General features: G+C 38.8%; 2 protein-coding genes across 2 annotated transcripts; both read right to left on the bottom strand.

Annotated features, from left to right (window-relative positions):
* Positions 1 to 9,878: 9,878 nt before the first annotated feature.
* Positions 9,879 to 47,445, bottom strand: LOC137089932 (zinc finger protein 850-like). Its single transcript, XM_067453515.1, has 5 exons — positions 47,418 to 47,445; positions 45,011 to 45,629; positions 41,203 to 42,089; positions 26,384 to 26,449; positions 9,879 to 11,264 (listed from the first exon to the last, which is right to left on the bottom strand). Exons 2-5 carry the CDS (start codon positions 45,622 to 45,624, stop codon positions 10,171 to 10,173), a joined length of 2,661 nt encoding a protein of 886 aa, XP_067309616.1. The 5' UTR covers positions 45,625 to 45,629; positions 47,418 to 47,445; the 3' UTR covers positions 9,879 to 10,170.
* LOC137090455 (gastrula zinc finger protein XlCGF57.1-like) lies at positions 14,453 to 15,432 on the bottom strand. Its single transcript, XM_067454420.1, has one exon. The coding sequence runs from the start codon at positions 15,292 to 15,294 to the stop codon at positions 14,551 to 14,553; it is 744 nt and encodes a 247-aa protein (XP_067310521.1). The 5' UTR covers positions 15,295 to 15,432; the 3' UTR covers positions 14,453 to 14,550.
* Positions 47,446 to 72,089: the final 24,644 nt, after the last annotated feature.

Raw genomic sequence — 72,089 nt, forward strand, 5'->3', positions numbered from 1 at the left:
CATGCGGAAATGGCTCCCTCTGCTGGCTGTAGTCTTTAGCCTCTGAGCAAACATTCCTCCTATGATGCAAAAATCGTCATTTTGCATCATAGGAGGAATTTTTCCAGAAATAAAATGCATAAATCTCTCATCTAAGGGAGATATGAGGGGGGAAAGCACAATATTTTGAATATTCTCCAGGGTTTCTACTGATACAAAGCCATATGTTAATCACTGAAGTAACCCTTTAACTTTGAAATTGCAAACAAGTACATTAATTTTTATGTATATTAAATACTGGCAAACAAAACTAAACATTTACAAACATTGTAAACACAGCATCATCTAAATTTCCCCTCACTCTACAACAAATTATTTAAATTTAATGGCTTTCAGAACCGAACAAGAATGAAAAATAACTAGCTGTAATATATATGAATATATCCTCCTTCACATGTGCAAAAAAGACTAGGTTTACATGGACAGCAGTAATCTAATTATTGACCTTATTCTAAATAAGACAATATTCTTATTAAGGTGTTTACATGAGTTGCTTTTAGAGTACTCCGTTCATGTTCCCGTTTTACATGTGATAGAACATAGCGTGGCATGGGGACGTAATGACGTGCCATAATCGATCTATGTTCTCTAACATCCAATCATAACCCCTTTTCGCACAGTACTAGTATTATCTGGGGACCTCTGGTGATTTGTAATAATTGCAGAGAATGTCTGTGATCTTAATCCCGTGCGAATCGGCCATGTCTGTCATTTGTAAAGTAAATATTCCCCCTGCAAATTACTCGCCGAACACCGAGGTCCTGTGATAATAGTCCCGTGCGAATCGACATCTCTGTGATTTGGCCAGAATTAGGCGGATTGTATATAATTTTTCAAGCTTTTTTTCTTCCTGTAAGCATTTCTATCTTTATCTTTCACGAAGAATAAAGTCTGCATTCATAATGCGCACCGATCAGTCATTCCCGTGCAGCCGCGCCCGCACGGATTATACTTTCACTTTAGAATGAGTATCAGTTTGGGAGTAATCTGATTGAATGGTGTTTAATATTAACATCAATACTGTTCTTAATGAAAAACAGAACAGAACAGTATAGTACAATGACAAGCTTGTTTAAATAGGCGCTTTTACATTTAGTTTTGAAACTGAATCTTCCGCCGTGTGTCAGCTTCTCACTCGTGAGAAATTAAATCTGACTCCTGCCGACTGGTCTGAGCTCAGTTCATGGCGTCTGTTCACTAACTGAACGAAATTATGTTTGTTTATTTATTAAGCTACTGTAAAATAATCAAAACGATATCGATGCCTGTTTATGATTTCATACAGCTATATCTATAACCAAGTCTTGACATCATATCCGGGAGAAGTCAGTATATTCCTGCACAACCGGAGGCTGCAGTTTCAGGACCTCAATTCTAAGACCGCAGTTCTAGGACCCTAGTTTTTTGTGACAGCACCACCTACCAAATTGAATCACCAAAACACTAATTTAAGATGGACACCGATCAGACTGTGAGTACTGATATTCAATCAAGTTTTATTTTATAACTTTTAAATGAAACAAAATGTACTAAAGTGAGAGCTGCTAACTAGTATGAATTAAGAATTTGTGTGCTAGTTTTATTAATTAGGCTACTATGATGTTCTTGATCGTGGCGTGGCTGAGATTTATTAAATCCTTTTTGATTTTTAATGACTATGCATCTAGCCAGCTGCCAGCACATTAATTAAACTTAAAAAGATGACAAAAGCATGTTGGTGTAGGATGTGTACGATTACCTGTAGCTTACTGTATTAGAGGGCAAACTTGCTGAATACTCATTGTTTTACCATAGTTAAGAATAAAATATTCTTACATAATTGCGCTGACTGCCTGGTTGCACTACACTATTAGCCTGTCTAAATGATGCATAATGTTTGACAAGTTCAGCCATTTATACTGTGGCTACGTTCTTATAGCCTGTACTGATATATTTTTGCTGTGAATATTAAAACGTTTTAAATTAATCCTTTAATTTAAAAAAAAAAAAAAAATTCTGTATGAATCTTGCACAAAAGTTTTTTTGTTATCATTGGAGCTAGACTGAAAAGACTGGGCATAATATTGCAGTGATTAATAAATGTATATTTAGCTACTCCAAAGAAATATTGTTATATTCCATTCTGCATATCATGTAAATTTCATAATGTAACCGAGATGGCAATGGCTTTTGACATGTATGTTACCTTTTTTTGCTTTTAGGGATTGCCACGCCATCACTGTAGAAATGACTGCGGGATAAAGTCTCAGTGTTTTGTTGTTGTTGTTTTGTTGTTTTTGTTTTGCCAAGTATATGCTAATATAGTATCTGTCAATGTCACACATCTTACAGACGGACATGCCTTTCATTAGGTGGTGTCTTCTTCTGATGGAGCGCTTCAAAATAGGAGGGTTATTACAATATATATTTGTATATTCATCTCTGTAACACTTGCTGGTTTTTATAACAGTTTTTTTTTTTTTTTTAAATCTACAATTCATTTTGTTCCCTGGCTCATTTATCAAAATTATTATGTTCACCAGATTAGTATAATGACTGTCAGTCGTCATCCATTTACCTTAGTAAGATGTATAGGAAATGTTTACAATAGTTGCCTCATGCTACATAAATATCCTATTTGGCTTTCTCTCTCTACAACTCCAACAGTCCACAAGTGTTAACTTAAATCATATATTTATATTTATATATATATATATTTATATATATATATATATATATATATATATATATATATATATATATATATATATATATATATATATATATATATATATATATACACACACACATACACACACACACACACAGTCATTCTGTCTGTGCAGCAACTGATGAAAAAAGGGGTCTTTTTGGTGCTGTTGTTATTGCAAAAATGACATAAATATATATTAATACTAATAATAATATATTTATTTTGTATAGCGCCTTTAAAAGCAGGTTTCTCAAAGCACTTTACAGACAGCATAAAAATAAAAAATAAAAACATAACAGCAAATGAATAAACACGATATAAGTACAAGCAAATAAGCACATAAAATCAAGTTCATGTAAAAGCAATCCTAAAATAAAATGTTTTAAGAAGAGATTTAAAAGTCACCAATGATTTTTCTTCCCCGATATCGGCCGGGAGAGAATTCCAGAACTTAGGAGCATAAACAAAAATGCTCGGTCACCCCACGTATGAAGCCGCGTCTTCGGGACAACCAAAAGACCACTCTGAGAGGAGCGCAGATTGTGACGCGGTGTGTATGGGGTTAATAAGTCAGTTAGATACTCAGGTGCCAAATTGTGCAGAGATTTATAAACCAGCATAAGGATTTTAAAATCAATACGGTACCTAACAGGTAGCCAGTGCAGGGACTCCAAGACCGGAGTTATATGGTCCCTGGCTCTGACCCCAGACAGTACTCTAGCCGCTGAATTTTGGAGATATTGTAATTTATCCAGTGATGATTTAGATACACCAGCTAGAAGACCGTTGCAGTAGTCAATCCGCGTAAAAACCAAAGAGTTAATCAACTTTTCAGCTACTGAAAAGGATAAAATTGGACGTAACCTAGCTATGTTTCTGAGGTGATAAAATGATGTCTTAACCGTATTCTGGATAAACGGCTCAAATGACAATGTGGCGTCAAATATGACACCCAAATTTTTTTATTTGGATTTAAGCTCCAGTGCAACGCCATCAACAGACAGAATAGGAGACCCAACCTTTCGCAGTTGATGTGGAGATCCAAGAAGCATAACTTCTGTTTTTGAGCCGTTTAGAGACAGAAAATTATTGGACATCCAACTCTGTATCTCTGAAATACAGTTAGAGAGATGCCCAACGTTCACTTGCTGACCCGGTCTTGTATGGATATAAATCTGTGTATCATCAGCATAAAAGTGATAGTTAAGGTTGAGAGATTGTAATAATTGACCAAGTGGAAAGATGTACATATTAAAAAGTAAAGGACCCAAGACTGACCCTTGTGGAACACCCGTATGAACAGAACCAACCTTGGACCTATAACCACCCATAAAAACAAATTGACTACGGTCAGTAAAATAGGACTTGAACCAGTCAAGAACAGTCTCTGACAAGCCAAATACATGTTCGAGGCGATTAAGTAGTAGGACATGGTCAATAGTGTCGAAGGCTGAACTAAGATCCAAGAGAATGAGAATGGACGTGGAGTCGGAGTCGGAGGTAATCAGTAAGTCATTAGCGACTTTCACCAACGCAGTCTCAGTGCTGTGCAATTTACGGAATCCTGATTGGTGCGGCTCAAATAGTTTATTTTCAATTAAGTGGTTGTTTAATTGAGCTGCAACCACACCCTCCAAGATTTTAGACAGAAACGATAGATTTGAGATTGGACGATAATTTGACAGATTTTTCACATCAGAATTTTGCTTTTTTATAACGGGAGTAACCGGAGCAGTTTTAAGTGCTGCTGGCACCTCCCCAGTTGACAAAGAGTCATTTATTATAGCAAGAACTGAGGGACATAATGCACCAAAACAGGATTTAAACAGGCTACCAGGCATGGGATCAAGTATACAAGTGGTAGCTTTCATACCAGAAACCAGGTTGCAGAGCATCTCAGGTTGTAATAAAGTAAATTTGGATAAAGGAATGCCAGAGAACCTAGGAGTGTTTACTGCTAGATCTGCCGACTGCAAAGAACGGATATTTGTGCGAATATTATAAATTTTTTCACTAAAAGATTTGAGAAACTCATTACACAGCCCATCAGATAAAGTCAGAGAACTGACCCCATCTGCTTTAAGCAGATTGATTCTTCAATCATTCTTGAGTCTTGCCTTGCCTCTCTACAAACTTTAAAATATCTGACTGTAATTTAGTGACTGCATATAGCCTACTGATTCTATCTTTATTTTACCTGATAATTAACTAATTATCCAAAGCGCTTTACATTTTTGCCTCACATTCACCTATTCATACACCGACGGCGATGTCAGCCATGCAAGGCGCCATCCAGCTCATCGGGAGCATGCTGGGGTTAGGTGTCTTGCTCATGGACACTTCGACACTTGGTCAGGTGGAACCGGGGATCGAACCACCAACCTTTCGGTTTGTAGACAATCTACATGAACCACTGAGCCACTGCCGCCCCTGTTCCCATATGCCCATATTCTACATTTTAACCGAAAGGATCAAGATGCTAACCTATATGAAGATACAACTTATTTTGAGTTTTTATAAATGGATCTTTTTTTATTCTTATTACTTAAGAACTGTGAACGTGCATATATATTGCCATAGTATCACTGACAGGATAAATCTTATGCAGGATCTCAAAACTAACTTCTTCTAACTGGAAATGTAGTACTTATGAGTAACAAACAGGCTTCCTTCCAGTTTATAAACTCAATGGGAGATGCCCAGTAAAATTTGCCTTTAGGAACGGTATATGTTTTATTATAAAGAATGTGTCTATTATGCCTATTATTAATATTTTTTGTTAAATATATTCATTCCATCAAAGATCAAATTAGGTTATTTGGTGACATTCTTACTAAAAATTGGATGACATTTAACAAGCTAAATTATACCAGAAGGAATCGGTTTAAGTACTGCATTATATTCTTTGAAAGGTAACGGGAAATTATGAAGAGACATACATTTTTCATAAGACTACCATCAGAAAATTACCATTCATCAAAAATTGAAATAACTCCAATTATATTCCTGTTAAAGAGAAAAATATATTTATGCATAATCATTATATCAGAGCTGTTCCATAAAAAAAGTTATGTGGTGAAAAATTGTGGGTGTAACAACTTCCGAACAAGAAGAGCCTGATGATAACATTTACATAAAGCAACTACCAATCTATATTAGGTAATAGGGAAGGCCACAAATTGATAAAATTATATGATTTAGGATAAAAAATAAATACATAAAAAAACATATATAATTGGGATTTGTAAAGCATCTTTTAATCCAATTTATCCTAAAGGTGTTCTAAAGTTGTATCCTACTCTACTGTATCACCAAAGTCTAACACTTCAAGTCAAACTTCTTCCCAACTATTTGAAAGGACCATTTTTAATAGCTTTTGTTTAAGCTTATTGTTTTTCCATATAAAGTCCAGAAAAATGACGTTAACTCCTTTGACAGTAGTCATTAAGATAGAGAGAAAGAGAAGGAAATACAAAACGAGATGACCGTTTTGCTTTGGATAAAAGAACCCTCCCCAAAAGGGAATGATCTCTTTAGAGCCAAATATTAAAGATTTTTTTTTTTTTTTTTTTTTACCCTGCCAGAATTATTTTTTTTGTTAAATAAATACCCAGATACGTCTCTTACTGAAATACCTTCAATTGAAGAATCAAAATTTTTATAGAGAAACATTATCTCATAAATGGACATATTCAGTTTCAATCCAGAAGGACATGAAAACTGCTCATTTATATTTATAGCCTGGGTTAATTGACTCTTATCGTTTTAAAGACAGTCATGTCATCAGCCAGCTGGGAAATTTTAATTTATCTATCAAAGATCGATATACCTTCCAAGTGTTGTTCAAGGATAATGTTTAATGATAATAGTTCGGTAACTGAAATAAATAAAATGGGGAAAACAGGGGACAGGGGACAACCCTGTCTTACACCTCAGGTAATTAAAAACCTCTTAGAAGTATTAAAACGAACTAAGACAAATCTGCTGATATCTGCTGAAAACAAAACAAACACCATAACCAAGACAAAGAATGGTAAGAAAAACATTTGAAAGCATAAAGACAAATAAACATAAATATATTACCCATTAAAACCCCTCAGTCTGCTGACACCAATGAAATGAGCTTTAAGTGTGAATTTACAGGAGATGTGAAGACATCATCATAATAAATGAGGTGAAAACAGGAACTATTGAGATGAAATAAAGAGTCTTTTCAGCAGCTCTGTTAATATTGATGAGCATTTATCATACACAGATGCTTCAACCTGCGCTCTTAGCTTTTTTAGCTCATCTGATTGCTGAGCTTCTAGCTCTTTATGTTTGCTATTATGCGTTCGTTTTCTGCAATCGTTGCCAAATCATTTCGACGCAGCATATAAACGATCGCGACCAGAAGTATCTTAAAATGAGCCTTCGTTTCCAATTTTCGGCACTAAGTAACGTACCCAAAAATTTGATAATTGTTCCAATCAAAATCTACTCCTTTGTTACGCAAGCGAAAGAGGAGATCTTTAATTTGCACTCCAAGAGTTTCCATTACATCCTTATCTACACTCGAACTACCATTTTCCTGATAAGCCATGTTGTTTTCTAATAATCTTAAACACCACTGGATTTCTACGGTCTCGGGGCTATTCTGGGTATACCAACCCGTTCAATAAATGTGTCTATATAGGGTGTGCCTAGGTTTTCCCTCAAAACTTTCTAAAAGGTACACAAAAATGGACTTACCAGGACATTTGTAGACAGAAAAGTAGAACCTCAAACCTCATGCTCACTCGGCTTGGATCTGAATTGTCGCGCCAAAAGACGTCACTCTTCAGCCCTGAGACTGGGAGATCACGGAGGGCATAGTCACCACTTTGTAAACTCCACCCGCTTGGCCCAACGTAGGAATCCAGCACCTGATTGAAGGACTTCTGCGTGTACAGTGCCATGCGAAAATATTCGGCCCCCTTGAACTTTGCGAACTTTTGCCACATTTCAGGCTTCAAACATAATGATATAAAACTGTAAGTTTTTGTGAAGAATCAACAACAAGTGGGACACAGTCATGAAGTGGAACGAAATTTATTGGATATTTACAAACTGAAAAATTGAGCGTGCAAAATTATTCGGCCCGTTAACTTTCAGTGCAGCAAACTCTCTCTAGAAGTTCAGTGAGGATCTCTGAATGATCCAGTGTTGACCTAAATGACTAATGATGATAAATAGAATCCACCTGTGTGTAATCAAGTCTCTGTATAAATGCACCTGCACTGTGATAGTCTCAGAGGTCCGTTTATAGCGCAGAGAGCATCATGAAGAACAAGGAACACACCAGGCAAGTCCGAGATACTGTTGTGGAGAAGTTTAAAGCCAGATTTGGATACAAAAAGATTTCCCAAGCTTTAAACATCCCAAGCAGCACTGTGCAAGCAATAATATTGAAATGGAAGGAGTATCAGACACTGCAAATCTACCAAGACCTGGCCGTCCCTCTAAACTTTCAGCTCATATAAGTAGAAGACTGATCAGAGATGCAGCCCATGATCACTCTGGATGAACTGCAGAGATCTACAGATGAGGTGGGAGACTCTGTCCATAGGACAACAATCAGTCATATACTGCACAAATCTGGCCTTTCTGGAATAGTGGCAAGAAGAAAAAAAAAAAAAGTGTTGTTTAAAGTTTGCCACAAGCCACCTGGGAGACACACCAAACATGTGGAAGAAGGTGCTCTGGTCAGATGAAACCAAAATTGAACATTTTGGCAACAATGCAAAACGCGTAAAAGCAACACAGCTCATCACCCTGAACACACCATCCCCACTGTCAAACATGGTGGTGACAGCATGATGGTTTGGGCCTGCTTTTCTTCAGCAGGGACAGGGAAGATGGTTAAAATTGATGGGAAGATGGATGGAGCCAAATACAGGACCATTCTGGAAGAAAACCTGATAGAGTCTGCAAAAGACCTGAGACTGGGACGGAGATTTGTCTTCCAACAAGACAATGATCCAAAACATAAAGCAAAATCTACAATGGAATGGTTCAAAAATAAACATATCCAGGGGTTAGAATGGCCAAGTCAAAGTCCAGACCTGAATCCAATCGAGAATCTGTGGAAAGAACTGAAAACTGCTGTTCACAAACGCTCATCCAACCTCACTGAGCTAAAAAATTACAGTTTCATATCATAATGTTTGAAGCCTGAAACGTGGCAAAAGGTCGCAAAGTTCAATGGGGCCGAATATTTTCGCAAGGCACTGTATGTCTGTTCTGGCACTTCTATAAAGATCACTGCAGTTTATTAAAATATGAAGATCCAATTTTAAATCTGACTCCATGAATAATTTAATCTGACTCCAATTGTATGTGCTTTCGTTCAGTTTGTTGCATACATTAACGGCTGATTAAAGAATTAGCCCACCTGAGCCTTTGGCAGATTTCGCCAAACCCAAACTTGGCAACCCTGTCTGCATGTGCGCTGAAATCAGGCTCGAATACACGATCTTTGTCAGTGTTGTAAAAAAATAAAAGAATTGAATGATACACAGAGTACTTACCCAACATGATCACCATTTCTGAGAGAAATTGTGAAGGTGAATGCATATACACACACAAGCTCTCCCTTTAGGATCCAAACAAATATAATCCAAGCCCCTTTGATGACGTGCATGATCACGTTACTGTTTATCATCTGTCCATCATCGTCTAAAGCCCGCCCTGATGATTTCATTGGTCCGAACAGTTTCTGTTTGGAGATTTACTACGCTATGGATCAAGGCCAGACCGAACTGCCCGATCTAAAAATTTTGTGGCTAACAACCTCCTCATGCGACACTACTAGAATCAATGATTTCGGACTGATACAAGATGAATCAAAATTAATGTTTATTTTAGCCAGGGACAAATATCAAATAAAATAATTAAAAAAACTTCATACACAACTGATCAGCATACAATATTAACCACAATTAAGGACTCAAAGAGTCATCATTTACCTGGCAATAGAGACACATCGCAACAGTGTGGGAAGTTTTGAATACAGATGCTTCTTTGAGTGGTTTGCCACTTCACCTTAAATACTCAACCAGAACAAAGAACAAGAAACATTTCTCAAGAACTTCTCATGCCCAAATGGTCCCACCTATCTTTGGGGGTTGACAGCAAATGTTTATCAAAAGATCTTCATGAGCATCTCCCATACCAGGGGAACAAGCCCTGTTGTCATTATTATGACATGTTCTACTGATGTGGGAATGAAACCTGTTTACCAATCACACCAAAAGTATTTAAAGAAACAGCTTGTGATAGGATCTGTGAGATGTTTGTGTGGCCCTGAGACAGAGGGCGAGAGGGTCAGGACTCAGCAGGTGGGGGAAATAGGATTGGACCAAGTGGGGTTTTGTTTTAACTTGTAGATCTCTTATTCAGATCAGGAAAGGTTCATTGTCTTATTGCAGCTTTGAACTTCTTGAGTTCGTACTCAGGTGAAATCCATTCTTACAATTCTGGTCATGTGGTTGCTCCACTGCATGGATCTTCATGTGTATCTTCAGGTAACTTTTAGTAGAGAAACTCTTCCCACACTGATCACACTTGTGCGGCTTCTCTCTGCTGTGGATCCTCTCATGTGATTTCTGATCTGATGATCGATGGAATCTCTTGTCACAGTGTGAACATTTGAAAGGTTTTTCTCCAGTGTGAATCCTCTCATGTGTTTTCAGATCTCCTGACTGATTGAATCTCTTGTCACAGTGTGAACACTTGTAAGGTTTTTCTCCAGTATGGATCCTCTCATGTCTTTTCAGATATGATGACCGACTGAATCTCTTGTCACAGTGTGAACACTTGTAAGGTTTTTCTCCAGTGTGAATCCTCTCGTGTGTTTTCAGAGTTGATGACTGAATGAATCTCTTGTCACAGTGTGAACACTTGTAAGGTTTTTCTCCGGTGTGAATCATCTGGTGCCGTTTTAAATCATACGCTGTAGTAAAAGTCTTCTCACACTCAAAGCACATATGAACTTCTACACCATTGTGTATTTTCTGATGTATTTGTAAACTATACAGCAATGAATAACTCTTTCCACACACAGAGCATGAATGTGGCTTTTTATTCATATGAACTCTCAGATGTTCCCTCAGGTTTGATGCCCTAAGAAATGCTTTGCCGCACTGATCACATGTGAACGTCCTCTCTCCTGTGTGGGTAATCATGTGAACTTTAAGGTGTGCTGATTGTGAGAAACTCTTTTTGCACTGATCACATGAAAACGGCTTCTCTCCAGTGTGGATTCTCATGTGAAGCTCAAGATTGCGTTGCTTTGTGAAACTCTTCCCGCATTGATCACAAGTCAACAGCTTCTCTCCAGTGTGGATCCTCATGTGAATCACTAGACTACGTTTCCTTGTGAAACTCTTCCCACACTGAGTGCAGGTTGTAGATTTCTTGGCTCGTGTTTTCATTATTAATGACTTTGTAGTCTTTGAGTGACTCAAATGTTTTTCTCCAGGTTTGACATGATGCTCGCTCTCTTCCATCAGGTCTGAAATCAAAGAAAAAAAAAAAACTATAATTTAATTTTATTATAGTAATAAAATGATTTAGTTCAGTTAGAGAACAGACACTACAATTACAAACTGAACGTTTCTGCTCAATGACCAGTCGCAGTAATCTGATCTTATTCATCACGAGAGTGAGGAGCTGACTGACAAGACGACGGCAAAAGATTCACTTCAAAGCGAAATGTAAATTTTAAAGCAAGTTTGTTAGTTTAGTCTTTTGTTGTTGTGTTTTACATTAAAGACTCTGTAAAGCAATATTAAAATGTGTTCGGAGTCTGTCACTTCACAGAAACTGCCAAGTAAATTAAATAATTGATCAAAATCTTGATAAAGTAAGCAGTATTCTCTGCTCTCAAACGCTGGGGGTGTGTCTGGTATCTGCTCTGAAACCACACCCACTCGTGAGAAAGATGCCGTCTCTCTCAAATTACGTCTCTAATGAGTCATACATACATTTACATTTATGTGTTTAGCAGATGCTTTTATCAAAAGAGACTTACAACTAAGGAGTACAGGAAGTGATCTGTCATGAAGAGGCAAAGAAACGCAAAAAGAGCCTTAAATACAAAGATTTGGATATTACTCGGAGTAGCAAAAGCTAGAATATCACATTATGTGGTTCAGACAACACGTGAGCATATGATTATCACTGTAATAAAATTAAATGTGACAAAACACAACTCAGTTTTTTTTGTTGTTGTTGTTAAATGTAAGTTTATGTGTGCCTTTATAAAAGTAAAAGGTATAAGAAGCTATACAATTAATAAAGCAAACAGTTCAGTCAAAGAAAGTCAGCACTAGTAGGCTACAACGGTCAAGTTAAATAATAAGTTATGAAACTTCACTTGCCCTTGACCTAGGATTAGGTTCAATGAGAAGGACTAGCGGAGTTAAGGCTGCTCTCGCCGGGATTAATCAGCGCTGATCTCCGCGATCTCACAACTCCAAAGTGCTCTCTTAGTAAATAAACCACAGATTTGAGCTTTAAACAACTACATTCTTGTCTGAAAAACTGTTAAAACTACATTTTGTGGCACAATAACAGTAGTATTTTTCAAATGTATCCAGCCTTGGGATTTTCCATCCATGTTGTAAACTATATTGAGATATAAAAGTTTGTTAACATGGCTATAAAAACTGTGAACCAGATATAATTGTAAAATAAAAGTGCTAAAATCAAATTTTGTTTGTAAAAAATATATGAACGTTTCTCAAACCTCCATTTACTGAAATTTGTTGAAAACCAAAAATGAAACTTTTGTACCTATTTGATAGTGTAACTGTTTCTCTAAATGTGCTGAAGTGTTGAGTCTTCCTATCATGAATGTTCTCCAGCATCATGAATGAATGAAGAATAAACACCAACCTCTTTGTTCTTCAGGATCTTCAGTGTGTTTCATTCTGCAGGTTCTGGATCACTCGTGTTCTCACTGTCCTCTTTAATAAACTCAGTTTTTGCAGATTTCAGCTCTTCCTGATGCTTTGATGCTCGTCTTCACTTGTAGACTGATGGGAATATTCCAGCATTTATTGATCACCTGATGTGGGAGGAGCTTCACTGATGATGTGACTGCCATGGGAGGAGCTTCACTGATGTTGTGGGCGGAGCTTCGCTGATGATCAATTCCAGTGCGGGAGGAGCTGATTTGCCAAAATCAAAAATATATAAGTTACTGAGTTTGTTTTTATTTTAAATGATAACAGATTATAAATAATTCAATTAAATTCTTCCAAATATTGCAGGTTAGACTATAACAGCGAACTTAAATGTATTTGGAAAAAAATTGCAGCTTAATCTTGGTTCAAACTTAATGCACTTTCAGATAAAGTTCTACCTCTAACACACACACACTACAGCTATATGCACACCCCTGCATGCACTGAGCATTCCTCTATGCACTTTTAATCAAAAATAAAGAATAAACTACTATTGTAAAACATTATTACAATTTAAAATAGTGTTTTTATTTATTTTAATACATTTATGTAATGCAAAGCTAAATGTATCATTACTCCAGCCTTCAGTTTTACATGATCCTTCAGAAATCACTCTCATATGATGAAGATAATATCATTTTTTTAATAACTTTTTATTCATCAATCAACTAAAAAATAGCACCAGTTCCAAACAAATATTTAGAAGTGCAACTGTTTCCAACATCATAAATCAGAATATTAGAATGACTTCTGAAATAAATAAATAAATTAATTAATTTAACATATTTACTGTATTAAGTAATAAATCAATTAAAATAAATCAATTTGCAAAAAAATATATAATAATTAAATAAATAATGCCAGCTCATGACCAAATGTTTATATGTATGTTTGTATATGATTTGTATATAGATTCGCATTTATAAATTTCTGTTAAGTCTCCAAAGTGAAATAATTCCAAAATTCCCCTGATTAAGCTCCAGTGGAAAATTTGTGGAATGTTTGCAACCCTAGTTGACCCCAATGAAATGAGCTTTAAGTGTGAATTTACAGGAGATGTGAAGACATTCACATAATAAATGAGGTGAAAACAGGAACTATTGAGATGAAATAAAGAGTCTTTTCAGCAGCTCTGTTAATATTGATGAGCCTCAGACTATCAACACTCATTCAACAAGACATTCAGGATCATCAGCAGATCATCTCACTTTATTCTGACTGCTTGCTCTTATAAACACATTATTACACTCAGGATACATGACAAAAGACTACAATACTTCCCACAATACTTCAAGTGTAAAAGTACTTTTAAAAAGATTGACCAATTCATCTGGATTCACATAAGATCTGGCAGAAAAGGAATTAACACATCCTGAACATTGTGAATGGTAGGATTTAGTCCGAGTACATGACAACACAGAGTGACAACACAACACACAACCAAGTGAAAACACTAAATCCAGAGTGTGACCCTTCTGATGTGTAGGGCTGGGGATAGAGCACAATACTTTTTAGGCACTGACCGAATTACCTCGATAACACTGAGTATCAAATAAATGTACCAAACCGGTAAAAAAAATTGATACCTAAGGGGATCTGTAGTCAAAGTAGTCAATCCCTCCGTGTGAGGAAGATTTGTGTACAGTCTGTGTTCCCACCACAGACTGTACACAGATCTTCCTCACACGGAGGGATTGACTACTTTGACTACTGAACCCCTTAGGTATCAATTTTAGGTATCAGCCAGTGATGACTTAACATCTCATAATGAAACTCTCCATGTCCCGTAATAATGAGACACTTTCTTGTTATGAGAACCGTTCCAAGCAGTCAAAAAATTGCTCTATAGTGATGTGGTTTCTCCACCTCATGGATCCTCATGTGTCTCCTCAGGTTACTTTTAATAGTGAAACTCTTCCCGCACTGATCACACGTGTGTGGCGTCTCTCCGATGTGGAACCTCTCGTGTCTTTTCAGATTTCCTAACACACTGAATCTCTTGTCACAGTGTGAACACATGTAAGGTTTTTCTCCAGTGTGAATCCTCTGGTGGAGTTTTAAATAGTTTGCTGTAGTAAAAGTCTTCTCACACTCAAAGCACATGAACTCTCTCACACCAGTGTGTATTTTCTGATGTTTTTTTAAAATTTGCAGCAGTGAAAAACTCTTTCCACACACAGAACATGAATGTGGCTTCTCCTTCGTATGAACGATCAGGTGTCTCTTCAGGTTTGATGACAAAATAAATGTTTTCCCGCACTGATCACATGAGAACGGCTTCTCTCCGGTGTGGATCATCATGTGAGCATTAAGGTTAGCGGATTGTGCGAAGCTCTTCCCGCATTGATCACATTCGAACGGCTTCTCTCTGGTGTGGATCCTCACGTGGCGCTCAAGATCTTTTTTGCTTATGAAACTTTTTCCACACTGAGTGCAGGTTGTAGATTTCTTGGCTCTTCTTTTCTTCATAAATGTCTTTTTAGTCTTTGAGCGACTCAAAGGTTTTTCTCCAGGTTTGACATGATGTTCCTCCTCCACTTCACTCAGTTCTTCACTCTCCTCATTCTCTTCCATCAGGTCTGAAATCAAAAATAAAATGTATTAATTTCATTTTCAGTATATCAGTTACAGTAAAGTGGAATAAATTGTATATTTTTGAATGATTATTGTTATATAATTGTGTTTTTTATTAGCATTATCAGTATCCTACAGGTTTCGCTCAACCCTGTTACTGCTGGGATGATTTTCCTAATTTGAAATAACAGAGCTGTCAGTGGCTTCTGAAACGGAGGACTCAGATGCAGAGTGAACAAAACACAATTTATTAACCAGACTCTAGACATGGCACGACAAGGAAGTGAAAAGGTGTGAGAGTTCAAACAGCAGGGCAGGGGACAGAAGCCATGATGACAGGCAGGGAAAAGGACCACTAAGACCAGTCCAAGGAGATAACAAAGTTCAGGATGGCTTGGGAGAAAACACCAGGCAGGGCGATGGTGGGAAAACCCAGACAAGAAAACCAGGAACCTGAGGCTTGATGTTCTCTCAGAATAAGCTCCAGTCTTGACCGTCAGGCAGTAGAGACAATGACCAGGGAAAACTCAGGACACAGGGCAGGAACCAACACAAGGCACACACAAGACAAGACTCTAGACAAGATGACAAGAGATGCAGTCAAACTAACAACTACGGCTAAAGAAAACAAAACAACCTAAAAAAACTGGAGCTAGCAAAAGATACAAAAAACAATAATAATATAAAATTAAGTTCTAAAAATGTCTGAAACTAAGAAATAAAACAAGACTGCACTCTTGCAGGAAACTAGAGAGAATCTAAAGCCACGTTTCCACCGCAGGAAATTTACCCAGGAACTTTGGGGTGGTACTCGGTGTGTTTTGACCGCAGGAACCAGGGTCTAAATGAAGTTCCGGGTAAATATTTCCCCCTCCAAACGGCCCTGCTCGCGAGGTAGTACTTTTTCAAAGTTCAGAAACTTTCAAGGGCGGGATTTGGGCGCTGAACATGCTGATTGGTTGAGCTCATGCAGCATTTTATTTCAACCGGCATTTTTAAAAGTCTTTTGTGAGGTTAGTTCTGCGTTCAGTATATATCAGTCTTGCTCTCTGTCTGATGGCGCGCGTTCGTCTCAGCCATCTCACGTTCAATGTCCGTAACAGCTGATAATAATATCTGTTGTCATTTTAAATCTAGCTTTACAAGCTTTCTGAATATGCTGCATCCAGCAAAAGCAGCACAGCTTGAATCTCTTCCATAGGCGTTATTCATTTTTTTACAGTCTATTTTTTACCATGTAAACGACCTGACCGATTACTTTTAAGTGTGCATCCTTACATGACGTGACAGCACTCCACGCTCATGTTGACAAGAGAGGAAAGCTAATTTTTCTGAGGGGTAAACTTTTTATTTCATAAGTTATGAAGATAATGTTCGAATAATGACACAGTTTTTACTTTAAATTTTTTTTCTGAGATGATTATTACACTTTACAACAGATAAAAAGCTAATATAATACTGTATTAGTCCTGGTGGCCGTTAAGAGTTGCTATGGCTACAGTAAACACATTCCAGCTGCTGGAGAAAACAGCCTTTACATTTTTGATGCGGCAACAAACTGCATGTGACAAAATGATTGCGATTGAAAGTCATCACATGTAAACACCAGATCCGTTTAGATAACGTACAGTAAACAGTCCACTAAATCTTTCAATCGGTACACAAAATGTCATCATTTTTTGTTCATTTTTGCGGTCGCGCAAAAATGATTACTGCCCGTCACTGGCTTGGAGGAGCAGTCGCGCGCAGTCCTACGCCATTGGACTAATCTGCCTAATCTTCACGGTACTTTAGATCACGGTGGAAACGCAGACAGCTGCAGGTCTGGGGGAGAGAAAAGTTCCTGGTACAAATTGTTCCGGGTAATTTTGGTGGAAACGGGGCTTAAATAAAAAGTGAAGCTAGAAAAAAGCAAGACAAAACTAAAATTAAAAATCAATCAAACAATCAGACTAGGGAAAGCTAAATCTAGTACTAACTGACAGGTAGCAAGATAGCTGCATGCATACGACGAACACAAACAAATGCAAAGAACCAGCAACGACATGAGAGAAGGTAGCACAATATAAAGGGACCAGAGCACATGAGGTTCAGGTGAGCACAATTACTGAAAAGAGGACTAGACCAGACTAAACAAGGGGACATGGTCACCGCAAACAATGAGGTGGGACTAGAGGAGCACATGGCCAACACAAACAAAGACAGAGCCATGTGGTCAGACACAAGACAAACAAAGAAACGTGGAACAGAGACAAAACAGACAGGGTAGGATCCTGACAAGAGCCTTTCTTAAAATTGTGGCTCAAAGAAGTGACATCATCAGGGCTCTTTCTGAAGCATGATGGAGAAGACAAGAAAATAATCTCAATCCATCGTCTCAAACTGTACAGCGTTGATCACATTCATCATCCCTCTTACCAAAGTTACTGGGAGTTAGAGAGTTAAAGAGAATAATCTCTATAACTATGATTAATCTTTTAGATATAAAACTTTATTAGTAACTATAAATCAGATTTTGTAAACTATATTGAGAAATGTCCAACATGGTAACATGGTTGCAAAAAATAGTGAATCATATAAAATAATTGTAAAATATAAGCTAAAATAATATTTAGTTTGACCTGATGTTGACGATCAATATGAACTCCCTTTACTGAGCATTTGTTGAAAACAAGCAAGGAAATATTCTATTTGATAGTGTAACTGTTTCTCTAAATGTGCTGAAGTGTTGAGTCTTCCTATCATGAATGTTCTCCAGCATCATGAATGAATGAAGAATAAACACCAACCTCTTTGTTCTTCAGGATCTTCAGTGTGTTTCATTCTGCAGGTTCTGGATCACTCGTGTTCTCACTGTCCTCTTTAATAAACTCAGTCTTTGCAGATTTCAGCTCTTCCTGATGCTTTGCTGCTCGTCTTCACTTGTAGACTGATGGGAATATTCCAGCATTTATTGATCAACTGATGTGGGAGGAGCTTCACTGATGATGTGACTGCTGTGGGAGGAGCTTCACTGATGATGTGACTGCTGTGGGAGGAGCTTCGTTAGTTGTGAACTGTAGTGGGTGGAGCTTAATTAATAATGAACTGCCATATGCAGGGCTTTAAGGATGACGAATTGCAGTGGGCGGAGCTTCACTATCTGAACTGCAGATTGGTTAGAGGAGCAGAAGAAAAATAAAAAATAAATATATATTAATTTGGGGAAAGTGCCTGATTAGATTTTGGGTTTGAAATACTCCAACCTTGAGGAAGTTGTGTATCATCTTTGTGTGTGTGTGTGTGTGTGTGTGTGAGTGAGTATCTGTTTTTTGCATGGACATAAACATCTCTAGACACACTGGCACTTCAGTGGCAGATACACATCTTTGGAGGGACACGTTGCGTGCTTTAAACTTTACGTACACCTGTGAAGAGTTAACATGTTTTTCTATGCTTTAACCAATCAGAATCCTTCTTAGCCCAAGTAATGACACAGTTAGTGGACTCTGTCAGAGTAGAATCACTGCTGTACTGAGTTACACAGAGCGGCCTACGAACTCCATGAGTATTGAAGCTGACTTCTGCTGATCAAACTGCACACTATTTTCTTCAGTACATTTGTCTTCACTTGACTCTATCTTCATCATATCTAGTACTTGGGTCCTACCTGTGAATGACCCAAAATATAAATTACAAAATTAGTGTATCCTCTTCTCTCAGACCGACTACCTTCTTGTCCTCCTTCACTACATCCATAAACCTCCTCTTTGGTCTTCCTCTTGACCTCTGCCTGGGAGCTCTAACCTCAGCATCCTTTTACCGATATATTCACTCTCCCTCCTCTGAACATGTCCAAACCATTTCAACCTGGCCTCTCTAAATTTAAAACGACGTTTAAAAAGATTTAAAACGACACTTAACAGTATTTTGGAGGTGCACTGTGATCCTTAAATGGGACATGACATGATCCTGGCTCTAAATATCCCAGATTTGTATTTATTTTTTGCTACATAACCCTTTTTTGACCTGTACTAATTAACACATTGAAGTATTTAAATCTGTCTATTGTAAAGTAACTGATGCTAATTCACCTTTTTTAAAAATATAATACTAAAGTTATTTTGCTTCTTCATGAAAAGGTCAGATATAAAAATTTGAAAAGAACTGTAAGAAAAACTTTTGAAGGCATAAAGACAAATAAACATACATTTAGTAACCAGGTCCTGCAGATTTGCTTTATACAACATTAGAAAGATCAGACCCTTCCTGTCAGAACAGGCTGCACAACTCCTGGTTCAAGCTCTTGTTCTCTCCAGACTGGACTATTGTAATGCTCTTCTGGCTGGGCTTCCAGCATGCACTATCAAACCCTTGCAGCTGGTCCAGAATGCAGCAGTGAGAGTGGTCTTTAATGAGCCGAAGAGAGCGCATGTTACGCCTCTCTTCATCAAACTGCACTGGTTGCCAATGGCTGCTCGCATCAAACTCAAGGCACTAGTTCTCGCCTACAAAACAACCACTGGCTCTGCACCAATATACCTAAACTCACTTGCTCAGACTTACACCCTCCAGAAGCTTGCGTTCTGCGAGCGAGCGGCGCCTCGTGGTTCCATCCCAAAGAGGCATGAAATCGCTCTCACGGACATTTTCCTGGACCGTTCCCACCTGGTGGAATGACCTGCCGATCTCAATTTGTGCTGCCGAGTCTGTAGCCATTTTTAAAAAACATCTTAAGACACATCTTTTCCAATTGCACCTGACCAATAAAGAATAAAACTTAACTATCCATTTAAATATTGTTTGTTTGTCCAAAAAACAAAAGAAAAAAAGTTAGTATTGTGGTTAATTAACTGAGACTTCTTACAGCTCTTTCAGTTTGTTGGCCTTGTTTGTTTCGTTGCTTCTATTGCTCTCCCCTTTTTGTAAGTCGCTTTGGATAAAAGCAGCTGCTAAATGATTGACCATCAAATCCCCTCAGTCTGCTGACACCAATGAAATGAGCTTTAAGTGTGAATTTACAGGAGATGTGAAGCCATCATCATAATAAATGAGGTGAAGACAGGAACTATTGAGATGAAATAAAGAGTCTTTTCAGCAGCTCTGTTAATATTGATGAGCTTCAGACTATCAACACTCATTCAACAAGACATTCAGGATCATCAGCAGACAGAGGTGGAAAGTAACGAATTACATTTACTCGCGTTACTGTAATTGAGTAGTTTTTCTGCGTACTTCTACTTTTTTAAGTAGTTATACAAATTTGTAATTTTACTTTTACTTAAGTACATTTTGATTAAAGTATTGTACTTCGCTACATTTTAAACCACATCTGTTACTGAGTAAAAATAAACCATTAATGCAAAGAGGGGAGGAAAAAAAACGCGATCCGAAAATGACTAATATTCAATAGAGGACGGGGGGCGCGGGAGAGAACAAGCGCGCAAATATCAGATGGAGACGAACAAGACAGACGTCAGTGACGCAGACCCAGGTGAAAGCAAAACGCCGTCGTGAACTCCTGGCTAGTATGGAAATACTTTGGATACAGAAAAAAATAATGTGGTGTTGTCCTGGAGGATATCAAATTTGCACAAAATGTGGATGCAAATGAAGAAACACATAGAACATGTTCGGGAACATCCCTCTGTGCAGATAAAGGTATGTTTATAACTTACGGCCGATTGATTTCTGTGACGCAGAGCGAATCCCGGAATCCAGTCATGAACATTAACTTTACATTATAACGTAGATTTGGCGTAATACACGCAAACTGGTGGATGAACGAAAAACTCGAATGTAGAGCTGTAGGCCTTAGAAATAAATCAAACCGTGACATGGTCTGGTTATATTAAAGCACAAAACATTGCTATATGAATATATGATCTGCTTGTTCTCTCTCTGTGAATGAGCTGCTCCGTCTACTACATATGGACTCTATTATTCTTAAACATTTTTACGAATTAATGATAAAAATAAGTTGTTAATCTAATTCATAATAATTTATTGAATTTAGTTTATTAGACATGTTTTATTGAAATTTTGATAAACAAAATAAACAAATGGTTTTAAATTTGTTATAATAAAGCATTTGTTCAACCAAATAAAAAAAAGACTAATCTTCTTCATTCATTTAACATCATTTTAACTAGTGATAATAACCAGCATTTAATAATAGGTACAGTAAATGTTTAATTGATGTTTTCTGAGACAGTTGTCGTATCGTGAAAATCTCATTCTATCACAACCCTACAGGGGAGAGTCCCCCACCCCCACTGTTAAAAAAGTAACTAAGTAACTTTTACTCTGAGTACATTTTAAATGAGCTACTTTTTACTTTTACTTGAGTAAATCTTTAGACCAGTAATTTTACTTGTACTTAAGTAAAATTTCATTGAAGTAACAGTACTTTTACTTCAGTAGAATATTTTGTTACTCTTGCCACCTCTGTCAGCAGATCATCTCACTTTATTCTGACTGTTTGCTCTTACAAACACATTATTACACTCAGGATATATGACAAAAGACTATTCAACTGCTCTACTGAAAGATAGTACATCTCATAATACTTCGAGTGTAAAACATTACACAACAACAAAATAGAGACTTTCATCTTCATGAACATCTACAGGTAAATAACTACAGCAGTATTATATCTTTGAGTCTTAATCTATTAATGTCCATGGACTGAACTCTTATTATTTCACTATGGCAAGGTTAATTCATTTTTTCATTCTAGGGCACCTTTAAACAATAAGATGACGTGAACTCAATATTTCAGCATGATAAACATTTTTCTAATGTCAATCAACATAAACCATGCATGAAATACGATTAAACTCACTCTTTTTTCACTCTTCTAGCTGTTTTTATATTTTTTTTTGTGAATTAAAACTCTTTTTCTAGATTAAATACACTTTCTAACTCACTTAAACTCTATGCATAACACTTGTTGATTTACACAAGTTCACTGAAATGAACCTTTTACTGAATGATGTTCATACCTGTGAGAAACACGAGAGGACAGAAGTTGTCTTTCCACAGCGGCAGCCAGTTTATTACTGAGCAGTGAGCGCTGCACTGGGGGAAGTTACTCTCTCGCGTCTTTCATGTGCGGAAATTGCGCCATCTAGTGGTGTGGTGGACTACTGCCACAAATGTGTTATACATTAACTCAGGGCTTAATAGAAAAATATCCTTTTGTGGAAAGGACAACGAAACAAAAAAACCTTTAGGAAATGTGTACATATTAATGGGGGGATCACCTTATATATTACATTTTCTCAACCCTTTACACTATTTTATTGCAATATAAATTATATCCTAATATGATACAGTTTTCTGTGCAGACAATTACCTCTAAAATAAAGAGCAACACAAAGCAAATTTTAAATTATTATGATGTATAGATTTTACATTTCCCACGTTCATTACTCATTACAGGGTCATTGTGAAGCATTTAGAATCTGTTCTAGTACCCTATATTTATAGTACATTTATACATTAAATATTAGAAGAGTTTAAATAATTTAAAAGAGAAATAAATTGGCTCTGATGATGACACAGCTGATCCACGATTGGCTCTGATCATGACACAGCTGATCCACGATCGGCTCTGATGATGACACAGCTGATCCACGATTGGCTCTGATCATGACACAGCTGATCCACGATCGGCTCTGATGACGACACAGCTGATCCACGATTGGCTCTGATCATGACACAGCTGATCCACGATCGGCTCTGATGACGACACAGCTGATCCACGATTGGCTCTGATCATGACACAGCTGATCCACGATCGGCTCTGATGACGACACAGCTGATCCACGATTGGCTCTGATCATGACACAGCTGATCCACGATCGGCTCTGATGACGACACAGCTGATCCACGATTGGCTCTGATGACGACACAGCTGATCCACGGTTGGCTCTGATGACGACACAGCTGATCCACGATTGGCTCTGATCACGACACAGCTGATCCACGATTGGCTCTGATGACGAAACAGCTGATCCACGATCGGCTCTGATGACGACACAGCTGATCCACGATCGGCTCTGATGACGACACAGCTGATCCACGATCGGCTCTGATGACGACACAGCTGATCCACGATCGGCTCTGATGACGACACAGCTGATCCACGGTCGGCTCTGATGATGACACAGCTGATCCACGATTGGCTCTGATGACGACACAGCTGATCCACGATCGGCTCTGATGACGACACAGCTGATCCACGATTGGCTCTGATGAAGACACAGCTGATCTACTATTGGCTCTGATGACGACACAGCTGATCCACGATTGGCTCTGATGACGACACAGCTGATCCACGATTGGCTCTGATGAAGACACAGCTGATCTACTATTGGCTCTGATGACGACACAGCTGATCCACGATTGGCTCTGATGACGACACAGCTGATCCACGATCCACCATTGTGTTTGTTTGATAAAGATGTTTATGAGCCCTGTGATCAAGAACAGTGGTTCTCAAACCTGTCCTGTGTCCCTCGTCAAACACACTCAATTCAAGTCTTCCAGTCTCTACTAATGAGCTGATAATTTAAATCAGGTGTGTAAGATTATGGAGACATACAAAACGTTCATAGGTGGGTGTTCCCCAGGACAGGTTTGAGAACCACTGATCTAGAGAATCATTCCGGTTGCCGCTTTCAAATCAATCCATCCCTCATGTGAACTGACAGATGCGCTTAAGCCCATTAAATATGCAAATCTTATCCAATCCTAGCTGTGGACGTTTACTTCCAAGTCTCCAGTGAAACGCCCATCAAAACGCAGCGTTCAGGAGAGAACAAGCCTGCAGGATCCATCCCTCTCAGAAACGATAGCTTTTTTGCCTCGATCGCCCCCTGGTGGCCGCTCCCAGTATAGCCGCCGCTCTGTGTTTTCTAATGGATGCGAGGCAAACTAAACAATAAAATTACACTTCAAATATTTTTCCCCCAAAGTTAGTTTATGTCATTGAAGGCAGTTATCATCACGATGATTTCATTTCAAGTGTTCGTTTTAAAAATAAGTTTAGTTTTAGTTAGTTATTTGATGCTATAAAAACGGGGGGTGTGTCGTCATGATTGACAGCTGAGATCGACGTCTTCTCTGAGTGAAGTTGTCACTGAGGCACTAACAGACTTTTTTCGGGTTTTTTGGGAGCAGTAGGGAGCTTTAGCTTTAATTTCTACATTTCTATAACTGTTTATTTCACACCGACATAATTAATTGTTCTGCATCTGTGAGAGTGTGAGTGGGCTTTTGATATCGCGACTGTACTTCCTGCTCTCTACTGCGCAACTCCGGTCCCGAAATCGCTACTGCACAGACTCAGTCCCAAGATGTCAGCGCCGTGCAGGCCGCCTGAAAGCTTCAAATCTGGCAAGCAGAAACAGATGATGTCAAGTCGTCCATATTTTTTTATGGTCTATGGGAGAGAGCCTCAAAATAGCCAACACACAGTCAAAGAATCAGTGTTTTATGGATTTTTCTTCTGTATTACTAAATATTCATGTTGTCTCCATGTCTCTAAAAAATCTTGAGATTACTTGTTTCACTGGATAAATGAAATGAATAAACTTATTTGTAATTTCTTACATTTTATTGGTGAGACAATATTTACTGAGAAAACTCCAGGGCCCTCATTTATCAAGGGTGTGTACGCACAGTTCTGTGTGTATTGAGTGCGTAAGAACAGTTTCACGCAAAGTGTGGGATTTACCAACTTGTACTTATACGTAGAAATGTGTGTAAATATAAGCACACCTCTGAGCATGCTTACGCAGAGAAACTAGTGGTAGAACAGCGATACTACACATAAAACAGCATGTAAAGGGTTACTTCAGCAATTAGCATATGGCTTTGTATCAGTAGAAACCTGGGAATATATTCAAATGATCGTGCTAAATTTATTTGACACTAAATTTATATATAAAATTATGCATTGTCTTTAAAATGACTATATATCTTTGTCTATAGATGGATGGATGGATGGATATATAGATATAGATATAAAGTCATTTTAAACACAATGCGTAAATGGTTTCTAACCCTAAAAAAGACAGTTGTGACAACTGTTGGATGCAATTATTTACTTGGACTCAACCCAAAGTTCCCTTACTGAAATCCTCAACAAGCCAAAATAAAATGGGTCTTGCATGCTATCCCCAGATTTCCAAACAGAATTGGAGCCACAGACTGCACCCACATCTCCATAAAAGCACCATCATAAACCAACACATTTAATTATGTAAATAGAAAAGTGTTTCATTCTGTTTTCTGCTAGACAAATAATCATTTGTGTTGCAAATGTGTTGTTGTTAAACGTCATTGTCGTCATTGTCATTGCCGTCAACGTCAAAATGATTGACTCATTTTGTCAGGGGTGCCGCCATAAATTCTGGGCCCTATGGAAAACAAAATTTCTGGGCCCCCTACAATTTTTACAGATAAAATTTAACCAAATAAACATGCCCTGTATACTTTAAAAAAGATACTTAGCACATTGCATAGTTAAAATGTCTAAAGATGAGTACAAAGCCTACAAAAACAAGAAAAAAATATAGAAAGATGTTTACATAAAAGGGACAACATTTATTATCTCAATTGCAATTGCAAGCACAACAGAACATATTGTACACATATTGACATATACTTTACATGAACAAGCTTTAGCTGGGTCCACCTGCTCAATCAGGAAACATCAGCTAGAACTAACCCATAATTAAATCAGTCAAGGAATAAAACTAGCTAGGCCAAAAGGGCTCAAAATCAAGACACACCAAGAGTAATGCCATGTGTGTCTTGGCATTACTCATTCAACCTATTGTAAGTCGATGTATCATCACAAGAGTCTTGAAAATATATTATGAAGGTTGAAAAGTTACCTAGTGCTACTTTAAGAACATCAAGTAAGACAGCATCGATCGTAGCAGCAGCACTGTCATGTGACAGAACATACACACGGCAAACTGATTTTGTCATTTTTGAAGCGTGTAGATTACTTTTTGTTTATCATCATGTGGCGAACACAGTAGATAAGACGTGTTTAGAGGCTTCAATCTTCGTGAAGTTTCGGGCTCAGGCTCACCTTGTTCATTTGAGACGGGGACGGGGGGCGTGGGAGAAGGGTGTGCAGCAGCCACTGAATCTGTGTCTACGAGACATGATAACCCGGAGACAGCACAGCAGAGATGTTGGATGTAAATCATAATTCAGTAATTATTTTAGCTAGATAAAAGCAGGTCATGTAGCAACAAAAATAAGTAGGCTAACTCTGAAAGTTTTGGAATAACGTTAGAGGAATAGGGCAAGCTGCCTTTCTTTTTGAAAAGCTGTGTGACATACTGTAGACTTCGGCGTTCTCTGTCTTCTCTTTCCTTCTTTTCTTTCCGTTTTTGATGCCCCGACTTTTGATGTGACATACCTGCATGTGTCACTGTCTGCGCTTCATCATAGCAAGTGCAATAACCAAGAGATGCTCACGCTAGCGATCTAGCTCGGACCGCGCAGGTGGAATGAACCATTGTGAGGGAGGGGGGAGGAGGTTGTGACTGACATTTTGAAATGAGTTTTTTAAATAAAAAAATCTATGGTCAAAACGGACAAAATACACATTTACAACATGAGGGGCCCAAGCACATTTAATGTATGTATAAAAAAAAGAAAAGAAATAAGAAAAGAAATAAGAAAAGAAAAAGGGGGTCTGCTCTTCTGGGCCCTAAATCAGTCTGGGCCCTTAGAATCGTCCTAACCTTCCACCCCTTTACGGCGCCCTTGCATTTTGTGTTTGTGAAGTTCCTCTTTTTGCCATAATTGCAGTGACAGAAAAAAAAAATCTTGTGATTTTTAAAGGTATGTGTTGTCACCATATATGGTTCTTTGGAGGCGTTTCTGAATGCTGTGAACGTGAACGACCATGGCACTTACGCACATGTGGAATTTATCAACAACGATTGCTTACTCATGTGCATAAGAACTGTGTACGCACTTTTGATAAATACGGATTTCCTTGTACTTAGACACATTCTAAATTTCAGTCATACGACGAAATATAGAACCTTTTCTACGCACTGTTGATAAATGAGGGCCCAGACCTCTTTTCATACATTGAGGGATAGATACAGAAGATACATTACCTGTAAAAAGTTGAATAAGGCCACTAGGAATGACATCAAATACTACTGCAAACTCTTTAGCAGTTACCGGGATCTTATCATAATTAAGGGATTCACAGAAATTAAAAAGATGTCCATTATTCTTGTAAGAATGGATTTCACCTGAGAACAAACTCAAGGGATCAAAGCTGGATTACGACAATAAAACTTCACTCTCTGAATACAAGAGAAAACAAGACTGACCCTGGTCCAAATATGACCTTCTCGCCCTCTGTATCAGGGTCACACAAACATGCAAATCTCGCAGATACTGCCACAAGCTGTTTCTGTATGGTCAATATAAATACTTTTGGTGTGATTGGTAAACAGATTTCATCCTCACATCAGGGGAACTGGTGACATTCCAGCTCTAGTAAAACAGGTCGTAAAAGAAGAACAACCGGGTTTGTTCCTCTGGTGTTGGAAGATGCTCATAAAGATCTTTTGATAAACATTTGCTGTCAGACCTCAAGGATAGGTGGGACCATTCGGGTCTGAGAAAAGAACCAAGATCTGCATAAATATTTGGGTGCTAAATGTTTCTTGTTCTTTGATCTGGTTGAGTATTTAAGGGAAAGGAGCAAACCACTCAAGGAAGCATCTGTATCCAGAACTTCCCACACTGTTCCCGTGTGTTTCTAGAAGCCAGGTAAACGATGACTCTTTGAAACTATGTTTATACTTTTTTATACTTGAGTAACATTGTATGCTGATCAGTTGTGTATCATTGTCTTTTGATTTGACTATATTTTGATGTTTTTGCCTGGCTAAATAAACATTAACTTTGATTAATCTTGTATTATTCTAAGGCCGCTTCTTTTAGTATGGATCAATCGGAGTCTGGTATTTCCGCAGACGGTGTGTCAGGATAGATCAAACCGTAGGACTCTTACATATAGTTTGTTGTAACAATTACCTAAGAAGTTTACACGGTTGCCTTAAAATTTTGAGTTAAATAAACTTCCAACACAAGTTAACATGACAAAACCTTTTTTTTTTTAACTAATTCTGGAATAATGGAGCACAAATAAGCCAATACTTTAACATTCACATTTATTATAACATTCTAAAAAATGTCTTCATTGAATTTTCTGACAAGTACAGTATATATTTAACTAAAGCTTGAATGAACTAAAAAAGGATTATAAACAATAAACAAAATGCACATCATTCACTCCCAAAAAATGTTTTTTCCTGTTTAATAAAACAGAGGTATGGAGTATTTGAGTATGCTTAGCCTAATAAAGTGAATGAAATGAGAACTGTTGACAAGCAACCCACAAAATCCATCTACCAGTCATAACAAATCTCAATACAAAATCAATAACTCAATAATAAATCAATAAAATCTTTCCACCAATCAGCTGGTGAGCGTTCTGGCGCAATATGGCTGCCGTCGCATCATCCAGGTGGATGCTGCACATTGGTGGTGGTTGAGGAGATTCCCCCCTTCTATGTAAAGCGCTTCGAGTGCCTTGAAAAGCGCTATATAAATCGAACGCATTATTATTATTATTATTATTATTATTAATAACATTTTATACAAAGATATTCTATATACAGTGGAGCAAAAGTATTATGTCAGCCCCCTTTGTGCAAGTTCTCCCACTTAAAGGGTTACTTCACCGCTTTTTCATATTAAACTATGTTATTCCCTTAACTAAAACAAGTTGATACATACCTCTCTCGTCTTAGTACATGCACTTAATCTCTCTGACGCGCGGTGACGATCTGATAGCATTTAGCTTAGCCTGCTAAGCCCAGTTCATCCCAGTCTGGTATTTCCGCAGGCGTTGTCTCGGCGTAGATCAAACAGCAGGACTCAATGAATTGGAGCATAGCGCACAGCATTAGGGATAATCTGATTTCTGACTATCACTGTATTAGCAAGTTGCAGTTCCTGTGATTATTATTCCCATTACGCTTTAAGATGAGTAAGCAGGCGCAACCACTTAAAGGTAAAATATTCACTCTGCAATCCTCTGACTAATATCAGAACCGGCTCGTTTGTGTTTGAGAATGTAATTCGCGAAACATATCTCTAAGAGATATCGGGTCCCTTGATGAACGAAGATAGTGAGAAGTAGAGATACTCAGAGAGATCAAAGATCTAAATTAAATCACAACTAATCATACGATCAGCTGTAATTATAAACGTAACAAACTCAAGGAAACTACATACAATTAGAGTCAGATTAAATTAAAACATGGAGTCAGATTTAAAATTGGATCTTCACACTTTAATAAATTACAGTGTCCTTTATAGAAGCGCCCGAAAAGACGAACACGCAGTATTCCTTCGACCAGCTGTTGGATTCCTACGTTGGGCCAAACAGGTGGAGTTTACAAAGTGGTGACCCCGCCCTACGTGATTTCCCAGTCTCAGGCGAGTGACGTCTTTTGGCGCGACAATTCAGATCCACCCGAGTGAGCATGAGGTTTGAAGTTCTACTTTTCTGTCTACAAATGTCCTGGTAAGTCCATTTTTGTTTACCTTTTAGAAAGTGTTGAGGGAAAGCCTAGACGCACCCAATATAGACACATTTGTTGAACGGGTCGGTATACCCACAATAGACCGGAGACCGTAGAAATCCGGTGGTGTTTAAGGTTATTAGAAAACAACATGGCTTATCAGGGAAGCGGCAGTTTGAGTGTAGATAAGGAGATAATGGAAACACTTGGAGTGAACATTAAAGATCTCCTCCTTAGCTTGCGCAACAAAGGTGTAGATTTTGAGTGGAACAATGATAAAATTCTAGCTTGGTACCAGACTGAGGGCCGTAAATTGGAAAAAAAGGCTCCTTTTAAGAAAATTCTGGTCGCGATCGTTTATCTGCTGCGTCGAAATGATTTGGAAACTATTGCAGAAAACGAGCGTGTAATAGCCAATATAAAAGAGCTAGAAATGCAACGATCGGACAAGTTAAAAAAGCTAAGAGCGCAGGTCGAAGCATTTGTGTATGATAAACAAACATGGTCAAGACAGGGCAGCGCGATCGAATCACAAATGAAAAAGCTTGAAAAGAAGCTTAAATTAGATAAAGATTACACATCCGCGCTTGAGGATTGTTGCGAATCAGCAGGATTTCCTGTATCTGCGGTAGTCGCGGCGATAAGCAGTAAAATGGGTAACGCTAACGGGCAAAATAGCGATAGTGACGAAGATGATGTTGCACTTCTGTCGAGCAGTTTGCAAGGCCATCTGGACCTGAGAGAGCGTGAGCTTTCTCCAGGACCCGCGAAAGAGCAAAAATTACCCGATGAGCTAAAACAACGCAGTCCCATAATAACTCGAGTTAAATCGGGCTCGGTTCTCCGGAAACCGGTGAAAATTGCTGTGCTTAAAACAATGACGAATGCAGATGATGAAGTCACTACCATTAGCCGCCCTTTAACTTGCGAAGAATGCACGAAACACAAAGAAGTTGTGGGAATGATGCCACGAAAAGGTCCTTTCCAACCCTACTGGGACAACTTAATGTTACAGGCATCGGTGTACAAATTAGAGATCAGAGATGTTTGGCAAGTAGCCCTTCTTACCATTCCAGACGAGCTAAAACCAAAAATTCCCTGTGAATTAAGAAATGGAGAAATCATAATCAAACAGGAAGATGAAGATGACAACGACGTGTATGAAAGATTAAAGGAAACTTTATTAGAGTTAAGGGGACCAACACACGCTGAGTGGAATAGGATTTTAGAGATTAAACAGACCAACAAAGAACCGTTTGAAATTTATGCCGAACGTTTATAGGTGACAGACAAAGAGCATTCAGGTTTAGAGGATGCACAACGCGATCAGGAAGTTTTATTACAACTCCTGAAAAATAACGCCGGTCCCCATATACAGCAGGCATTAGTTCACGGAGCCGATCCGCCAGAGAATACCTACCGGTCATTGGTGGATTGGGCTTCCAAAATAGAGGCCAGGCTAAAACAAAACAAAACCCGTTTTGTGGCAACAACACAATGGTTAACCGAAGGAAGAGGTGCTAAAAATCCTGTCCCTAAATTTCAACCTCGATGCCAGTTTTGTAAGAAAAACAACCATACTATCAAAACCTGTTTTCAATTTTCCAAACAGAGCTCGCTGCCATGCTAGAAAAACATAAAAGGCCCCAATAGGGGTGCGTGGCCTCCGTTGCTATGGGAAGCGTTGTCACAAGCGGTAACCGAATCAAAATAAGAGCTAATCTCGGAGGCCGGTTAGTTAACATTCTCCTTGATTCTGGAGCCGCCTGCTCTTGTACAAACCTTCCGTTACCCCTAAACACGAGAACAATTCAAAATAAAGGCATAGGCGATACTTTGATGACCGCAACGCAAACACAACCAGATAAACTTGATTTGGGCGTGGTGATGCTAACAGAACAATTCTGGTATTTACCAGACAATAGTGAAGGAACTGTGCTGGGAATGGACATTATGAGAAAGCATGGATTTGTGATTCATTGTTTTGAAAAACAAATTGAACTACGAACATATAAAACTACAAAGGGAAGTTTGCCTAAAGGCAATGCAAACATTATGTCCATGTCCAGTACAGATCCAATTCAACGTCTCATCAGCAAACACAGCAATGTTTGGGCTAATCATGAGCACGATTGCGGCCTTGTTGACTTTGAGGTATGCATCGAGGGAGAGCCCCCTCCCCCGCAAAAGCAATACCGCATCAAGCCAGAGGCAGAGGTCGCAGTGCATGAGATAGTACAACAGCTTGAGGCAAGAGGAATAGTTCGACGATGCAGTTCCACTACGAATTCACCGTGCTTGCCAGTGCCAAAACCTAATGGAAAATGGCGTTTGTGCATAGATTATCAGCGTCTTAACAAAGTTCTACCTAAAGCGACACCAATAGTGGCAAATCCAGCTACCATCCTATCACAAGTTTCAACCAATGCTTCATGGTTCACCGGGCTTGACATCAAAAATGGTTTTTGCTCTCTTAAAGTTAAACGAGAAGACCAATGGAAATTGGCATTTACTGTAAATCAAATGCAGTATACCTGGGAGCGGATGCCACAAGGCCTACACAACAGCCCAGCCATTTTCCACAGAGCTGTGGCAGATGTCCTCGGTCCCTTACTAGGGACTGGCCAGGTCGTTCACTATGTGGATGACATTTTGATAGCTACAGGAAAACAAATTGAGAACCATTTGCAGCTGGTTGACGAGGTGTTACAAAGGTTAGGTGACGCAGGCTTTAAAATGAACAAAGAAAAAGCCCAAATTGCACTAAAAGAGGTACACTATTTAGGGTACACTCTGACGAAAAGCCACAGAGCCTTAACAGACGATAGAAAGAAATGCATCGCCAAACTGCCTCGACCACATACTTTAAACTCGTTACAAAAAGTATTGGGAACAGCAAACTATTTACGAGACTTCATCCCTGATTATGCAAACACCGCTGCGCCGTTGTATTCGCTTCTAAAAGGAAAAGCAAAACCAAATGATGTCCTTGAATGGACTGACGAGCATGAACAAGCATTTAGTGATTTAAAACAGCGTTTGTGCGCCGCGCCTGCCCTTGGATTGCCCAATGTATCAAAAGTTTTCCACATTCAAGTAGACACGCATGAAATAACACTAAGCGGAGTCTTAGCTCAGGAATATGGGGGAAAACTGCGTCCAATCACGTATTACAGTCGGAAAAAATCTCTGGTCGAGCAAGGATTCGACCCATGTACGCAACACGTGCTAGCGGTGCATTGGATGCTAAAAACAACAGAGCCCATTGTCGGTTTTCAACCTGTTGTTGTGCACACAATGCACACGCCTGTACGAATGTTGTTACAGGGCCGAATCAAGGGAGTTTCTTCCCAAAGATTAGCGAGATGGCTAGCCGACATTCAAGCGCGTGACATTACCATAAAAAACACACAAATTTTGCCGCATCTGCTCGGGGATGTTGAGGGAAATCCACACACATACCAGCCTGTAAAAGAGGCACAAAGCCTTGTTCATGACCAACCATTACCAGGCCAAGCACCTGTATACATAGATGGTTCACGATTCTGTCAGAATGGTCATTTTTATGCTGGATGTGCAGTGTGGGCCCCCAATCTTCCAGACACAGATGCTGGACAACAATTGTTGTTTAAATTACCGTCTAACGTATCCGCACAGGAAGCCGAGCTCAATGCATTGCTAGAAGCGATTAAGGCACACCCTGAACCACTTTGCGTGTATACAGATAGTCGGTATGCGTTTGGGGTTGTAACTGATTTTATGGCTCAATGGCAATTGAGAAAATTCCTCACTTCTGCTGGAACGCCTATAAAACATTTCAACACCATAACGTCAATATGGAAAGCAGTCCAAGCGCGAAAAAACCCCATGTCCATTGTGAAAGTACGCGCACACATAAGCAAAAATCCAGATGTGCACGAGGAAAACAATAATGTTGTTGACCAACTGGCTAAGCTGGCCGCAGTCAAAGGCGACCAGTGGCAAAAAGAGACACCCTCTGCTTCTGTAGCAAGTGCTGCCCAAGTCACACCCATTGACCTCAAACAGTATCAACAAGAGCTGTGGGTCTCTGAGGGAGAACTTGTGCCAAACTTGAAACATGATCAGATGGTGAATGTAATTGAAGGCATAGTACTCCGAGATAAGAAATTTGTTGTTCCGGAAGCCCTCCAAAAACCAATAATCAAATTATATCATGATTATGCGCATGTATCGGCAACAAAAACAGCACAGCTGATACAAACTCAGTTTTGGTGGCAGGGAATGATGGCGGACATTGAAAGGTGGTGCAACACCTGCATGGTGTGTGCTACCATCAACCAGGGAAAACCAGGCCGAACAAACCTACGTAGGCCAGAACCACCGAAAGGGCCCTGGGAATCCTTACAATTGGATTTCATTGGTCCGCTACCCAGTACCAAAGGGGGGTATCGGTATTGCCTTGTGATAATTGATAAATTCTCGAAATGGGTTGAAGCAATTCCCACTCGCAATAACACGGCAAATACTGTGGCACGTGTGATAGCGAACCAAATCATCCCTCTTTGGGGAGCACCAATTCAAATTGAATCTGATCAGGGGAATCATTTTACTGGACAAGTGATGAAAAACATGTGCAAAATGCTAAACATCAAGCAAAGACTTCACGTGTCTTACAGGCCACAAAGTTCGGGAAATGTTGAACGTGTTAACCGCACCATAAAAGAAAATATTGCAAAGCAGATAGCACAACACCAAAACAGGTGGATTGATGTCTTACCCACAGTTCTGACTGTGCTGCGAGCAACCCCATCAAAAGCGACATGCATTAGCCCATATGAGCTTATGACTGGAAGGGTGATGAAGTTACCCATTGATCCAGAAATTTCCCCAGCAGATCTGGGGCCCCTCATGCTTGCGACTCAGCAGACTATGTTGGTGAAATTGCAAGAAAGATTGAAGGTGTTGCACGCACAGGCTGTACTGAAACAAAAACAGTCAGACCTGTCAAATGATGCACAATTTAACCCAACCACTGAAAGAAAATTTTCAGAAGGGGATGTGGTGATGGTACGCGTCTTTGTGAAACAAAACGCATTTTCCCCTAGATGGCACGGGCCCAATGAAATTAAAGCTGTTTGCAACAGCTGCGTGGCCGTGACCATCAGAGGCAAATTAAGATGGTACTACATGTCCCAGTGTAAACCATTCAAAGGTCCAGTGAATGAATTATGATCTTCTTCCTTCGCAGGACAATCACTGCAATTCCATGGAGTCCGGACGCCAGGTTGGTATCCGGACCAACCTGCATCGAACTGGGACAACGCATCACACTCACACACACCCTAGGATGCGAGAGATGGGTATGGAAATATAACAACTGGCCATTCACATCTTATACTTCAATCACATACAATGAAATAGTCACATGGCCCCCCGGATTAGCACCGGAACCAAATTGCTTCACAAAAATCTGCTGTAGCACAGGTTCTACCCATCTCCCATACCAAAACCTCACTGGTTACACACATGCACCCCGATTTTACCATAACATTACGGCCTGGGAGCAACTTAAAGTTTTCCCAGATTCAGAAATTGGTAAACTGCACACATTTTATGAGAAGAATAATTATGGCACAGATCCTAAAAAATGTTATTCAAGTACGGATCTGGAACCAGCAACATATAGGTGCACTCACACAACATCGCATAACGACACACATTTGAAGTTTACGGAACTTCTGTTTGATCTGACAAAACGGACACCGAGCAGTATTGTAAAAACATTTGTTTGGACTAGTCGGAAAGAAGGAACATACTGTGTGGGAAAATGTGAGGCAAATCTGGACAATTTTACTAGCTCTCACAATTTATCATGGACTTTACACCATTGCTTTAACTTGAATACCTGTGGATACAGGAAACCCACACAGTGTCCAAAATTACATCCCACTCCTCCAGGTGGTCTGATCAGAGGAAATGTGAATAAGACTTTGCTTCATGATGTCAATCTTGTGATAACACATGTGACGTATAACATCTCTAATATTTTGTCTGCCTACGAAAAGCACTGTGATATTAATGACAAAACATACACATGGCTACAGTCACGCATCGATGATTTAGTTTCTGATTACAAAAATAGACTTGCAGTCCAAATTCCACCTGTTCGCACTAAACGAGACCTTTTTGGAAATATAGCAGGCCTTTTTGGTTCAGTAAATTCTATATCCAACAATTACAAAATAACAGGTCAATCTCAATTTTCAACATGGTTGGCAAATCAGGTGGCCACTGGTTTTCAACACATCACTAATAGTAATGAAAATATTATTAAAGCGGTCAGATCTGAGGCGCAGGCGCGTCTGACGACCAGCCAGACAATTTTTAATCAGACCCGTACCATCGAGCATGACTTAGCCTGTAGGTTGTATGCACAGGATTTGTTTACTGCAGCGAGACAAGAGATTTTAGATCTTCCTCTCTATAAAACACCTAGACATGTTCTAAATGATCTTATTGAAATCTTAGATCTGCATAGATGGCTTGCATCAGAGAAAATGAAAAATATTAAAAACTCTGAATTATTATCAACGTTAATGATGTATACTGGAAATGAATGTACTGGCTGTATTGGGTTCTTTGCCACTTTCCCTTTAATTCACCCAGATCAAGTTTACTTAAATTCCACTACCATACGCTCTATTGGCGTTGTAGTGAAGGATCAGATCATAAAATGGGACTATCTTACGGGGTATATGACTTTGAGGGGCATTGAAACCTTGTTTACCACTCGTAGTTGTTGTCATGAAACATCAAGTTACGTTATTTGCACCTGCAACACTTTACAGCCTTTTTCTGCCAATGACTCTAAGCTTGTTAACGTCCAGTCATTGCATGGACATTCTGATGCTGTTCAAGTGTCTCACACACAGTGGTGCATCGTCAGTGAGATGAATTCCTTCACCTACGGAGGTCTGACCTGCCCTTCTAACCACACTTTCTGTTTAGAAGTGAAAGAGGACTTTTCAATGGGTCAGATCAACATCCTGGGAAGGGTACCAATGGACGCGGATGTTTCCCCCTGGTGGGAGGACACTTTTTATGAACAAAGCACACAAGATTTGGTCAACACAATGGAATTAGTACAAGAAATGATCCTGCAGACTGAATACCATCTCAACCAAGCACAAGTGGAAGCAAATGCCACTTCCTACTGCTGAGATCCTGTCCAGTTCTTCTACGCGTTCAGCACAGTATGCGTACACATGGTGGGACTGGATGTTCCGTGGATGTGCCATGGCCAGTGTGTTCATCTTCTTATTCACACTCTGTCAGTGCTGTTACTTCAGATGTCTTCTTCGAGCAATGCGCACTTCAACCAACATGGCCATTGCACTCAGCCCATTACAGATACCAGCCCTACGGAAAATGCAGCTGTAAAAACAAAAATGAAATCCCTGGTGGTGGCCCCTCGGAGACTGCTCTGTCTCTGCTCCAAGGGACCAAGGGCGGAACTGTAAGAATGGATTTCACCTGAGAACAAACTAAAGGGATTAAAGCTGCAATAAAGACAATAAAACTTCACTATCTGAATTCAAGAGTAAACAAGACTGCACCTGGCCCAATCCTATTTCCTCACCCCTGCCGAGATATGAACCTCTCAACCTCTGGGTCACATGCAAATATCACAGATACTGCCACAAGCTGTTTCTGTATGGTCAATATAAATACTTTTGGTGTGATTGGTAAACAGGTTTCATTCTCACATCAGGGGAACTGGTGACATTCCAGCTCTAGTAAAACAGGTCGTAAAAGAAGGACAACTGGGTTTGTTCCTCTGGTGTGGGGAGATGCTCATAAAGATCTTTTGATAAACATTTGCTTTCAGGCCTCAAGGATAGGTGGGACCATTTGGGTCTGAGAAAAGAACCAAGATCTGCATAAATATTTGGGTGCTAAATGTTTATTGTTCTTTGATCTGGTGGAGTATTTAAGGGAAAGGAGCAAACCACTCAAGGAAGCATCTGTATCCAGAACTTCCCACACTGTTCCCGTGTGTTTCTAGAAGCCAGGAAAATGATGACTCTTTGAAACTATGTTTATACTTTTTTATACTTGAGTAACATTGTATGCTGATCAGTTGTGTATCATTGTCTTTTAATTTGACTATATTTTGATGATTTTGCCTGGCTAAATAAACATTAACTTTGATTAATCTTGTATTATTCTAAGGCCGCTTCTTTTAGTACGATCAATCTGAGTCTGGTATTTCCGCAGGCGTTGTCTCGGCGTAGATCAAACAGCAGGACTCAATGACGGGAGCATGGAGCACCGCATTAGGGATAATCTGATTTCTGACTATCACTGTATTAGCAAGTTGCAGTTCCTGTGATTATTATTCCCATTACGCTTTAAGATGAGTAAGCAGGCGCAACCACTTAAAGGTAAAATATTCACTCTGCAATCCTCTGACTAATATCAGAACCGGCTCGTCTGTGTTTGAGAATGTAATTCGCAAAACATATCTCTAAGAGATATCGGGTCCCTTGATGAACGAAGATAGTGAGAAGTAGAGATACTCAGAGAGATCAAAGATCTAAATTAAATCACAACTAATCATACGATCAGCTGTAATTATAAACGTAACAAACTCAAGGAAACTACATACAATTAGAGTCAGATTAAATTAAAACATGGAGTCAGATTAAAATTGGATCTTCACACTTTAATAAATTACAGTGTCCTTTATAGAAGCGCCCGAAAAGACGAACACGCAGTATTCCTTCGACCAGCTGTTGGATTCCTACGTTGGGCCAAACAGGTGGAGTTTACAATACCACCGCACAACAACTAAGCCTTGAGCCAAGCAAAACTGCTAACAGCTAACAGCACATACCTGCAGCACTGTCAACAACAGGAAGGGGAGGGGCCAGACGTGACAGGCATGACGCATACCAGGTTATAGCCAACCAGCTCTTAAATAGGAGGCCCTCCTCACTGATAGGTGCTCACAGCTGTAAATCACCACAACCCATCCAATTCAATCTGCTACAATCCACCCCAAGCTTATGGATCGGCGCCCCGATGATGAACTAAACAGAACCTACACTCTAAACCCTCAGTTTCGAAGGCCAGGATCAAGCAACAGACAAACAAAACAAAACACACTATACAAAACTGTACCTCTCCTCCAATATCGGAAGTAATGTGCATTAAAGTGCCGCCCAGCAGTACTCCTACCAGTTCTCCTAACCGCCGCAGCATTTGAAGAAAGACTCCTCATGCCACCTGGGAATATGGCATGGACTGCCTCGGTCTAACATGACTCATGAAAGACCGGTCACTCATTCAATACACACCTTCCTCATGCCACCTGGGAATATGAATTGCCAAAAGAAAAAAAATGTTAAAAAAGTAGTTTGGTGAATTAGTTTGGTGAAAGTGCCTGATTGGAGTTTGGGTTTAAAACACTCCAACCTTGAGGAAGTTGCGTATCATCTCTCTCGCTGTGTGTGTGTGTGTGTGTGTGTGTGTGTGTGTGTGTGTGTGTGTGTGTGTGTGTGTGTGTGTGTGTGTGTGAATACTTAGCATGTTTTTCTATGCTTTAACCCAGGGGTTTTCAAACTTTATGATACCAAGGACTCCCAAATATGACCTTTATGAGGGACCCCCTTCCTAAAATCCATCTCTTTTTGTCTATGAAAAAACATTTTAACTGTTAGATAAATAGTAAGTGTGACATTTATAAATACAACATATTGTTTTCCAACTTAAATTGGCTATACTTAATGTTGGATGTATAAACCTGAAGAACATTTTCAATGAAAAATTATATGTATAAGCAACTTTCGCAATAAATGTATGCAAGCAGTTTACTTTCTTGCCTTACAACCCCAGTGAGCAAGATAAAGGGGACTACAGTGAGAAACTCACTAGAAAGATGCAAAGCAAACTTATACAATTCTGGAAAGTATGTATACGACAAGAAATGAGATAAACATTTAGAAATGAAACGGTTGGAGTAGACTCTCTGAAATTTTCTGGGGACCCCTTAGAACCTTCTGGAGGACCCCTGGGGGTCCCCGGACCCCAGTTTGAAAACCAGCAGGATTGGTCATTAACCAATCATAATCCTTTTTAGCTTGAGTAATGACACAGTTAGTGGACTCTGTTAGAGTAGAATCACAGCTGTATTGAGTTACTCAGAGCGGCCTACGAACTCCATGAGTATTGAAGCTGACTTCTGCTGATCAAACTGCACACTATTTCCTTCAGTACATTTGTCTTCACTTGACTATATCTTCATCATATATGGTCATTGGGTTCTAACTGTAAATGACCCAAGGTATAAAGATTTAAAATGACAATTAATAGTATTTTGGAGGTGCATTATGATCCTTGAATACAGTGTTTGAATATGGCATGACATGATTCTGGTTCTAAATTGCCGGAAAAGTTTTTTTTCGTTGTTATTGTTGTTTAGTTTTTTTGCATATAAGCCTTTTTTGATCCGCACACTAATAAACACAATTAAGCATTTAATCATTTGTCTATTGTAAAGCAACTGATGCTAATTCACTTTTTTCATAATACTAACATTAATCTTTTTCCTCATGAAAATAATGACAGATATCTAGAAAATTAGTAAAGAAATATAAGAAAAACTTTTTAAGGCATAAAGACAAATAAACATATATATAGTGACCATCAAATCCCCCCAGTCTGCTGAGCCCAATGAAATGAGCTTTAAGTGTGAATTTACAGGAGATGTGAAGACATCATCATAATAAATGAGGTGAAAACAGGAACTATTGAGATGAAATAAAGAGTCTTTTCAGCAGCTCTGTTAATATTGATGAGCCTCAGACTATCAACACTCATTCAACAAGACATTCAGGATCATCAGCAGATCATCTCACTTTATTCTGACTGTTTGCTCTTACAAACACATTATTACACTCAGGATATATGACAAAAGACTACTCAACTGCTCTACTGAAAGATATAAAGATATCTCACAATACTTCATACAGTGATGCGCAGACCAATCGGAGGCTGACTTGAAGTCGAACAAGTCTACTGTTAGTTCAATGTCACTGTCTCCATTCATGTGTGCTGTCAACTTTCATCACAGTTTCAATGCTGATCCAACACACTTTAAACATTGAAATGTCAATCTCAACCTAAATGATGGACTGAAAAAACTAAACATTGTATCAATGTCACCATGCTGTCTGGGGTGGTTTCTAAACTGCATGGATCTTCATGTGTTTCTTCAGGTGACTTTTAAAATAGAAACTGTTTCCACACTGATCACACGTGTGCGGCTTCTCTCTGCTGTGAATCTTCTCATGTGATTTCAGGTCTCCTGACTGACTGAATCTATTGCCACAGTGTGAACACTTGTAAGGTTTTTCTCCAGTGTGGATCCTCTCATGTATTTTCAGATATGATGACTGACTGAATCTCTTGTCACAGTGTGAACACTTGTAAGGTTTTTCTCCAGTGTGGATCCTCTCATGTGTTTTCTGGTTTACTGACTGACTGAATCTCTTGTCACAGTGTGAACACTTGTGAGGTTTTTCTCCAGTGTGAATCCTCTGGTGCCATTTTAACTTACTCCCTGTAGTAAAAGTCTTCTCACACTCAAAGCACATGTACTCTCTCACACCAGTGTGTTTTTTTTCGTGTCTGTGTAAATGTTGCAGAAGTGAAAATCTCTTTCCACACACAGAACATGAATGTGGCTTCTCCTTCATATGAACTCTCAGGTGTCTCTTCAGGACAAATGCATCAAAAAAACATTTGCTGCACTGATCACATGGGTACGGTTTCTCTCCAGTGTGGATCTTCATGTGACTTTTAAGGTGTGCTAATTGATTGAAACTTTTCCCACATTGTTCACATGAGAACGGCTTCTCTCCAGTGTGGATCCTCATGTGAACATCAAGATACGCTTTTTGGTTGAAACTATTCCCGCACTGACCACATGTAAACGGCTTCTCTCCAGAGTGAATCCTCATGTGAGTATCTAGAATATCTTTCCTTTTGAAACTCTTCCCGCACTGATCACATGAGTACGGCTTCTCTCCGGTGTGAACTCTCATGTGAACATTAAGGTGTGATGATTGGGTGAATCTTTTCCCGCACTGATCACATTCGAACGGCTTCTCTTCGGTGTGGATCCTCGTGTGAAGCTCTAGATTATCTTTGCTTGTGAAACTCTTTCCACACTGAGTGCAGGTTGTAGATTTCTTGGCTCTTGGTTTCTTCATAAATGTCTTTTTAGTCTTTGAGCGACTCAAAGGTTTTTCTCCAGGTTTGACATGATGTTCCTCCTCCACTTCACTCAGTTCTTCACTCTCCTCATTCTCTTCCATCAGGTCTGAATTACAAGAAAAATATATATTTGATCAATGACACAATTATCTAATGTAATATTTAACATAACAATTATGCAGCATTGTTTAACTTTTGTTTAACATTTCTGACTTAAAGCATGAATGTTTAGTTTCTACATTTATCTTACTTGACGTCGAGTTGCACTGCTAAAATTTGCGCTCAGCAGTGTGTGAACATAAAGCCCGCTACTCTGATTTGATTGGTTTTATCAAATATTTTGACATGATGTTGACGATCAATATGAACGTTTATCAAACCTCCCTCTACTGACCATTTGTTAAATTCAGTACCTATTTGATAGTGTAACTGTTTCTCTAAATGTGCTGAAGTGTTGAGTCTTCCTATCATGAATGTTCTCCAGCATCATGAATGAATGAAGAATAAACACCAACCTCTTTGTTCTTCAGGATCTTCAGTGTGTTTCATTCTGCAGGTTCTGGATCACTCGTGTTCTCACTGTCCTCTTTAATAAACTCAGTCTTTGCAGATTTCAGCTCTTCCTGATGCTTTGATGCTCGTCTTCACTTGTAGACTGATGGGAATATTCCAGCATTTATTGATGAGCTGATGTGGGAGGAGCTTCACTGATGGTGTGGGCGGAGCTTCGCTGATGATCAATTCCAGTGCGGGAGGAGCTGATTTGCCAAAATCAAAAAAATATCAGTTACTGAGTTTGTTTTTATTTTAAATGATAACAGATTATAAATAATTCAATTAAATTCTTCCAAATATTGCAGGTTAGACTATAACAGCGAACTTAAATGTATTTGGAAAAAAATTGCAGCTTTATCTTCAAACTTAATGCACTTTCAGATAAATTTCTACCTCTAACACACACACACACACACACTACAGGTATATGCACACCCCTGCATGCACTGAGCATTCCTCTATGCACTTTTAATCAAAAAATACAGAATAAACTGTACTATTGTAAAATATTATTACAATTTAAAAGTGTTTTTATTTATTTTAATAGACTTTAAAATATAATTTATGTAATGCAAAGCTAAATGTATCATTACTCCAGTCTTCAGTGTCACATGATCCTTCAGAAATCACTCTCATATGATGAAGATAATATAATTTTTTTTAATAACTTTTTATTAATCAATCAACTGAAAAAATAGCACCGGTTCCAAACAAATAATTAGAAGTGCAACTTTTTCCAACATTGATCATAAATCAGAATATTAGAATGACTTCTGAAATAAATAAATTAATTAATTTTACATATTTGCTGTATTAAGTAATCCATTGGAAAATAAATCAATTTGCAAAAAAATATATAATAATTAAATAAATAATGTCAGCTCATGACCAAATGTTTATATGTATGTTTCTATATGATTTGTATATATATATGTTTGTATATATATGCATTTATGTTAAGTCTGTTAAATCTCCAAAGTGAAATAATTCCAAAATTCCCCTGATTAAGCTCCGGTGGAAAATTTGTGGAATGTTTGCAACCCTAGTTGACCCCAATGAAATGAGCTATAAGTGTGAATTTACAGGAGATGTGAAGACATCATCATAATAAATGAGGTGAAAACAGGAACTATTGAGATGAAATAAAGAGTCTTTTCAGCAGCTCTGTTAATATTGATGAGCCTCAGACTATCAACACTCATTCAACAAGACATTCAGGATCATCAGCAGATCATCTCACTTTATTCTGACTGTTTGCTCTTACAAACACATTATTACACTCAGGATATATGACAAAAGACTATTAAACTGCTCCACTGAAAGATAGTACATCCCACAATACGACAACAAAATAGAGACTTTCATCTTCATGAACATCTACAGGTAAATAACTACAGTAGTGTTGTCACGATACCAAAATCATGACTTCGATACGATACCAGACTAAAATACCTCGATACCGATACTAAATCGATACCACGGTAAAAAAAAAAAAAAAACAGGTAATATGAATATTATGACAACAGAACTTATTAATCATTGTTTTATTGTTTTATTTACACTCAGGATATATGACAAAAGACTACAATACTTCCCACAATACTTCAAGTGTAAAAGTACTTTTAAAAAGATTGACCAATTCATCTGGATTCACATAAGATCTGGCAGAAAAGGAATTAACACATCCTGAACATTGTGAATGGTAGGATTTAGTCCGAGTACATGACAACACAGAGTGACAACACAACACACAACCAAGTGAAAACACTAAATCCAGAGTGTGACCCTTCTGATGTGTAGGGCTGGGGATAGAGCAAAATACTTTATAGGCACTGACCGAATTACCTCGATAACATTGAGTATCAAATAAATGTACCAAACCGGTAAAAAAAATGATACCTAAGGGGATCAGTAGTCAAAGTAGTCAATCCCTCCGTGTGAGGAAGATTTGTGTACAGTCGGTGTTCACACCACAGACTGTACACAGATCTTCCTCACACGGAGGGATTGACTACTTTGACTACTGAACCCCTTAGGTATCAATTTTAGGTATCAGCCACTGATGACTTAACATCTCATAATGAAACTCTCCATGTCCCGTAATAATGAGACACTTTCTTGTTATGAGAACCGTTCCAAGCAGTCAAAAAATTGCTCTATAGTGATGTGGTTTCTCCACCTCATGGATCCTCATGTGTCTCCTCAGGTTACTTTTAATAGTGAAACTCTTCCCGCACTGATCACACGTGTGTGGCGTCTCTCCGATGTGGAACCTCTCGTGTCTTTTCAGATTTCCTAACACACTGAATCTCTTGTCACAGTGTGAACACATGTAAGGTTTTTCTCCAGTGTGAATCCTCTGGTGGAGTTTTAAATAGTTTGCTGTAGTAAAAGTCTTCTCACACTCAAAGCACATGAACTCTCTCACACCAGTGTGTATTTTCTGATGTTTTTTTAAAATTTGCAGCTGTGAAAAACTCTTTCCACACACAGAACATGAATGTGGCTTCTCCTTCGTATGAACGGTCATGTGTCTCTTCAGGGTTGATGACAAAATAAATGTTTTCCCGCACTGATCACATGAGTACGGCTTCTCTCCGGTGTGGATCATCATGTGAGCATTAAGGTTTGCGGATTGTGCGAAGCTCTTCCCGCATTGATCACATTCGAACGGCTTCTCTCCGGTGTGGATCCTCACGTGGCGCTCAAGATCTTTTTTGCTTATGAAACTTTTTCCACACTGAGTGCAGGTTGTAGATTTCTTGGCTCTTGTTTTCTTTATAAATGTCTTTTTAGTCTTTGAGCGACTCAAAGGTTTTTCTCCAGGTTTGACATGATGTTCCTCCTCCACTTCACTCAGTTCTTCACTCTCCTCATTCTCTTCCATCAGGTCTGAAATCAAAAATAAAATGTATTAATTTCATTTTCAGTATATCAGTTACAGTAAAGTGGAATAAATTGTATATTTTTGAATGATTATTGTTATATAATTGTGTTTTTTATTAGCATTATCAGTATCCTACAGGTTTCGCTCAACCCTGTTACTGCTGGGATGATTTTCCTAATTTGAAACAACAGAGCTGTCAGTGGCTTCTGAAACGGAGGACTCAGATGCAGAGTGAACAAAACCATTATTTATTAACCAGACTCTAGACATGGCACGACAAGGAAGTGAAAAGGTGTGAGAGTTCAAACAGCAGGGCAGGGGACAGAAGCCATGATGACAGGCAGGGAAAAGGACCACTAAGACCAGTCCAAGGAGATAACAAACTTCAGGATGGCTTGGGAGGAAACACCAGGCAGGGCGATGGTGGGAAAATCCAGACAGGAACACCAGGAACCTGAGGCTTGATGTTCTCTCAGAATAAGCTCCAGTCTTGACCGTCAGGCAGTAGAGACAATGACCAGGGAAAACTCAGGACACAGGGCAGGAACCAACACAAGACACACACAAGACAAGACTCTAGACAAGAGATGCAGTCGAACTAACAACTACGGCTAAAGAAAACAAAACAACCTAAATAATAACTGGAGCTAGCAAAAGATACAAAAAAATAATAATATAAAATGAAGTTCTAAAAATGTCTGAAACTAAGAAATAAAACAAGACTGCACTCTTGCAGGAAACTAGAGAGAATCTAAGTAAAAAGTGAAGCTAGAAAAAAGCAAGACAAAACTAAAACTAAAAATCAATCAAACAATCAGACTAGGGAAAGCTAAATCTAGTACTAACTGACAGGTAGCAAGATAACTGCATGCATACGACGAACACACACAAATGCAAAGAACCAGCAACGACATGAGAGAAGGTAGCACAATATAAAGGGACCAAAGCACATGAGGATCAGGTGAGCACAATTACTGAAAAGAGGACTAGACCAGACTAAACAAGGGGACATGGTCACCGCAAACAATGAGGTGGGACTAGAGGAGCACATGGCCAACACAAACAAAGACAGAGCCATGTGGTCAGACACAAGACAAACAAAGAAACGTTGAACAGAGACAAAACAGACAGGGTAGGATCCTGACAAGAGCCTTTCTTAAAATTGTGACACAAAGAAGTGACATCATCAGGGCTCTTTCTGAAGCATGATGGAGAAGACAAGAAAAAAAAAATCTCAATCCATCGTCTCAAACTGTACAGCGTTGATCACATTCATCAACATCACATTCATAACTCTTACCAAAGCTACTGGGAGTTATAGAGTTAAAGAGAATAATCTCTATAACTATGATTAATCTTTTAGATATAAAACTTTATTAGTAACTATAAATCAGATTTTGACTAAACAATTAAACAATTAAACAAAGCCAGCCATTATGGAAACATAATTTGCTTTATACGTTTTGTTTAATTTAGTTGTTTACTGTTTATTAAAAAAAACAATGTCAAAATCACAATGCTGTAAACTATATTGAGAAATGTCCAACATGGTAACATGGTTGCAAAAAATAGTGAATCATATAAAATAATTGTAAAATATAAGCTAAAATAATATTTAGTTTGACCTGATGTTGACGATCAATATGAACTCCCTTTACTGAGCATTTGTTGAAAACAAGCAAGAAAATATTCTATTTGATTGTGTAACTGTTTCTCTAAATGTGCTGAAGTGTTGAGTCTTCCTATCATGAATGTTCTCCAGCATCATGAATGAATGAAGAATAAACACCAACCTCTTTGTTCTTCAGGATCTTCAGTGTGTTTCATTCTGCAGGTTCTGGATCACTTGTGTTCTCACTGTCCTCTTTAATAAACTCAGTCTTTGCAGATTTCAGCTCTTCCTGATGCTTTGATGCTCGTCTTCACTTGTAGACTGATGGGAATATTCCAGCATTTATTGATCAACTGATGTGGGAGGAGCTTCACTGATGATGTGACTGCTGTGGGAGGAGCTTCGTTAGTTGTGAATTGTAGTGGGTGGAGCTTAATTAATAATGAACTGCCATATGCAGGGCTTTAAGGATGACGAATTGCAGTGGGCGGAGCTTCACTATCTGAACTGCAGATTGGTTAGAGGAGCAGAATTGCCAAAAAAAAAAATATATATATATATATATATATATATATATTAATTTGGGGAAAGTGCCTGATTAGATTTTGGGTTTGAAATACTCCAACCTTGAGGAAGTTGTGTATCATCTGTTTTTTGCATGGACATAAACATCTCTAGACACACTGGCACTTCAGTGGCAGATACACATCTTTGGAGGGACACGTTGCGTGCTTTAAACTTTACGTACACCTGTGAAGAGTTAACATGTTTTTATATGCTTTAACCAATCAGAATCCTTCTTAGCCCAAGTAATGACACAGTTAGTGGACTCTGTTAGAGCAGAATCACTGCTGTATTGAGTTACACAGAGCGGCCTACGAACTCCATGAGTATTGAAGCTGACTTCTGCTGATCAAACTGGACACTATTTTCTTCAGTACATTTGTCTTCACTTGACTCTATCTTCATCATATCTAGTACTTGGGTCCTACCTGTGAATGACCCAAAATATAAATTACAAAATTACTGTATCCTCTTCTCTCAGACCGACTACCTTCTTGTCCTCCTTCACTACATCCATAAACCTCCTCTTTGGTCTTCTTCTAGACCTCCTGTCTGGCAGCTCTAACCTCAGCATCCTTTTACCGGTGTATTCACTCTCCCCACTCTGAACATGTCCAAACCATTTCAACCTGGCCTCTCTAACTTTTAAACGATGTTTAAAAAGATTTAAAATGACACTTAACAGTATTTTGGAGGTGCACTGTGATCCTTAAATAGGGCATGACATGATCCTGGCTCTAAATATCCCAGATTTGTATTTATTTTTTGCTACATAACCCTTTTTTGACCTGTACTAATTAACACATTGAAGTATTTAAATCTGTCTATTGTAAAGTAACTGATGCTAATTCACCTTTTTTTTAAAATATAATACTAAAGTTATTTTGCTTCTTCATGAAAAGGTCAGATATAAAAATTTGAAAAGAACTGTAAGAAAAACTTTTGAAGGCATAAAGACAAATAAACATACATTTAGTAACCAGGTCCTGCAGATTTGCTTTATACAACATTAGAAAGATTAGACCCTTCCTATCAGAACAGGCTGCACAACTCCTGGTTCAAGCTCTTGTTCTCTCCAGACTGGATTATTGTAATGCTCTTCTGGCTGGGCTTCCAGCATGCACTATCAAACCCTTGCAGCTGATCCAGAATGCAGCGGCGAGAGTGGTCTTTAATGAGCCGAAGAGAGCTCATGTTACGCCTCTCTTCATCAGACTGCACTGGTTGCCAATGGCTGCTCGCATCAAATTCAAGGCACTAGTTCTCGCCTACAAAACAAGCACTGGCTCTGCACCAATATACCTAAATTCACTTGCTCAGACTTACACCCTCCAGAAGCTTGCGTTCTGTGAGTGAGCGGCGCCTCGTGGTTCCATCCCAAAGAGGCATGAAATTGCTCTCACGGACATTTTCCTGGACCGTTCCCACCTGGTGGAATGACCTGCCGATCTCAATTTGTGCTGCCGAGTCTGTAGCCATTTTTAAAAAACATCTTAAGACACATCTTTTCCAATTGCACCTGACCAATAAAGAATAAAACTTAACTATCCATTTAAATGTTGTTTGTTTGTCCAAAAAACAAAAGAAAAAAAGTTAGTACTGTGGTTAATTAACTGAGACTTCTTACAGCTCTTTCAGTTTGTTGGCCTTGTTTGTTTCGTTGCTTCTATTGCTCTCCCCTTTTTGTAAGTCGCTTTGGATAAAAGCAGCTGCTAAATGTTATTTTGCTGACCATCAAATCCCCTCAGTCTGCTGACACCAATGAAATGAGCTTTAAGTGTGAATTTACAGGAGATGTGAGGACATCATCATAATAAATGAGGTGAAAACAGGAACTATTGAGATGAAATAAAGAGTCTTTTCAGCAGCTCTGTTAATATTGATGAGCTTCAGACTATCAACACTCATTCAACAAGACATTCAGGATCATCAGCAGACAGAGGTGGAAAGTAACGAATTACATTTACTCGCGTTACTGTAATTGAGTAGTTTTTCTGCGTACTTCTACTTTTTTAAGTAGTTATAAAAATCTGTAATTTTACTTTTACTTAAGTACATTTTGATTAAAGTATTGTACTTCGCTACATTTTAAACCACATCTGTTACTGAGTAAAAATAAACCATTAATGCAAAGAGGGGAGGAAAAAAACCGCGATCCGGAAATGACTAATATTCAATAGAGGACGGGGGGCGCGGGAGAGAACAAGCGCGCAAATATCAGATGGAGACGAACAAGATAGACGTCAGTGACGCAGACCCAGGTGAAAGCAAAACGCCGTCGTGAACTCCTGGCTAGTATGGAAATACTTTGGATATAGAAAAAAATAATGTGGTGTTGTCCTGGAGGATATCAAATTTGCACAAAATGTGGATGCAAATGTAGAAACACATAGAACATGTTCGGGAACACATCCCTCTGTGCAAATAAAGGTATGTTTATAACTTAAGGCCGATTGATTTCTGTTACGCAGAGGGAATCCCGGAATCCAGTCATGAACTTAACTTTACATTATAACGTAGATTTGGTGTAATACACGCAAACTGGTGGATGAACGAAAAACTCGAATGTAGAGCTGTAGGCCTTATAAATAAATCAAATCGTGACATGGTCTGTGAACATTAAAGCACAAAAGATGGCTATATGAATATATGATCTGCTTGTTCTCTCTCTGTGAATGAGCTGCTCCGTCTACTACATATGGACTCTATTATTCTTAAACATTTTTACGAATTAATGATAAAAATAAGTTGTTAATCTAATTCATAATAATTTATTGAATTTAGTTTATTAGACATGTTTTATTGAAATTTTGATAAACAAAATAAACAAATGGTTTTAAATTTGTTATAATAAAGCATTTGTTCAACCAAATAAAAAGACTAATCTTCTTCATTCATTTAACATAATTTTAACTAGTGATAATAACCATCATTTAATAATAGGTACAGTAAATGTTTAATTGATGTTTTCTGAGATAGTTGTCATATCGTGAAAATCTCATTCTATCACAACCCTACAGGGTAGAGTCCCACCCCCACTGTTAAAAAAGTAACTAAGTAACTTTTACTCTGAGTACATTTTAAATGAGCTACTTTTTACTTTTACTTGAGTAAATCTTTAAAGCCGGGCATACACTGTGCGATTTTCGTCCGATTTCGAGCCGAATTCTGACTCGTGCGACTCTTTTTTGGGTCGGGCCGATTTTCAGGTTTATCGTGCGTCGTTTGTCGCGAGGTGTTCGTGCTGTGTACAGGGGGAAACGAGAGGCGACAAACCTCTCACGATCGGGTATCGGATGGTCGGATGAATTTCTGGCATGTCAGAAATTCTGCTCGCCCCTCGTGAGGTTATCGCACAGTTGAAGCAAAGCCACGAACTGATTGCCCTATTTCCCCTCACTGCGCCTGTGCCAAAGCAGAAGTTCAACCATTTAATTTTTAAAAGCATTACGGAAGAAAACGAAAAGAGGGGGATCTTTAATTATGTAGGCAGCTATCAAATAGCAGAAATTAAGTAAACTGTTGTGCCTCCAGTTTGTGTTGTATATATCCAGTGCATCTTATTCATTTAGCTAGTTGATCATTAATTTAGCCTACTTGTTTTACTTTCACATTTTATTTTTTATTTTTTTATATTAATTAATATTTAGCCTAGGCCTACTTAATCTTATTATGACGGAAAGTGGGAACCGTTGTCCATCTTGACACACTGTCATGTTGCAATGTATTCTTTTTCTTCATGAACGCGAGTCAGTGGATATCACGCAATGCGCAGTTTAAACGCATCTCAAACCCAGTCAATTATTCACTACAGAAAGTGAAAGTAAAATCTGACAAGCTTTCGGTACATATTCTCAGACAACAAGAGATAAATGTAATTCAACATACTGATAACGTAGCCTATTTCACTGCATGAAAAGTGGGATTTTCGTCAGTAAGCAACACTGTAGATTGTCGTGGAAGATCAGGTTTACGACTGTACACGGCAGTTTGCAGGCGACACCGAAAACTGCCGTGAATTGTCAGAAATTGACGTGGGCCTTGCTTGGCAGTTGTCCCCCCCAAGACCCCCCTTCCCTTAACTCCAGGGGAGGCTTTAACATGTAAATGAACATGCTGTGAGCTATACAAATGCAAATCAGGGTAGCAGGAGTTTTAACCCATGTGACATTTTTCTAAAAGGTGTTAACTTCCTTCTAAGAAAATCTCAGGCTCAGTATAGCCTAATTGTAAAATCTTAAACTTAAGCTTGAATTTATATATTTGATGAAAGTATTCTAGATTATTTATTGTGTGTCATTTGCAATCAGTCCCCGTGAATTCAGTGCGACTCGCAATTTTGACCAATCACCGCAACTTTGACCAATCATTGCGGTCTCCTGCTAATAAGCGGCGTCATACATCAGCAAACTTTATATATCATATATCATTGCCTGTCAAACTTAACGTGTTAACGCAAATTAATTTTAACGGCACTATATATATATATATATATATATATATATATATATATATATATATATATATATATGTATATATATGTATATATGTATGTGTGTGTGTATATATATATATATATATATATATACATACAGGGGTTGACATTAACTTGCTCACCGGCCACCGTGGCTAGTGGTTTTCCAAAGTTACTAGTCACTCAGCATTTTCACTGGCCACAATTTTGCTGTTTGGAAATTACATTGTATATGTTTAAAGTTGACTTTGGCATATATAAATTACTTGATTTTGAATCATTTTACTTTATTTAGAAGATTTAAAACCCTTTCAAACTTTCAAATGCAGAATGACCCCCCAAATCTTGTATATCAGCTGGGATGTGCAGGTGGGCAAGGGGTGGGCAATATAATAGATTATAATAGAATATAATAGGCTAATATGAGAAAGGTAATATGACAGGCTATGAGTTATTTTAGTTAGGATATATATATATATATAATTTAAAAAATACCCTAAGCAAATTACAAAAACAATAGTTATTAAAAATAAAATGAAAATTCCGATACTAATACGACACAATGTAATTTATTAAATGTAATTGTCATTGGATACGACTTTCATCGAAAAGAATGTAACAAAATGTGGGCGTGGTCTGTCTTGTGAAATGAAACCACATTAAAAATTCCCTTAAACTGCGTTTGAAACATACAGCAAAGCAGCGACAGAGGAAAACACAGAGCCTGATATTATGCAAACATTTACCAATAATGTGGAAAGCGTTTTAAATCTGTTCAGTGGAAAATCCGCTGTGACGAATCTGTCCTCGTCTAACATCTGCTGTAAATCCAGGTAAAACTAGCTGCGTGCACGCGCCCGTCCCCAAATAACATGATCCCCAGTTGATCCGTAACACCGGCGGGAATAAACAGCTGAATGCAATCAGTGGGCTATCTCGTCAGCTTGCTCATTTTGCTGCCGATTTTAACGAGCAGTTAACTTTAGTAATCTCCAGGTTGCTGTCCATAGACGATAGGTTGCTTGCTTTGGAGTCGAAAAACTGTGTGGAAGATACTAACTTTAAGAAGAGAAGACGAGTGCCTAAGAGAAGACCAGTCCTAAGATTGCGGTAAGACTGTTATCTAAGCTAAAGTAACCTAAAGTAAAGCTTTTTAAGTAGCACAAGCTGAAATTAGCCTTGTTTTATAAAAGTGTTTTCTTTTTCTGGTCATTTTACAGGAAGCAGCACGCCGTCTTCACAACTTCGTCATAACACTCATTTAATTGTTTTCCAGCTGCATGTAAGACATAGAGACAGTACGCAGGAGGTACAAACATCCAGTTCTTGCATCGCAGGCAGAAGCTGTGAAGAGTTCAGCTCGGGGTCGATTGAGAAGAAAGAGGGTAAGATTTATTAGATTAGATCCGTTTTTGGTCAGTGTGACTATTTTTCAGGTGCATTTTACGCAGTACATCGCGCAATACTGATTGTCTTTATTGTTTGTTTTTACAGCTGCTACAAGCAAGAAAGAGTGTGTTAGCTGAGGATGAGGTGGGCCTTTGGAAGTGCGCTACCATAGACTTGATGTCTGATGAGGAAGACGGCATCGTTCGCGCGGTGTCTGGATGGACTGTTCGACCAGCCAGGAGCTCGCCGAGCACTGTGCCACGCTGCAATCGAGATTAGAGGCGATTCCAAAGAACAGGGCAACGCACGACAGACGTCTGAAAAATGGACTTAAAACAGACAGAATGGCGCTAGTTACCTACAGCTCTGAAGCGGAAAACAGAGACTTCATGGTGCAGTAGGATTTTGGGCTTCTCGTGAGCTTCCTATTGTTGTGTGGGCAGATCTCAAACGTTTTGCATTTGGTTGTGTGTTTGTGTTTGTTCTAATAAAGCTCTTTCTTTGAATAAACTGCACGTCCCTGGCATATTTTCCTTTCCTCAATAAATGAATGTCCTTGATGGTTATAATAGCGTAGTCCATAGGATAACAATGACATGAATATAAAACATAATAGCATATCACATGAATATGAATATATACAATTAAAAAATATGCAAATCATAATTTTATATATATGTGTGTAAAATTATAATTTGGGGGTTTAAATGTATTAATTTATTACCCAGGTTGACCAATAGTAACAGATCTGCCAACCAATCACGAGTGATATTTCTTGTTTCAATGTAGTAGTTTCAACCAATACTGAGTGAGGAAATTCAAGCCATTCCGGCAAGGCGCCGCCCAGAGCTGCTATTCATATGCTAATTAGAGCCATTAGCGCCGGCGCCAGCATGCCTCCGCAAGCTCCACATACGTCATGGTTCGTTTCCGTCAATATGTGGCACAGACGAACGCGACGTTCACAGGCTGTAAACTGACGTTAATTGTCGAAAATCAGGGAGATTTCCGGCCGTTTACGGGGACGAAAATCCCACTTTCCATGCAGTGTTTCTTTCTTATTTATTTTCTTAATATTTCTATTTTGGTCCATATTGTGAGAAAAAAAAATAGAAGAGAAGTAGGCCCATTTTGTGTTAAAGAAGTTGTTTTTAGATAAATCTGCTCTTACTTTTCATTGAGACAGACATTATTATTGCAGTGTTCTGACATTATAATCATATAATTATAGACCTATAATTCCTTGTTTAATCGGGCTAAATGTTTTTAAATAGTGAGGAGTAATCTATCTATTATTTTATTATGCAGTGTGTCGATTATGCATTATTGTTGGGGGGAGGGGGCAAATTAATGTAATATCAATTTAATAATAAAAGTAGGCCTACTCTAATAATAATAATAATAATTTTATACATAAATTCTAAATCCTCTTGATATCAATAGCTGATGCATTTACCTACACCGTGGTCTATCGTCGCCACGGGGGTTTTACTGCGCATTTTTCACCCGTACAGTGTGAGCAGTCAAGACGCGCTCGACGGCCGGACCGCACAGTGAGAGCACATCAATCGTGAGCTTTGGCTTTACATCGCATGCGATCTACTCGTACAGTGTGAGTAGGTAACCTTGCTGAAAACGCATAGAAATCGCACAGTGTATGCCCAGCTTTAGGCGGGCGTACACGGTGCGATTTTTGCTGTCGTACGAACTCGCAGACGATTTTTTTTTTCTCGGGAGAAATCGCGTGGACATCGTGGATGCTCGTATGGTCGCGGCTCGCACCGTGTGAGAGGAAATACGAGACGAGCCGAGCACGTTAAGAGCACCTCCCGACCTTACGATAATTTTTAAACATGTTTAAAAAGTTTGGGGAGTCGCCCGATTTTTACCAGCATATGGCTGTCCCCTATTGCCAAATCATGCACAAGCACGTCACATACGCTCAATCTATATGACTATTATTAGCTCAGTGGCTGCCACATACTGCGTTCACACACACACACACTCTCTCTCTCTCTCACGTGCACTCTTCTCTCTCCCTCTGGTTGTTTCGGTTAAAAGGAATGGCTGTTCTCAGCTTTTCAACAAATAATTTTCACATCTTTTTTCTTTATTTTTTGTATCTAAAGCTATAGCAGCAACATTGAAAGCTCCGGTGTCTGTGTTACATGAAAACTCGTGTGATCGCGGCCGGTGTTACGAGATTTTCGGTTTCTGGGATTTTCGGTTTCACTGGGCGGAGCTTACATGAATATTCATAAGATTCTTCCGCATGCGCGCCGCGCTTGAAACTGAAAATTTTTGTCAACACTGCTCAAATCTCCATTCTCCACACGTTTTAGAATTACTGAGAAAACAATTATGAGAAAAGGTAATCAGGTTTCAGCGACGAACTAACGGTAGTAGGTACAACTGTTATTGGTCAACATTTTATTGCTTGCAACGTTTTTCTTCATTGTATTTATTTTTTTATTCTGGGCGTTTGTCTTGATTACAAACATTAATGATTAACGTGAAACACTGTTCACAGTAAGTATGATACAGAAGTAAACGTACTAAACTGACACGAGTCTACATTAATTTCCGTTACTCCCGTGTGGGCATTTGTATCTTGTGAGACTTAAACGTTTTTTTTTTTTGTTTGTTTTTTTGTAACCATTCTGTGAATCTCCAGAGCATTGAAACAACTATTAAACTTGAACAAATGTATCTGTTGCCGAATAAACTTTTTGTACCTTAAACTGTTTTGGTTGTGCTGTCTCCATTCATTGACTTAGGCTATATGTTTACATGAACATAAAACAGACCATGCTGCACCACTTATTTTATATTTTATGCTATGTTTGTATAAATATTAGTCACATTTTGCCATAAGAAAGCATTTACTTAATGGACGTAGGGCATGATCTTGATATGGAACAAAACAAGAGAAGAGTGTCCCAGAAAAATGTTTATTAAAATAGGGCCTTTTAGCACACTGTACAAATGAAAACTTCATATTTGCATGGATCACACATTGCTAGTGGTACCAGGCACTGCAGCCCTTATATTCAGGAAATGACAATGCCATCCCTAATATAGTAGTACACTCTTACAAGATCACGTAAGATTAGTATACATTTTAAAACCATTATTTCCAAGTATTTCCAAGTCATTCTTGTATGACGTTGGTGATGCTCATTACTAATATTTCATATTATCCTTAATAAGTGTTGTTTGCAGTAGCTTCTGCAGGTCTTCCTTCATGCATCTTTGTAAGATCCAAATAAAAAAAGGTCCTAATGCAGCTTTGAGATAGACTATAAAAGTAATATTGGGGCATCCTAATATTTCAGCCTGATATGGAAATAGTTTAAAGTAAAATCTAATTGTCCAACAGGGAAACTGGTGTTGCAGAGTCAAGTCAAAATAATGCAAGTTGCAAGTCAAATAATGCAAAATCTTATTTAGTTATTTAATGATCAGGAATACAGGAAACAGGTACTGATTGTTTTGTGCCTTTTGCAACTAAATTACTTGATGTAAAAGTCAAGTGATGGTAATTAACTATAATATATAACATCCAATGAGCAAAGGTGATGTCCTAATTGTCTGCAGATCATCATTACAATAAACTATAAATAGCTACCTATGGCATCTATGGCATCTATGACATCTGGTGATATTAGAAATGGATGAGGCAACATTTAAAACTCTTTATGAGTTCAAAAAATCTGGAAAGGTACCTCAGGGTCTTTCCAGGAATGACAAAATTGTTTTTCTCAGAAAAGCCAAAAACTTCGTAATTGAAAGTGAGTATGTATGCATATTCTATACCTGGGTTCAATGTTTTCTCTTGTAATGTACTAATAAACAAAATGTACTACTTTTTAGATGAAGTTTTGAATTACATCAAGAAAAGGGGTGTTCTGGCAAAAGTTGTTAAAAGCAAAAAAAAGGCAGAAGACCTATTTAAGGAGTTCCACAGCAGCTCCATAGTTGCCCACTGTGGGGTTCATAAAACTCTTGATGCCATTAACAAGAGGTTTTATTGGCCAGGCATGTCTGTGGACATTAAGAAATGGGTAAGTGCACAAATTCTCATTCATGTGTTCATAGATTGTTATATCAACTAAAAGTCTAAACTTATTTAGGTAACACACTGTGGTGTTTGCCAGAAAAAAAGGACTTCTCTGAAGAACCAAACCGAATACACCCCTATTGTGGTAAGTTGTGTGTTCTTTAAATATTTTTTTTTTTTTTTTTTTTTTTTAAGAGAACTTGATTTGTAGCACCTATGCATCTTGAACATATTGTTTACCAGGTGGCAGAGCCATGGGAGGTAGTGGGGATGGATTTAGTGGGAAAACTTGCACCAACAAAAGATGGCTACCAATATATATGTGTCATGGTAGACTATTTTTCAAAGTGGTGTGAGGCTTTCCCACTAAAATCCAAAAGAGCGGAGGAGGTGACAGACTGTATTGTCCAGCTCTTCTACAAATTTGGTGCTCCTAAAAGAATTTTAACAGACCAAGGCACTGAATTTGTCAACAAGGTTGGTTTTATACCTTTTTGATTATTCTTTTAGTAATGCTTGCATAGTTGTTGGAGTATAATAATTTAACAAAAAACATACATTTTCTTCTTGCTAAAACTAAGATGTATTACACAGATCAATCTGGGCGTGTGTCAAATGCTTGGCATCAAGCGAAGTTTATGTGCTCCATATCATCCCCAAACAAATGGATTGGTGGAGAAGCTTAATGGAACAATTCAGAAGTAAGAAACCATGCAATAGTTTAATTGTACTATAAAAAAATATTGGTGTAAGACTGCATTGTGAACCATGTTTCTCTTCTCTTTTCTTTTACAGAACATTGAGCAAGTTGGTGGAAAAAAGACCAGACACATGGTCGGATTATTTGGATGCAGCCATGTTTGGTCTGCGGACCAAAAAGCAGCTGACCACAAACTTTTCGCCATATTTTTTACTATTTGGTCGTGAGGCTAGGTATCCATGTGAGGTACCAGACACGTATGAGGTTAGTGCATTTGAGGCAAGTAAATTATATTAAACTTGGAATGTACTTTTTTTTTAATGTATCATTTTTCTCCTAGATCAATGAAAGTGTAGAGGAGATGATTGCATTGGAGTCAATCTCAGAATCCATAAACCGGCAGGACAGGATTTATAAAATTGTGAAGGAAAATATGGCACGGGTTCAAACTAAAATTAAAAAAAGAAAACTTCAACAAGGAAAGCCCGTTGTCATGCAGGTTGGGGACAGGGTGATCAGGCAAAACATCCGAAGCCAGCAGAGAAAGGGTGGAAAATTGGACCCTGATTATGTTGGACCATTCACTGTAGTGAAGGTAGATGGTAAAAGCATCAACCTTCTGGATGACAGTGGAAAACAAATCCCCAAGGTAAACGCTGATCAGTTAAAACACTTTTTGGAGGATCCCCCACCAAAGCAGCCTAAAATCACAACTGTCACAACTACATCCCTCTCTGCGTCTGTGCCTGTGGCAAATTATACAATTTCAGCAACTACTCGGCTCCCTTCTCTTCAAACACCCTTCACACCCATCCGTCCAGTTACCCTGCCAATTGCACAACTCTTTCTTAACCATTTAACTGCTCCAGCAACTATGCCTATTGTCATGGCTCATCCTCAGATTATATCCATTTATAATCAAATGCCTGCTGCCTCACTTGCCTCCAAGCCTGCCTCCAAGCCTGCTGTCCCACCTGCCTCCCAGCCTGCTGTCCCACCTGCCTCCAAGCCTGCTGTCCCACCTGCCTCCCAGCCTGCTGTCCCACCTGCCTCCAAGCCTGCTGTCCCACCTGCCTCCCAGCCTGCTGTCCCACCTGCCTCCCAGCCTGCTGTCCCACCTGCCTCCCAGCCTGCTGTCCCACCTGCCTCCCAGCCTGCTGGCCCACCTGCCTCCCAGCCTGCTGTCCCACCTGCCTCCCAGCCTGCTGGCCCACCTGCCTCCCAGCCTGCTGTCCCACCTGCCTCCCAGCCTGCTGGCCCACCTGCCTCCCAGCCTGCTGGCCCACCTGCCTCCCAGCCTGCTGTCCCACCTGTCTCCCAGCCTGCTGCCTCACCTGTCTCCCAGCCTGCTGCCTCACGTGTCTCCCAGCCTGCTGCCTCACCTGTCTCCCAGCCTGCTGCCTCACCTGTCTCCCAGCCTGCTGCCTCACCTGCCTCCCAGCCTGCTGCCTCACCTGCCTCCCAGCCTGCTGTCCCACCTGCCTCCCAGCCTGCTGTCCCACCTGCCTCCCAGCCTGCTGTCCCACCTGCCTCCCAGCCTGCTGTCCCACCTGCCTCCCAGCCTGCTGTCCCACCTGCCTCCCAGCCTGCTGCCTCCCAGATTACATGTACGTCTCCACTTTTAACATCAAGGATAATTAAATGAAAATTGAGCATTGTTTCTCTTTGGGTCCATTTAGTGTTGCAAGACATCTGGGCAGGCAAAGTAGGAGGAAGGATGTGTTCTAAAATAGGTCCCTATAAATTGTTTACATGGGACCTTGAGCGCCTCAGGCCTGGGATGATGCTTGAGAGTGAGGTCAGTGACTTCATGTTTGATTTCGTTTGCATTTCCATGAATATGAAACTACATAATTAGGGGTTCAAGCACGAAGTGCTGAAACCCTATTGTAATTGTACTGATTTTTATTATTATTATTATTATTATTATTCTCCGCTAAAACGCATCGTGCAGACCAAACCGTAAGAGCTGGAAATTTGAAACTTTGTCAGATGGTAGTACTCATGTTGGGGAGACCCTGAGAAGCTATGACCCCAATTGGCCCATAGGTGGCGCTATAGCAATCAATTGCGAGAAAAGGCTCATAACTCCTAAACCGTTTGGTCCACACTCAAGTGTCATATATCATTGGAAAGCTGAGTCCTTGGCGAACAAAATGTATATCTCAGATTTTATTTCCAGTATGCAAATTTTTCCGCCATTTTGAATTTTATTGAAAACCTACTTTTGCAAACTAGTCCCTGGTTTTTTGACCGATCGGAACCAAACCAGTGTCAAAATGTTCTCTGGTCTCTGTTTATCAATAGTTATCAAAAAAAAGTTGAAATTTCGATTCATTTATGCTAATTGGCTTCAAAATGGACGTTCAGGGCGGAGCCTATTTTACTAAAAAGGCTATAACTCAAGAAGGAAATGAGATATCGTCACCAAACTTGGTACACATGTATATCGGCTCAATTTGAGGTCACGATAAAAAAATCGCGATGATTGGCCACTTGGTGGCGCTATAATGTGAAAAAAACATGAAAAGGGCTCTAACCACGCGACCGCTAGTCCGATTGACCTGAAAATTGGTATGCAGTGTCTTGGTCCAAGGCCCCATGTACGTCTATGAGGACATTGGCGTATCTCAAAAAACATGGCCGCCATCGGCCAATGAAATTTGAGCACCTATTAGATGGGGTTAACAGAGGCCTATCGGAACGAAACTTGATGGGCATGTTTGACTCATGGTCCTAGAGGTCTGTAAGAATTTTGAAAGAAATCGGCCACTAGTTGGCGCTAACGAGTTTTATGGCTCTGAAATCACGTGTTTTTTCACGCATCCACAAAATATGCATATCATATGATAGATCTCCTCATGCTGAACAAATTTGCCTCTGGAATCATTGCTGTCAATCAAATCATTAATTAAATATTCACAATTATGTTAAAAACCTACTTTTGCAAACTAGTCCCTGGTTTTTTGACCGATCGGAACCAAACCAGTGTCAAAATGTTCTCTGGTCTCTGTTTATCAATAGTTATCGAAAAAAAGTTGAAATTTCAATTCAGTTTTGCTAATTGGCTTCAAAATGGACGTTCAGGGCGGAGCCTATTTTACTAAAAAGGCTATAACTCAAGAAAGAAATGAGATATCGTCACCAAACTTGGTACACATGTATATCGGCTCAATTTGAGGTCACGATAAAAATATTGCGACGATTGGCCACTTGGTGGCGCTATAATGTGAAAAAAACATGAAAAGGGCTATAACCACGCGATCGCTAGTTTAATTAACCTGAAAATTGGTAAGCAGACATTGGCGTATCTCAAAAAACATGGCCGCCATCGGCCAATGAAATTTGAGCACCTGTTAGACAAGGTTAACAGAGGCCGATCGGAACGAAACTTGGTGGGCATGTTTGACTCATGGTCCTAGAGGTCTGTAAGATTTTTGAAAGAAATCGGCCACTAGTTGGCGCTAACTCAAAAGGGAAGCTCAAAAAATCACGAAAATTGTTGGGTATATGTAGCATGACATGCTGATGAAGCATGAAAAGTTTTAAAGAGATCGGACTATAGGTGGCGCTATAACTGTTAAAAAGCTATAAAAACCATGCATTTTTTATGGTAAATTGCCTATATTGGCTGTAAATGGACTTTTCCATCTATTATTTCAGTGTTTAAAATCTTGCTAAATAAAACTTAATGTCTTTAATGCCTATGTGCTTAAAAGGCCTTAAATGCTTGAACCCCGCTAAATGCTGCTTGCAGCTTTAATTTTTTTTGTTTTTACTTTGTTATACTGCCATATACACTAAAGTGTGGAATTATGGGAATTGTTCACATTCTTAAATTTGCTGCAGGTTATTAATGCATACCTCACTTGCCTGGCAAACAGCTATGCAGGGAAGGCATTTGTCATTGATTCATTTGAAATGACAAATATATGGGATGGCAAGGGCAGTTCAATGAAGAGGGTAAAAACCATGCTAATCCTAAAAAAATGACAATAAAAGTTAATTTTCTGAAGGATGTGTTATTCTTATTACCTATAATCTAGATGGATCCTCGGGTATATGATGTTCTGTTGGGGTCCGTAAATGAGGGCAAAAACCACTGGACACTGCTGGTTTGTTTGTTTCATTACATGACTTCTGTCTTTCTCTCTAAAACCTTTTTTTTTTAACTTAATCTCAATCTTTTGGCAGATGATTTATCCTCAAAAAGGGAGGATTATTTATATTAACTCATTTGGTGAGAGCCACAGGAATGTAGTTCACAGCAGAAATGCAGTAAGGTGAGAATACATGAAAAACATGTTCATGTTCAGTTTTAAGTGTTAACTTAAAAAAAAATCCTCTCTTGCCCCCAAAAAAGGTGTTTCATGAACTGCAAGGGTTTCCATAATGCCAAATGGGACTGTGTCACTTTACCACACAGCTTGCAGGCTGATGGCAACTCATGTGGTGTGTTTGTCTGCAAAGTAAGTATATCTGCTATGAACTTATACATGTATGTTTATATATAATATTTTCTCTCATTGAATTCACTAAACTGTTCAGTTTGCAGAAGCCATTTTAACAGGGGGAGACCTTAATTTTGCATGCAAGGAAACGGATATTGCACTAGTGCGGGATGACATTGGCCAGCGCCTGCTAAAAGAATCAGGTATATATCTATACATTGTTGTTTTTTTTTGCTTTAAATCTGGTAAATAGATTGTCATTGCCATATGTATAATATTAAATTGACAAATTTTCTTCCACAGAAGCGCTGGATGACTTGTGCCTGGCTTGTGGCAATAAATATTCACATGCAAAGGGCAAAATGGACACTTGGGTAAATTTAACAGCGACTATGATTTACATGAAGAGAATTTTCAGCAATCTGACTTTTTGAAGATTTCTTCTTGTGATATCTTTTTCAGATTCAATGTGACAGTTGCAGTGGGTGGTACCACTGGGACTGCATGAGCAGACCAAAACGAAAGGCAGTTTTCATCTGTCCAGCATGTAAAGGGCCTATCCCCCCCCCCCCCCACCATCACCATATTGCAATCCTTAATGTTTTTTTTCTTTTTCTCCAAGATTTCAAAATGTCTTTTTCATTTTGCCTTTTCAATATCCACACCTGTAAATAAAACTGTAAACCACATTACAGTAGTGAGTGCAGTTGTTAATCCAAACTTTTTAATTTAATCACTTTTTAAATTCCTTTATGCTATGGCATAGGCTAACAAATGTAATGGCACTGCTCTGATGGAAAACATTTTCATATAGGATGCTCTCTCTCTCTCACACACACGCACGCACGTGTGGTTCATGATTTCATAACTTTGAAGAAGCTTTTGCTTTGTATTTAAGTAACCAAGGCTATTCCTTACCAATAAGATACTAAATGTCACAAAACCACAACAGTGTAAGGTAAAGTTTATTAGGCAACGGATACATTTATTCAGGTTTAATAGTTGTTTCAATGCTCTGCATTGACAGACTGATTACTAAAAAAAAGAAAATAAGTCTCACATACAAATGCTAAACTGAAATTAATGTAGACTCGTGTCAGTTTAGTACGTTTACTTCTGTATCATACTTACTGTGAACAGTGTTTCACGTTAATCATTAATGTTTGTAATCAAGACAAACGCCCAGAATAAAAAAATAAATACAATGAAGAAAAACGTTGCAAGCAATAAAATGTTGACCAATAACAGTTGTACCTACTACCGTTAGTTCGTCGCTGAAACCTGATTACCTTTTCTCATAATTGTTTTCTCAGTAATTCTAAAACGTGTGGAGAATGGAGATTTGAGCAGTGTTGACAAAAATTTTCAGTTTCAAGCGCGGCGCGCATGCGGAAGAATCTTATGAATATTCATGTAAGCTCCGCCCAGTGAAACCGAAAATCCCAGAAACCGAAAATCTCGTAACACCGGCTCGCGGTGCAACCGTCGTGCCGTGTACCAGCTGATTTGATGCGATGATCAAATTAAATGACTCGTAGCGTCTGCAATATCTCACGACCTTCCGAGTGTCCGAATTCGCACAGTGTACGCCCGCCTTTAGACCAGTAATTTTACTTGTACTTAAGTAAAATTTCATTGAAGTAACAGTACTTTTACTTGAGTAGATTTTGTTACTCTTTCCACCTCTGTCAGCAGATCATCTCACTTTATTCTGACTGTTTGCTCTTACAAACACATTATTACACTCAGGATATATGACAAAAGACTATTCAACTGCTCAACTGAAAGATATAAAGATATCTCACAATAGTTCAAGTGTAAAACATAATACAACAACAAAATAGAGACTTTCATCTTCATGAACATCTACAGGTAAATAACTACAGCAGTATTATATCTTTGAGTCTTAATCTATTAATGTCCATGGACTGAACTTTTATTATTTCACTATGGCAAGGTTAATTCAATTTTTCATTCTAGGGTACCTTTAAACAATAAGATGACGTGAACTCAATATTTCAGCATGATAAACATTTTTCTAATGTCAATCAACATAAACCATGCATGAAATACGATTAAACTCACTCTTTTTTCACTCTTCTAGCTGTTTTTATATATTTTTTTTGTGAATTAAAACTCTTTTTCTAGATTAAATACACTTTCTAACTCACTCATGCACAACACTTGTTGATTTACACAAGTTCACTGAAATGAACCTTTAACTGAATGATGTTCATACCTGTGAGAAACACGAGAGGACAGAAGTTGTCTTTCCACAGCGGAAGCCAGTTTATTACTGAGCAGTGAGCGCTGCACTGGGGGAAGTTACTCTCTCGCGTCTTTCATGTGCGGAAATTGCGCCATCTAGTGGTGTGGTGGACTACTGCCACAAATGTGTTATACATTAACTCAGGTCTTAATAGAAAAATATCCTTTTGTGAAAAGGACAACAAAACAAAAAAACCTTTAGGAAATGTGTACATATTAATGGGGGGATCACCTTATATATTACATTTTCTCAACCCTTTACAGTATTTTATTGCAATATAAATTATATCCTAACATGATACAGTTTTCTGTGCAGACAATTACCTCTAAAATAAAGAGCAACACAAAGCAAATTTTAAATTATTATGATGTATAGATTTTACATTTCCCACGTTCATTACAGGGTCAATGTGAAGCATTTAGAATATGTTCTAGTACCCTATATTTATAGTACATTTATACAGTAAATATTAGAAGAGTTTCAATAATTTAAAAGAGAAATAAATTGGCTCTGATGACGACACAGCTGATCCACGATTGGCTCTGATGACGACACAGCTGATCTACGATTGGCTCTGATGACGACACAGCTGATCCACGATCGGCTCTGATGACGACACAGCTGATCCACGATTGGCTCTGATGAAGACACCGCTGATCTACTATTGGCTCTGATCACGACACAGCTGATCCACGATTGGCTCTGATGACGACACAGCTGATCCACGATTGGCTCTGATGAAGACACAGCTGATCTACTATTGGCTCTGATGACGACACAGCTGATCCACGATTGGCTCTGATGACGACACAGCTGATCCACGATTGGCTCTGATGACGACACAGCTGATCCACGATTGGCTCTGATGACGACACAGCTGATCCACGATCCACCATTGTGTTTTTTGATAAAGATGTTTATGAGCCCTGTGATCAAGAGCAGTGGTTCTCAAACCTGTCCTGTGTCCCTCGTCAAACACACTCAATTCAAGTCTTCCAGTCTCTACTAATGAGCTGATAATTTAAATCAGGTGTGTAAGATTATGGAGACATGCAAAACGTTCATAGGTGGGTGTTCCCCAGGACAGGTTTGAGAACCACTGATCTAGAGAATCATTCCGGTTCCCGCTTTCAAATCAATCCATCCCTCATGTGAACTGACAGACGAGCTTAAGCTCATTAAATATGCAAATCTTATCCAATCCTAGCTGTGGACGTTTACTTCCAAGTCTCCAGTGAAACGCCCATCAAAACCAAGCGTTCAGGAGAGAACAAGCCTGCAGGATCCATCCCTCTCAGAAACGATAGCTTTTGTGCCTCGATCGCCCCCCCGGTGACCGGTCCCAGTATAGCCGCCCCTCTGTGTTTTCTAATGGACGCGAGGCAAACTAAACAATAAAATTACACTTCAAATATTTTCCCCCCAAAGTTAGTTTATGTCACTGAAGGCAGTTATCATCACGATGATTTCATTTCAAGTGTTCGTTTTTAAAATAAGTTTAGTTTTAGTTAGTTATTTGATGCTATAAAAATGGGGGGTGTGACGTCATGATTGACAGCTGAGACTGACGGCTGTGAAGTTGTCACTGAGGCACTAACAGACTTTTTTTCGGGTTTTTTGGGAGCAGTAGGGAGCTTTAGCTTTAATTTCTACATTTCCATAACTGTTTATTTCACACCGACATAATTAATTGTTCTGCATCTGTGAGAGTGTGAGTGGGCTTTTGATATCGCGACTGTACTTCCTGCTCTCTACTGCGCAACTCCGGTCCCGAAATCGCTACTGCACAGACTCAAGTCAAGTCGTCCATATTTTTTTACGGTCTATGGGAGAGAGCCTCAAAATAGCCAACACACAGTCAAAGAATCAGTGTTTTATGGATTTTTCTTCTGTATTACTAAATATTCATGTTGTCTCCATGTCTCTAAAAAATCTTGAGATTACTTGTTTCACTGGATAAATGAAATTAATAAACTTATTTGTAATTTCTTACATTTTATTGCTGAGACAATATTTACTGAGAAAACTCCAGGGCCCTCATTTATCAAGGGTGTGTACGCACAGTTCTGTGTGTATTGAGTGCGTAAGAACAGTTTCACGCAAAGTGTGGGATTTACCAACTTGTACTTATATGTAGAAATGTGTGTAAATATAAGCACACCTCTGAGCATGCTTACGCAGAGAAACTAGTGGTAGAACAGCGATACTACACATAAAACAGCATGTAAAGGGTTACTTCAGCAATTAACATATGGCTTTGTATCAGTAGAAACCTGGGAATATATTCAAATGATCGTGCTAAATTTATTTGACACTAAATTTATATATAAAATTATGCATTGTCTTTAAAATGACTATATATCTTTGTCTATAGATGGATGCGTAATTGGTTTCTAATCCTAAAAAAGACAGTTGTGACAACTGTTGGATGCAATTATTTACTTGGACCCAACCCACAGTTCCCTTACTGAAATCCTCAACAAGCCAAAATAAAATGGGGCTTGCATGCTATCCCCAGATTTCCAAACAGAATTGGAGCCACAGACTGCACCCACATCGCCATAAAAGCACCATCATAAACCAACACATTTAATTATGTAAATAGAAAAGTGTTTCATTCTGTTTTCTGCTAGACAAATAATCATTTGTGTTGCAAATGTGTTGTTGTTAAACATCATTGTCGTCATTGTCATTGCCGTCAACGTCAAAATGATTGACTCATTTTGTCAGGGGTGCCGCCAGAAATTCTGGGCCCTATGGAAAACAAAATTTCTGGGCCTCCTACAATTTTTACAGATAAAATTTAACCAAATAAACATGCCCTGTATACTTTAAAAAAGATACTTAGCACATTGCATAGTTAAAATGTCTAAAGATGAGTACAAAGCCTACAAAAACAAGAAAAAAATATAGAAAGATGTTTACATTAAAGGGAGAACATTTATTATCTCAATTGCAATTGCAAGCACAACAGAACATATTGTACACATATTGACATATACTTTACATGAACAAGCTTTAGCTGGGTCCACCTGCTCAATCAGGAAACATCAGGTAGAACTAACCCATAATTAAATCAGTCAAGGAATAAAACTAGCTAGGCCAAAAGGGCTCAAAATCAAGACACACCAGGAGTAATGCCATGTGTGTCTTGGTATTACTCATTCAACCTATTGTAAGTCGATGTATCATCACAAGAGTCTTGAAAATATATTATGAAGGTTGAAAAGTTACCTAGTGCTGCTTTAAGAACATCAAGTAAGACAGCATCGATCGTAGCAGCAGCACTGTCACGTGACAGAACATACACACGGCAAACTGATTTTGTCATTTTTGAAGCGTGTAGATTACTTTTTGTTTATCATCATGTGGCGAACACAGTAGATAAGACGTGTTTAGAGGCTTCAATCTTCGTGAAGTTTCGTGCTCAGGCTCACCTTGTTCATTTGAGACGGGGACGGGGGGCGTGGGAGAAGGGTGTGCAGCAGCCACTGAATCTGTGTCTACGAGACATGATAACCCGGAGACAGCACAGCAGAGATGTTGGATGTAAATCATAATTCAGTAATTATTTTAGCTAGATAAAAGCAGGTCATGTAGCAACAAAAATAAGTAGGCTAACTCTGAAAGTTTTGGAATAACGTTAGAGGAATAGGGCAAGCTGCCTTTCTTTTTGAAAAACTGTGTGACATACTGTAGACTTCGGCGTTCTCTGTCTTCTCTTTCCTTCTTTTCTTTCCGTTTTTGATGCCCCGACTTTTGATGTGACATACCTGCGTGTGTCACTGTCTGCGCTTCATCATAGCAAGTGCAATAACCAAGAGATGCTCACGCTAGCGATCTAGCTCGGACCGCGCAGGTGGAATGAACCATTGTGAGGGAGGGGGGAGGAGGTTGTGACTGACATTTTGAAATTAGTTTTTTAAATAAAAAATCTATGGTCAAAACGGACAAAATACACATTTACTACATGAGGGGCCCAAGCACATTTAATGTATGTATAAAAAAAAGAAAAGAAATAAGAAAAGAAAAAGGGGGTCTGCTCTTCTGGGCCCTAAATCAGTCTGGGCCCTTAGAATCGTCCTAACCTTCCACCCCTTTACGGCGCCCTTGCATTTTGTGTTTGTGAAGTTCCTCTTTTTGCCATAATTGCAGTGACAGAAAAAAAAAATCTTGTGATTTTTAAAGGTATGTGTTGTCACCATATATGGTTCTTTGGAGGCGTTTCTGAATGCTAATGACTGTGAACGTGAACGACCATGGCACTTACGCACATGTGGAATTTATCAACAACGATTGCTTACTCATGTGCATAAGAACTGTGTACGCACTTTTGATAAATACGGATTTTCTTGTACTTAGACACATTCTAAATTTCAGTCATACGACGAAATATAGAACCTTTTCTACGCACTGTTGATAAATGAGGGCCAAGACCTCTTTTCATACATTGAGGGATAGATACAGAAGATACAGTACCTGTAAAAAGTTGAATAAGGCCACTAGGAATGACATCAAATACTACTGCAAACTCTTTAGCAGTTACGGGGATCTTATCATAATTAAAGGGGGGGTGAAATGCTGTTTCATGCATACTGATCTTTTTACACTGTTAAAGACTTGGAATCCCATACTAAACATAGACAAAGTTTCAAAAGTTAAGGTGGACGTTTGATGGGAGTATTTCTTTGTCAAAAATACTACTTCCGGTTAGTCATAAGTTTCGGCAAGTTTTTTGAGATCATGCGTCCCCATTGACGTTAGTGGGGGCGGAATTTCCTTGTATGGGCCTTACGGACAATTCTACCGGAAGCGCGTGAGAGAGAGCGAGGGAGAGAGCGAAAGCAACAGGCTATGCCCATCAAAACGCTGGCTTGTAGGATGCTGGACAGGTGACAATTACACATAGCACATAACAATGTCACCAAAAAAGTGGGTTTTTGGTTGCCAGACCAAGACAGTCCTGCACAGATTCGCCAAAAACCCCGCGTTAAGGCAACAGTGGATGGAATTTGCTTTTCCGGATCAGCAACTGAGTTGCGCGAATGTTTATATCTGTTCGCTGCATTTCGGTGCCGACTGTTTCATAAACAAGGCCCAGCTCGACGCCGAATTTTCCCAATCGCCTAATGCTGAAGGATGGAGCAGTCCCAACGTTAGAAGGGTGAGTGAGACTGCTTCAAATGTCTGTGTTTTTTGTTAGTCCGCTTACTAACGTCTACACAAACCACGCGTAAACACACAAACACACGTGCACAACTGCACTTCCCACATGTACACCTTCAAAGACAAAAATACGACGATATAATTCAAGTATAAATATGTAAATAACACAAGCCGCTAAGCATATTAACGTATATAGTTAGTGTAACGTTATAACTTGTAACTTACCACATACAGACGTCCTGCTCTAGTCGTTTTTGCTGCTGCTCCTGTTCAACTGCAGCCTCTGGGTCTGATTCCGGATCATAGATGTATGGCTGTATCTGATTAAAAGCCATATTTTTATTTTGAATAAAGTTTTTTTCCCGCTGTTAGGGATGACGCAGCTCGACTCAACACACAGACAGCGCGCTGCTGCACACGTCATTATTTAGCTCCGCTCACACGACACGCCCCCACCCGCTCGGCTTTTTTCGGAAAGACTCGGAACAGCGCATCTTTCTTATATAATTATTAAAAAAATAAAGACTTTTCGGAGATATGCAGGATGAAATGCTACTCTATAGGTACTCAAGATTGACATGACACTGACTGAAACTGAGTGTTTCACCCCCCCTTTAAGGGATTCACAGAAATTAAAAAGATGTCCATTATTCTTGTAAGAATGGATTTCACCTGAGAACAAACTCAAGGGATCAAAGCTGGATTACGACAATAAAACTTCACTCTCTGAATACAAGAGAAAACAAGACTGACCCTGGTCCAAATATGACCTTCTCGCCCTCTGTATCAGGGTCACACAAACATGCAAATCTCGCAGATACTGCCACAAGCTGTTTCTGAATGGTCAATATAAATACTTTTGGTGTGATTGGTAAACAGGTTTCATCCTCACATCAGAGGAACAGGTTACATTCCAGCTCTAGTACAACAGGTCGTAAAAGAAGAACAACCGGGTTTGTTCCTCTGGTGTAGGAGATGCTCATAAAGATCTTTTGATAAACATTTGCTGTCAGTCCTCAAGGATAGGTGGGACCATTCGGGTCTGAGAAAAGAACCAAGATCTGCATAAATATTTGGGTGCTAAATGTTTATTGTTCTTTGATCTGGTGGAGTATTTAAGGGGAAGGAGCAAACCACTCAGGGAAGCATCTGTATCCAGAACTTCCCACACTGTTCCCGTGTGTTTCTAGAAGCCAGGTAAATGATGACTCTTTCAAACTATGTTTATACTATTTTATAATTGAGTTATATTGTATGCTGATCAGTTGTGTATCATTGTCTTTTGATTTGACTATATTTTGATGTTTTTGCCTGGCTAAATAAACATTAACTTTGATTAATCTTGTATTATTCTAAGGCCGCTTCTTTTAGTATGATCAATCGGAGTCTGGTATTACCGCAGACGGTGTGTCAGGATAGATCAAACCGTAGGACTCTTACATATAGTTTGTTGTAACAATTACCTAAGAAGTTTACACGGTTGCCTTAAAATTTTGAGTTAAATAAACTTCCAACACAAGTTAACATGACAAAACCTTTTTTTTAAAACTATTTCTGGAATAATGGAGCACAAATAAGCCAACACTTTAACATTCACATTTATTATAACATTCTAAAAAATGTCTTCATTGAATTTTCTGACAAGTACACTATATATTTAACTAAAGCTTGAATGAACTAAAAAAGGATTATAAACAGTAAACAAAATGCACATCATTCACTCCCAAAAAATGTTTTTTCCTGTTTAATAAAACAGAGGTATGGAGTATTTGAGTATGCT

The sequence above is a fragment of the Pseudorasbora parva genome, chromosome 2 (genome assembly GCF_024679245.1).
Source record: "Pseudorasbora parva isolate DD20220531a chromosome 2, ASM2467924v1, whole genome shotgun sequence".
In the NCBI taxonomy this organism is placed as follows: domain Eukaryota; kingdom Metazoa; phylum Chordata; class Actinopteri; order Cypriniformes; family Gobionidae; genus Pseudorasbora; species Pseudorasbora parva.

What these genes read in the sequence shown, in the direction of transcription:
- LOC137090455 (XM_067454420.1), bottom strand. Translation starts at nt 15,294, where the DNA reads ATGGAAGAGAATGAGGAGAGTGAAGAACTGAGTGAAGTGGAGGAGGAA.
- LOC137089932 (XM_067453515.1), bottom strand. Translation starts at nt 45,624, where the DNA reads ATGGAAGAGAATGAGGAGAGTGAAGAACTGAGTGAAGTGGAGGAGGAA. An exon ending in GTGTGATCAGTGTGGAAACA is followed by an intron (nt 26,450 to 41,202) that starts GTTTCTATTTTA and finishes CATGTCTCGTAG; the next exon opens with ACACAGATTCAGTGGCTGCT. An exon ending in CCCCGTCTCAAATGAACAAG is followed by an intron (nt 11,265 to 26,383) that starts GTGAGCCTGAGC and finishes CTTTGATTTCAG; the next exon opens with ACCTGATGGAAGAGAGCGAG.